Source organism: Lithobates pipiens, unplaced genomic scaffold (assembly GCF_037356315.1).
Source record: "Lithobates pipiens isolate NorthernLeopardFrog02 unplaced genomic scaffold, aLitPip1_a1.2 Scaffold_24, whole genome shotgun sequence".
NCBI classification, from domain to species: domain Eukaryota; kingdom Metazoa; phylum Chordata; class Amphibia; order Anura; family Ranidae; genus Lithobates; species Lithobates pipiens.
In genome coordinates, this window is record NW_027507786.1 from 3,043,286 (window position 1) to 3,107,989 (window position 64,704).

Here is a 64,704-nt window from a genome sequence, read left to right on the forward strand (position 1 = left end):
GGGAAGGTGCAGTTTAGAGAAGGCAATGCGGGGTCTCTTACCTCGCCACAAGAATTTAGAGATCGAGGAGTTTAAAAGTTTAACATCCTTATGTCTGAGAAGTAATGGTATCGTCTGAAGGGGATATAGAAGGCGTGCAAAACTAACCATTTTTACCAGGTGGCACCTTCCCAAGAGCGAAAGAGGCAGATCCATCCAGTTATCCAACTCCTGCATAAGTTTAGTAAAGAGGGGGGGGTAGTTCAAGTGATAGAGAGATGAGGGGAGCTTCCCTATTTTAATGCCCAAGTATGTGATATGGGTGGTAGCTACCTTGAAAATAGAGTGTTTCGCCCATGACGGAGGTGGAAGGGAACCCAAAGGGAGTATTTCGCTCTTAGAGTAATTTATACGTAATCCCGAGCACTGCCTGAAACGGTCAAATAAGGATTTGATCGTGAGCATGTCTGAGGAAGGGTTGGCAGAAAATATCAAAACGTCGTCAGCGAAAAGGGAGGTTCGTAGCTCATGCGACCCGACTCTGATTCCGTGTAGCGGTGCGTTAAAAGTCAAATGTCTGGATAACGGCTCTAAAGCTAGATTAAAGAGGAGTGGGGACAGGGGGCAGCCCTGTCTGGTCCCCTTGTGTAACCGGAACTCGTCGGACAGAAGGCCGGCGGCCACCAGTCTGGCTGCAGGGGAGGTGTACATGGAGCTAATCAGGTGTAGAAAAGGTCCAGTGAAGCCCATATCTCCCAGTACCATGGAAAGCCATTCAAAATTAACATTATCGAATGCCTTTTCGGCGTCCAGAGTAATAATGGCTAAATCGCTGGTTGGATGACATCTAGCATATTCTAATGCCATCATCACCTTCCTGATGTTGATAGTTGCCGTTCTGCCCTTGACAAAGCCTGATTGGGCGGAGTGAATCAGGGAGGGGATGATGTCAGCCAGCCTATTAGCTACTATTTTAGAAAGAATTTTGACGTCAAGATTAAGGAGCGAGATGGGTCTATACGACCCAGGTTCCTGCGGGTCTTTACCCTTTTTTTCTAATAGCTTTATAATTGCTTGGTTACCAGACGGGAGATAGGGGCCACCAGACCATATATGTTGGTAGACAGCAGCCAGAGTTGGGGTTAGAAGAGTATTCAAGGATTTATAGAACTCGCCTGATAGACCATCCGGGCCTGGGGCTTTGGAGGAAGCTAACGTACGAATCGTGGCAGATATCTCTGAATGGGAAATGGGGGCGTTTAACGAGTCAAGTTGAGAGGGAGATATTCGAGTCAAGCGTGTACCGTCAAGAAAGTCGCGAGCAGTGGGTCGAACGATGGGGTCCGCCGCATACAGGGAGGTATAAAAGCGGAGCATTGCCGCATTAATGCCCTTTGGAGTAGACATGACCGTGCCGTCGGGGTCGCGTAACGACGATATAACCGTTGGGCGGTAGGGTCCCTTACACAATCTGGCAAGGAGCTTGCCAGCTTTGTTGCCAAATTTATGTAGCGTTGCGTCGAAATGGGCTCTTTTAGTATTTTCCAGGGTTTCAGCCCAAGAGTCGAATGACTGCTTGGCCGTGTGCCAGGCTTCACGATTTTCAGGGGAGTTTAAGTCAGAGAGTGCCCGCTGGGCCAGGTGCAGTCTGGAACTGGAAACTTTATATTGGGACTGGGCGTGTTTCTTGAAAGAAGAGGCATACGAGATAATGCGTCCCCTAAGGAACGCCTTACCTGCATCCCAGAACAAGTGTGGGTCGTCAACATGTATTGCGTTTGTTTGCGAGTATGATGCCCATTCCTTTAACATATAAGCTTGAAAGTCTGCATTGTGCTGTAGGAAGGAGGGGAAGCGCCAAAGTTTGGGATTGGGGTGTATGCCGGGGGTGTCTAGGGTCACCGATATCGGAGCATGGTCCGATATGGCTATGTCATGGATTTCCGCCGTTGGAAGGAAGGGGATTAAATCGTCAGATCCAAAAAAATAGTCAATCCTGGAAAAGACATTGTGTGGATAGGAATAAAAGGAAAATTCCCGGTCGGTCGGGTGGTGTAGTCGCCAGATGTCATGGAGGTGGAGGGATTCCATAGTCATCGCTAGGGTCGTGGGAGTGGTGACAGTTGAGCAAAGCATGGGGCGGAGGGGGGGAGATTTGTCGTCTGCCGGGTGAGCAACAGAATTGAAGTCACCCCCTACCAGATGTGGGAGGTGTGGGAAGCGCAAAAGCCAACTGGTCAGCGTGCCATAGAAGGATTTTGTGGGACTATTAGGAGCATAGACATTTGTAATGGCAAGTTCCTTGGACCCTATGAGGGCCCTAATAGTAAGGAGTCTGCCCTGTTGATCTGTATCAATAGATAGGATCTTACAAGGGAGATTCTTATTGATAAGAACAAGAACCCCTGCTTTCCGACCCACAGCTTCGGCACCCGCCACCTCACCTACCCAGAGCTTCCTCATCCGGACAAAGTCTGATGAAGATAGGTGGGTTTCCTGTAGCAGTGCTACGTCGGTCTTGAGTCTCTTGAGGTGACGCAGTACCTTCATGCGTTTGTTAGGGGAACGGAGCCCTTTAACATTCCACGATACTACTTGTAGCATGGTGAATCGTTAAGCGCAGTAGTGGCGGGGACAAATAACACCATGTGATCGGGAGGAACCGGGGCATAAAACAGCAGGAGCTTTGCTCCAGAGAAGGCCAGGAGGATCCCTGGCGGAAATAACTCAAGGGGGAATAAAGTAGGTACAAGTGCATCTGCATAAGAAGGTGGAAGGAAGGGACGGGATAGGGAGTGGCAAACAGGCCAAACAAAATAACTCACTGAGAACTTCACTTTTTTCCGCATGGGGGTCACTGTGTAGATCAGCTCCCAGAACCAGGCCATCGAACTGATGTAAGTACGGCTGCCCTAGAGAAGAAATATGGCACGCCGCCACCCCAGGCAGGGGTCAGAACGAAAAGAGATGGTCCGCACAGAAGACCCCACAGGAGGAACCAGTGAACGTAACCTGAAAAAGGCAGCAGAGAGGATAAACATAAAATATACAGGATAAACATAAAATATACAAGGAGGAGGAATATAATAGAATAAATGTAATTCCAATAATACAATAGACAAAAACATCTATAAGCCAAGGGCTCATGGGTGGTAGTGAGGACATATGGGCAGATAGTACAGCGCCCAGTGCCAGTCACGGCCCTGGGCAGATAATACCTGATAAGTGCGCTCCGCGCGCGAACGGTCCAGGAAGGGAGTAGATCAAGACAAGAGCCACTTCTACCAGGCAAAAGCGGGTGGTAGGTAAGGCTGTGTCCCTAAAAAGAAGGGAAAACAAAAGAAAGAAAAACACGGTCCAAGTGTCCATCAACGTGCATTTAAAGCGTGAAGAGTAGGACCTGAGGCCCTGAAGCGCTTGGGGGAGTCCTTCCGTGGGCTCCTCTGGTCAAGGGCTCTATTGACAGGGGCTGCCTTGGGAGCCGGGCTCAGTGGAGGACCCGAACGTAGCGATTTCAGGAAACGCGATGCATCATCGGGGTCTTGAAAAGAGAGTTGTTCTCCGTTGGGTGCTTTAATCCGTAGGATTGCCGGAAATGCAAGAGTGAATTTCAACTGCCGTTGGAATAGTTCCGTACATATATGTTGAAAGGCCTTCCTCTTCTTAGAGACATCCACTGAATAGTCAGCAAAAATCAGGACCTTGACTCCATCGATTTGAAGCGACCTGGACTGACGATATTGCTGTAGAATGGAGGCTTTGTCTGCGTAATTTAGATATTTAGCAATTATCGGGCGTGGGGACTTGCGGTCCGAGTTTGGCGCCCCCACACGATGTGCTCGTTCCACGACGAAGGGTCCCCCCAGGCCCAGAGCCTCCGGGATGCGATTAGCGCACAAGTCCGATAGGGCAGAATGATGAAGTGACTCTGGAATACCAACAAAACGCAGGTTGCTCCTCCTGGACCTATTTTCAAGGTCATCGAGTTTTTCCAGAATAAATTTGTTGGTTCTGTCCTGGGCTTGTTCTAGGGACTGCGTTTGATATAATTCCTCCTCTAATGTAGAGATGCGGCTCTCAGCCTCATTAAGTCTGGATGCGTGTTCCCCAAGTTGGGCCTGAATTTTATGCATGCCCTGGGTGACAGCTTTCTCAACAGAGGCCGCTATCATAGGGGAGAGGAGAGCAGCAACAGCCTGCGCCAGAAGTTCAGTCTGTGGGTCTTGCAGCAGTGGGGATGTTACAGCTTGATGCATGGCCACAGGTGCTCCATGCCCATGTGCTTGCGTGGAGGCAGGTGGATGCATGGGAGGGGGTGCCTTGGAGGCCGTCTGGCCTTGTGCTGAATCTCCTACCTCCATCGCTGGTGGCTGTTCCTCAGGGCAGGCCGCGCTGACCGGAGTGGAGGCCGATGCGGTGTAGGCCGAAGCCGGGGCCTCGATTTGCGGTGCGGCCTGCCGCGCGGTGGCGGCCGCGTACGAGCGCGGCCCGGTTTTCTCAACGAACCGGTCCATCGTGGAGCCGGTATCGCGGGGAGGATGGCTGGTCGGTGTAGCGGGCGAAAACGCCGGATTTAAGGCAGATTTAACGGCCGGTCTGCGGGAGCTGTGTGAGGGGACAGCTACTCCATACGGCGCCGGAACCGGAAGTTGAAGTGGTTAATATTTTAATCTTGTATGTATATATATATATAATATATAAATGTTTATGTATAATTTTTTTTTTTTATTTAATCACTTTAATTGTACTTGGCACCCGTCAACACACGTTACAGTTAACGCACATGGTGTGAATCAAGTCTTTCTTTACTTCCTGACCTTTTCCGGCTTTTCTTACACTCTGGATTAATCTAACCGGCTCTCCTGACGTTATTGTTCCCCCCGCTGGCCATCCCTCAGCGCATTCCTCTGCTCCATCTTCTTTTAGTTACCAAGGAACACAAGACAGAAATTTATAGGTTGGTGTCAACATCTTCCAGAACAACAAACAGATCCAGTGTAGCCGGCTGAGATGTATCAAGTAGACTTTACTGGAGATGTTTATTGATGGCGGATCCAGTGTCTTCTGGTCTTTGATATATAACAGCTGTGGATGTTAAATAAACTCTGTGCGGCTTCATGCGATTCGAGAGAGAAGATCCAATCCTGTCCCAACTTGGACTATAGACATCCCGGTACAACGCCGATTCTTCAAGGGGGGGGGGGAAACTATTATGGAACTAGATACGAATAAATACAAACCGCACACCATTTTGGAAAGATGGCCCTTTTATTTTGGGTTTTGAAAATGAGCGATTAAAATAATTATAATCCAATAACAATGTTCACACTGGGACGTTTTTTCATGCGCTTTAGCATTAAAAAAAAGCGCTTGTAAAGCGCTTGAAAGAAGCCTCATCTGCAATCCCAATGTGAAAGCCAAAGTGCTTTAAGAGCCCTTTCACAATGTCAGCGCCCAAAAAACGTTGGTAAAGCGCCGCTTAAACTAGCAGCGCTTTACCTGCGTTTTTTTGAGCGCTATTGGGGTGCTTTTAACCCCTGCTAGTGGCCAAATAAAGGGTTAAAAGCGCTTTGTAGGCACTTCCCCGTTGATTTCAATGGGAAGGGGCACTTTAGGAGCCGTGTATTCACCGCTCCAAAAGTACTGCAAAGAAGCTGCTTGCATTTTTTTTTTTTTTTTTGATGCCCTGCCAGCGCAGCGCCTCAGTGTGAACGCACTTGGGCTTTTACATTGGGATTGCAGTTGCCGCTTCTTTCAAGCGCTGTACAGGCGCTTTACTTTTTTTTTATTTTATTTTTTTAACGCTAAAGCACCCGAAAAACGCCCCAGTGTGAAAGGGGTCTAAATATGATTTATATTCATTAAAAGTTGCTACCACTTGTAGCCATAAAACGCAACTGAACCAATACGGCTTTAGATAAATAGCTGAAGAAACAATAACCCCTTAAAGTGGTTGTAAACCCTCCATATACCCAGTGAAGTGCCTGGCCTCAGGTGATACACCCAGGGCCACTGATTTGGGAGGGGGGGATCCTCTTGTAGGGGGCCCAAGCACTCCGGGGAGGGGGATTAGTGACAGACGACAATTGCAGATCTCTTCCTCCAGCAGCTCAAAGCTGGTCTCTCCCCCTCTCCCTGCTGCCAGCTTTTATCTGCTGAGAAAAAGACAGTCGTCCCTCGCTAATCCCCCCCAGCGCTGGCTATAATGTTGGCTCTGCTCCTGAGATTGTTATCTCTGTGACTTTGTTTCTCTCCCTCCTGTCTCTCTGATCTCCAGAGCTCCAACTGCCCAGCCTGATAAATCTAAAAGATAAAACTGAGTTAGTAGATACAAATTAAGATGAGATGAAAAAAATGCACAGGCTGGTATTTTTTGATCTCATCTTAATTTGCATCTATTAACTTATCTTTTAGATTTTAGCAGGAATTATGTGAGTTATGTTGTATTTGTGTCCGCTAATAATGATTTCATTGTATTTTTTTTGCGAAATATAGCTGTATTATTTTCTTGGGGGAGCCCTGTCAGGTAGTCTGTATGGAGCCCCGTGTTTTCTATAAGTAGCCCTGGATGCACACAGTCGCCAGGGGGTGGGGATCTGAAGTCGCACACTGTAAATACATAGTTGAGTGTAATCTGAGATTGAATTGAAACCCCCCCCCCCCCCCAGTGCTGGGACAATGTCATCCAGTGCTCAGAGCAAAAAAGACAAATTGCGTTCGCCCACCCCCCACCAGGTGGAGTCCCCAGTTAAATCCCCCTTTACATCAGGTGTCCCCAGTAGAGTCCCCTCCCCTTTACATCAGGTGTCCCCACGCTTCCAAGTTGTTTCCCTCCCACTTGTACTGGGAGATCAGTATTCACAGCATGTCATTCCTCTCTGGTCATGTGACAAGTCGCATTACAGGGGGAGAGAATAAGGACATAGTCCACCCTTCTTCCTCAGCAGTTTGGCTCTGAGGCTAAGGGCAGTTCTGTCTCACCGCCAGCTCTTTTCTGCCCCATGCAGGCTGGAGGGAGGAGAAAGCTGAATCCTCCCTCTGGCAGTAGCTATAGCACAGCAGTGCCTGGCAGGGGACCTGATCTTTCTCTCTGCTGCAGTTAGTAACACTTACAGGTCTTGTCCCTCTCCCCCCCCCCCCCCCCAGCCTGCAATTGGATGGTGAAAGAGAAGCAGCAGCCTGATAAGTTCATCTCTCTGTCACTCTGCTCTCTCCTTCTGTCAGCATGTTAATTGCTTTCACATGAGCACTGAAACGCAATCGATTGGCTCCTCCTACTGCCTGTCACTTTTTCCAGTCTGAGCTCTGCTGTACAAGGGCTTCAATTCAAATTTAGGCACTTATCCTGCTTACATAAAAATAAATACATAATGTAAATAGGCAAATACTTGCAGCAAAAAGAGATTTTTAATAAAGTTTTGCTAGGGCATACAACATGAATTGTCGCTGTACGGAACCCTTGTGTGTTTTGGTTTTATTTGATCAACTAATTTGGCATTGCCCAGGGGAGCCAATGGGGGGGGGGGGGGAAACATGTCGCAAAGCCAAATATGTGAGAGCCCATTCACACAGGGGCAACTCCTGATCCGACTTCAGGTCGCCCCTAGTCGCCTCAGGTCGCCTCAGGTCGGACAACATTTAAAAATCAATGTAAGTGAATGAGAGCCGTGTTAATGCACACTACTGAAGTCGCTCCGACTTCAAAAAAGGTTCCTGTACTACTTCTATCCGACTTGTAGGCGACCGGTACCCATTGATTTCAATGGAGGTCGCCTCCAAGTCGGATCTCCGTCTATACGGAGGCGACTTTGACAGAATTATCAGCTCTCAAGAGGGAACTCCACGGCAAATTTCTGAAAAAAATTTGGCGTGGGTTCCCCCTCCGAGAGCATACCAGGCCCTTAGGTCTGGTATGGATTCCAAGGGGAACCCCCTACGCCGAAAAAACGGCGTGGGGGTCCCCCCCAGATCCACACCAGACCCTTATCCGAGCACGCTACCCGGCCGGCCAGGAAAGGGGGTGGGGACGAGCGGGCGGCCCCCCCCCCTCCTGAGCCGTACCAGGCCGCGTGCCCTCAACATGGGGGGGTGCCTTGGGGGAGGGGGGGCGTGCGGCCCCCCCACCCCAAAGCACCTTGTCCCCATGTTGATGAGGACAAGGGCCTCTTCCCGACAACCCTGGCCGTTGGTTGTCGGGGTCTGCGGGCGGGGGGCTTATCGGAATCCGGGAGCCCCCTTTAATAAGGGGGCCCCCGGATACCGGCCCCCCACCCTATGTGAATGAGTATGGGGTACAATGTACCCCTACCCATTCACCTGTGAAATAAAGTACAATAAAACACACAACACAGAGAAAAAGTATTTTATTGCACAGCCGGGGGTCTTCCGTCTTCGGGGGTCTTCTCGCCGGACTCCTCCGCTATGTGTGTGTAGCTCTTTTGCCAGCGGAGGAGTCCGGCTTTCTTCCTCCCCGCCGCCGGCCTCTTCTCCCGACTTCGGGGGTCTTGTCCCCCTCTTCGGTTCTTCTGCCGGGCCACCGCGCCTGGTCCGGTGGCCCGGTCTTCTGTCGCCGTCTTCCGTTCTTCTGTCGCCGCCTTCGGTTCTTCTGCCGGGCCACCGCGCCTTCTTATAGCTCTTTTACAGGCGGTGGCCCGGTCTTCCGTCGCCGCCGCCGCCGCCTTCCGTTCTTCTCCTTCTTCTTCTCCTGGAGATGTTGACTCGACGAGCTCTCCGGCCACAATGCCAGGGACGCGCTCCGCTGCCTCTTATATAGGGACAATGGGGCGGTGTCACATGGGTTGATGTCACATGGGTTGGTCACATGGGTTGATGTCACATGGTGACCCCGCCCCCTTACCATGTGACATCAACCCATGTGACCAACCCATGTGACACCGCCCCATTGTCCCTATATAAGAGGCAGCGGAGCGCGTCCCTGGCATTGTGGCCGGAGAGCTCGTCGAGTCAACATCTCCAGGAGAAGAAGAAGGAGAAGAACGGAAGGCGGCGGCGGCGGCGGCGGCGGCGACGGAAGACCGGGCCACCGCCTGTAAAAGAGCTATAAGAAGGCGCGGTGGCCCGGCAGAAGAACCGAAGGCGGCGACAGAAGAACGGAAGACGGCGACAGAAGACCGGGCCACCGGACCAGGCGCGGTGGCCCGGCAGAAGAACCGAAGAGGGGGACAAGACCCCCGAAGTCGGGAGAAGAGGCCGGCGGCGGGGAGGAAGAAAGCCGGACTCCTCCGCTGGCAAAAGAGCTACACACACATAGCGGAGGAGTCCGGCGAGAAGACCCCCGAAGACGGAAGACCCCCGGCTGTGCAATAAAATACTTTTTCTCTGTGTTGTGTGTTTTATTGTACTTTATTTCACAGGTGAATGGGTAGGGGTACATTGTACCCCATACTCATTCACATAGGGTGGGGGGCCGGTATCCGGGGGCCCCCTTATTAAAGGGGGCTCCCGGATTCCGATAAGCCCCCCGCCCGCAGACCCCGACAACCAACGGCCAGGGTTGTCGGGAAGAGGCCCTTGTCCTCATCAACATGGGAACAAGGTGCTTTGGGGTGGGGGGCCGCACGCCCCCCTCCCCCAAGGCACCCCCCCATGTTGAGGGCACGCGGCCTGGTACGGCTCAGGAGGGGGGGGGCCGCCCGCTCGTCCCCACCCCCTTTCCTAGCCGGCCGGGTAGCGTGCTCGGATAAGGGTCTGGTGTGGATCTGGGGGGGACCCCCACGCCGTTTTTTCGGCGTAGGGGGTTCCCCTTGGAATCCATACCAGACCTAAGGGCCTGGTATGCTCTCGGAGGGGGAACCTACGCCAAATTTTTTTCAGAAATTTGCCGTGGAGTTTCCCCTTGAGCTCATTCTCTGCTTGGCCGCGGCAAAAGTCGCCTGGCCTGGGGCGACTTGTAAGTCGTCCCAAGTCGCGCTTGAAGTCATCACAAGTCGTTTTGAAGTCATCCCAAGTCGCCGCTGTCAAGTCGTGTCCAAGTAGCCTGATCAAGTCGCCTACAAGTCGTGTTGCCCCTGTGTGAATGGGCTCTGAGACTCTGTGTGCCCCTTTCTGCACAGCATGCAGCAAAGCAGACACAGGCGAGGACTTGTTCTATGAGACTCCATACACCCTTTAGGTCCCAGCACAACCTGGGGATACCTCGGGGGGGGGGGGGGGGAGGGGGGTGATAGGAGCTTTGCATTGTTTAATATGTGTTGGCGGTTTGAGCACAGTAGGTCCTCTCTAAAACCTGCTTTCTAAAATTGTTTGACAAATTTTTACAGTCGCATATTTTTTCCTAATATATGAGCTACTGTGACTGCAGCTTCTGCTGCCTTGTACAAGCAATGGACACACAGCTCCACCTACTGGACACATTGTAGAATGCACTGCAATACCAGGGGCAGCAATAAAATGGGAAAATTGTCATCTCTGTGCTAAAAAAAAAGTTTTTCTCAATTCACATCTGTCATCTCCTCAGAGGTTACCTGTGGTTTTTTTTACCTCTCCATTCTCTGGTGGGAAAGAGGGACACTTTTTTTTTTTTTTTTTTTTGCAGCACTTAAAGCAATATTAAAGCCAAATGCAAACATCTATTATTAGATTGCAGCTTAGATGTGGTGGCTGCATTCGTTTTTTTTTTTTTTTTTTTTAAGCCTTCTTTCTTCTATTTCCATCTGGTGATCTGATGTTTTTCAAAAGGAACAAGCTCTCCAGCAGAATGTATCAGTTTACATGGATGAGACAAACTATTTAAGGCGGAGCTCCACCCAAAAGAGGAAAATCTCCACTTGGGTGCCTGTCAAAACCACTGCGGTGAAGCGAGCCAGAAGTTCACCATGCCGGCCCATTCACAAAGTGCAGCGCGATTCGCACATGCACAGTACAGCAAGGCTTAGCCAAGATGGCGGCGGCGAGAGCCGATTCAAGACTCGGCTAATATGAAGACACCGCGGGCTCCCTGGACAGGTAAGTGCCCTAATAAATAAACAAATACAGTAGCTGCTGACTTAAATTTTTTTTTATTTTTTTGGGGGGGGGACTAAAATAAAATAATAAATAACTGATTAATAATAAATAAAAAAATGACACTTTTTTTTTTTTTTTTTTTTTTTACAAGTAGACTCCTTTTTTAAGTGGAGCTTTCAGTTACTTTACAAGTGTGATTACATTCCTGATAGGTCACAATATTCAGTAACGCTATTATTTTTCAAAAAGCTCCACCTTTTTTATAAAAAAGACTTTGCCTGAGGCTGAGATGATCTCATTAGTCTGCTGCAAGCAGGAGGAAGCATTTCTTCAGTCTCCTCTCCCCAGCCCTATTGTGAAGGGAAATCTCCCCAATAGAACATGTACAGCAAGAAGAAATGGTTTATGGTATAGCTCCAGTCAGTGGTTTTGCCTAGGCTGAGATGATGCAAATGGTCTACTGCAGGCAGAAAAAAGTAGTGCCACAGTCTCCTCTTCTGAGACTACAACATTGTAAAGGGAAATCCCCCCCCCCCAATGTTGCATAGACGGCGAGGAAGAAAAAGTATCCAAAAATATTTAAAACTAAAAATAAAACCTACATTTTGGTATAGCACCGCGTGATAGATTCACACTCAAGTATTTTGCTCTGATAACACACAGCCTATGATAACTAGCATGGACCTGAACAAACACTGAGCCCTTGTGTCACAGATAGTCCTTTTGAGATTATAGCATGGCCAGACCTAGGGAGTAGTGATGGACGAACTTCCGACGGGACGTTTCGCGAACGCGAAACGCGAACGGACACAAACGTTCGCGAAAACGACCGTTCGCCGCGGGCTCCATTGACTTCAATGGGAGGCGAATTTCGCAAACCTTTAGGTCGAATTTGCGGCCACGGGGTAATTATTAGGGGGTAGCACGTAGTCCCACCACCTGGACAATAGCATAATACATGTATGAGGTGAATTTGGGATCGATAACTACAAGCATTTTTTTTTTATTTGGGAAATTGTTCTGACAATTCAGGACTATGGAGCTAATGAAGGCAATGGAGGAGAGGGAAGGTCAGGGACCAGGGTAGGCAAACAAGAGGGTGCAGGAGATACAGAGCACTGACAGCAGCACCGTAATACAGAGCACTGACATCAGCACCGTGACATACAGCGCTGACAGCAGCTCCGTGACATACAGCGCTGACAGCAGCTCCGTGACATACAGCGCTGACAGCAGCTCCGTGACATACAGCGCTGACAGCAGCTCCGTGACATACAGCGCTGACAGCAGCTCCGTGACATACAGCGCTGACAGCAGCACCGTGACATACAGCGCTGACAGCAGCTCCGTGACATACAGCGCTGACAGCAGCTCCGTGACATACAGCGCTGACAGCAGCTCCGTGACATACAGCACTGACAGCAGCTCCGTGACATACAGCGCTGACAGCAGCTCCGTGACATACAGCGCTGACAGCAGCACCGTGACATACAGCGCTGACAGCAGCTCCGTGACATACAGCGCTGACAGCAGCTCCGTGACATACAGCGCTGACAGCAGCTCCGTGACATACAGCGCTGACAGCAGCTCCGTGACATACAGCGCTGACAGCAGCTCCGTGACATACAGCGCTGACAGCAGCTCCGTGACATACAGCGCTGACAGCAGCACCGTAAGCAGCCCCAGGAGGAAGTCAGCACAGCACAGGGATGGTGTGATCCCCTCATAATAAGAACCCCCAGGAGGAAGTCAGCACAGCACAGGGATGGTGGGAGCCCCTCATAATAAGAACACCCAGGAGGAAGTCAGCACAGCACAGGGATGGTGGGAACCCCTCATAATAAGCAGCCCCAGTAGAAATATGACACCGCTCAACCTCTTCAAAGAGGAGGGTAGGGGCATATAGTACGGTGTGCTTTTTTGGGTCAGGGAAGTGAGCCAAATGAATTAAGAAGGTCTGTGTGCTTGATTCCAAAAATTGTTTATAGACATATACATGGTCTACTGATCACATGTGTTGAATTCCTCCGAGATCCATGCCTCATTCATTTTTAGAAATGTGAGGTAGTTAACACTGTGGTGAGCTAGGCGAGTACGCTTATCGGTCACAATCCCCCCTGCTGCGCTGAACGTCCTTTCGGACAGGACACTGGATGAGGGGCAAGCCAACAGTTCGATTGCAAATTGGGCAAGCTCTGGCCAGAGGTCAAGCCTGCCCACCCAGTAGTCTAGGGGTTCATCACTCCTCAGAGCGTCCACATCGGCCGTTAACCCAATGTAGTCGGACACCTGACGGTCTAGGCGTTCCCTGATGCTGGATCCGGATGACACCTGTCGATGGGTCGGCTGAAAGAATGACCTCATATCCGAAGTCACCAACACATCTTCAAACCGGCCTCTTCTTGCAGGCGCTGTTGGATTGGTACCCGCAAATCCTTCTCTGGGAGTGGGAATTGCTCCTCTGCCAGCGCACGCAAAAGCAGAATGCAGCATTTCTCGAAGCAAGGCCTGGAAGTGCTGCATTCTGACAGCCCTCTGCGACGGCGGTAACATTTCCGCCATTTTGTGTTTGTACCGGGGGTCTAAGTACGTTGCCACCCAGTACTGGTCCTTGACCCTCATGCTTTTTATACGGGGGTCCCTATTAAAACACTGGAGCATGAAGGCCCCCATTTGCACTAAAGTGGAAGCGGTGTGGTGGCCTGGCTCCTGCTCATCATCCAGGATAATGTCGTCCTCTTCATTCTCCTCTCCCCATCCTCGCACAACAGGGATCCCAGAAAGGTTTAAAGCATGCTCTTCTTGCTCCTGCTCATCCGCCCCGGCACCATCCTCCTCTGACTCCTCATCAGACTCCTGTTGTTGACTTGTCTCAGATAGAGTAGCCCCCCCTGGGAATTCATCCAGCATTGCGACTTCCTCATCTTCCCGCTCCTGCTCCTCCACAGCCTGATCAATGACACGACGCAATGCACGCTCCAGAAAGAAGGCATAAGGTACCATGTCACTGATGGCGCCATGGCTGCGACTGACCAGTTTGGTGATCTCCTCAAATGGCCGCAGAAGTCTGCATGTGTCGCGCATGAGCAGCCACTGGCGCGGTGAAAAAAAACCCAGCTCCCCAGAACCGTTTCTTTCGCAGAGTTCATACAGGTAGACGTTAACTGCACGTTTCTGCTGGAGCAGCCTATCAAGCATATAGAAGGTTGAGTTCCATCGCGTCGGGCAATCGCAAATAAGACGTCTGACCGGCAGATGGTGTCGCCGCTGAATGTCAGCAAGGCGAGCCATGGCCGTGTAAGATCTTCTGAAATGGGCCGAGATTTTCCTTGCCTGCCGCAAGATGTCCTGGACCCCAGGGTATTTGACAAGGAATCGCTGCACGACCAAGTTTAAGACGTGTGCCATGCACGGCACGTGCGTGATTTTGCCCTGTTTCAATGCGCTAAGCAGATTGGCACCGTTGTCACACACCACTTTACCAACTGTCAAATTGAGCGGTGTTAGCCACTCATCTGCCTGTGAACGCAAAGCTGAAAGGAGTGCCGGGCCAGTGTGGCTCTTTGCTTCCAGGCACAACAGACGCAGCACGGCATGGCAACGTCTCACCTGGCATGTGGAATAGGTTCTGGGGAGCTTGGGCGGTGCAGTGGAAGAGACGCTAGCAGCGGAAAAGGAGGAGGCAGCTGAGGAGGAGAGGGAGGAGGATGGAGTAGGAGGAGGAGAAGAAGAGTCAGGCCTGCATGCAATCCGTGGCGGTAAAACCAAATCTACACGGGTGCCACGGGTTACATGCTTGACGGCCGTCAGAAGGTTCACCCAGTGGGCAGTAAAACTGATATACCTTCCCTGCCCGTGTTTGCTAGACCACGTGTCTGTGGTCAGATGTATCTTAGCACCGACACTGTGTGCCAGAGATACATTCACTTGCCGCTGAACATGGCCATATAGCTCTGGGATGCCCTTCTCTGAGAAATACTTCCTTCCTGGGACCTTCCATTGTGGTGTTCCAATGGCCACAAATTTGCGAAAGGCCTCCGAGTCCACCAGTTTATATGGCAGTAGTTGGCGGGCTATGAGTTCTGACAAGCCAGCCGCCAACCGTTGGGCAAGAGGGTTATCCGGCGTCATCATTTTTTTACGCTCAAACATTAGGCCCACGGAAGCCTGCCTTTTTGCAGAAAAATGTGAGCTTGGCGTGATGGAAGGTGGAGTGGAGGACAATTGTGAGGAGAGAGGAGAAGGAGAAGTAGAAGACGAGGCTGGACGGTGAGAGCCTGCAGTGTGGCTTTGTGTGTTCCGTTGCTCCCACTGGGCTCGGTGATGGCTGCTCATGTGCCTTCTTAAGGCGGTCGTCCCTAGGTGAGTATTGGGCTTACCGCGACTAACGCGTTGACTGCAAAGATTGCAGATGGCAACGCTATTGTCAGCAGCGGACACGTTAAAAAAAGCCCACACTGCGGAGCCATGTGCCGGTGTCCTGGGAGCGCCAGATGTGACCGTACATGGTCGATGACTCGCTCCTGATACATTTGCAGTCTGCTTTGTCCCTGCTGTGCAATGTAAGTCATTGCTGCTTCTCCTCCCTATCTGCTGGTCCATATCTCCCTCTGAACTCCCCTCCTCTTCCTCTCTTGTGGGCACCCACGTGACATCACTAGACACGTCATCATCAACGTCACCTTCCCCACCGCTATAAGTAGAGTAGGCAGCAACACCGGGGACCAACCTCCTCCTTGGGCTGATCTGGGTACTGGCGTCAGACTGCTGAGTAGCGCTTGTTGCTACCTCCTCTTCCTGATCCAATACCAAGAGTGGCTGCGCATCAGAAATGTCCTCTTGATATGGATCGGAAAATAATTCCAGTGACTCAAGCGGAAGGTATGTGGTGGTGGTGGTGGTGGTCGTGTTGTTGGTGGTAGTGTCTTTGGGGGTGCACATAGCAGAGAGTGAAGAAGAGGGTGCAGATCGAGAGGATGAGGAGGGTGCAGAAGAGTAAGGCTGAGCGAGCCACTCAACCAAGTCTGGTGCATCCTTTAAAGTAATTGAACGCACCTTCTGCAACTTCCCACTTTGGCTCAAGCCTGTTGCTCCTGCCCTACCCCTACCACCCCTGCGGAAGGGCCTGCCTCTTCCTCTGCATGTCATTTTTTAAATGACCCTGTGACAAAACTCTTAGTCCCTATACCGCTGAAGGACTGCTGCAGTATAGGTGAGCGGTCAGCAGTGGTGCACGTCAACCCTATCTATTGTGGACCTATAGCGGTCCTTACAGAACAGCAGACTGTACCGCACTCAAGCCTATGTACCGTAGCACCCTATACCAAGTTACCAGTCCTTATAAGAACTTTTGTGGAACAAGCAGGTTGTGTGTTAGTGATTAGCAGACTGTACGTCAGTCCCTATACCGCTGAAGGACTGCTGCAGTATAGGTGAGCGGTCAGCAGTGGTGCACGTCAACCCTATCTATTGTGGACCGATAGCGGTCCTTACAGAACAGCAGACTGTACCGCACTCAAGCCTATGTACCGTAGCACCCTATACCAAGTTACCAGTCCTTATAAGAACTTTTGTGGACCAAGCAGGTTGTGTATTAGTGTTTAGCAGACTGTACGTCAGTCCCTATACCGCTGAAGGACTGCTGCAGTATAGGGCAGCGGTCAGCAGTGGTGCACGTCAACCCTATCTATTGTGGACCGATAGCGGTCCTTACAGAACAGCAGACTGTACCGCACTCAAGCCTATGTACCGTAGCACCCTATACCAAGTTACCAGTCCTTATAAGAACTTTTGTGGACCAAGCAGGTTGTGTATTAGTGTTTAGCAGACTGTACGTCAGTCCCTATACCGCTGAAGGACTGCTGCAGTATAGGGCAGCGGTCAGCAGTGGTGCACGTCAACCCTATCTATTGTGGACCGATAGCGGTCCTTACAGAACAGCAGACTGTACCGCACTCAAGCCTATGTACCGTAGCACCCTATACCAAGTTACCAGTCCTTATAAGAACTTTTGTGGACCAAGCAGGTTGTGTATTAGTGTTTAGCAGACTGTACGTCAGTCCCTATACCGCTGAAGGACTGCTGCAGTATAGGGCAGCGGTCAGCAGTGGTGCACGTCAACCCTATCTATTGTGGACCGATAGCGGTCCTTACAGAACAGCAGACTGTACCGCACTCAAGCCTATGTACCGTAGCACCCTATACCAAGTTACCAGTCCTTATAAGAACTTTTGTGGACCAAGCAGGTTGTGTGTTAGTGATTAGCAGACTGTACGTCAGTCCCTATACCGCTGAAGGACTGCTGCAGTATAGGTGAGCGGTCAGCAGTGGTGCACGTCAACCCTATCTATTGTGGACCGATAGCGGTCCTTACAGAACAGCAGACTGTACCGCACTCAAGCCTATGTACCGTAGCACCCTATACCAAGTTACCAGTCCTTATAAGAACTTTTGTGGACCAAGCAGGTTGTGTATTAGTGTTTAGCAGACTGTACGTCAGTCCCTATACCGCTGAAGGACTGCTGCAGTATAGGGCAGCGGTCAGCAGTGGTGCACGTCAACCCTATCTATTGTGGACCGATAGCGGTCCTTACAGAACAGCAGACTGTACCGCACTCAAGCCTATGTACCGTAGCACCCTATACCAAGTTACCAGTCCTTATAAGAACTTTTGTGGACCAAGCAGGTTGTGTATTAGTGTTTAGCAGACTGTACGTCAGTCCCTATACCGCTGAAGGACTGCTGCAGTATAGGGCAGCGGTCAGCAGTGGTGCACGTCAACCCTATCTATTGTGGACCGATAGCGGTCCTTACAGAACAGCAGACTGTACCGCACTCAAGCCTATGTACCGTAGCACCCTATACCAAGTTACCAGTCCTTATAAGAACTTTTGTGGACCAAGCAGGTTGTGTATTAGTGTTTAGCAGACTGTACGTCAGTCCCTATACCGCTGAAGGACTGCTGCAGTATAGGGCAGCGGTCAGCAGTGGTGCACGTCAACCCTATCTATTGTGGACCGATAGCGGTCCTTACAGAACAGCAGACTGTACCGCACTCAAGCCTATGTACCGTAGCACCCTATACCAAGTTACCAGTCCTTATAAGAACTTTTGTGGACCAAGCAGGTTGTGTGTTAGTGTTTAGCAGACTGTACGTCAGTCCCTATACCGCTGAAGGACTGCTGCAGTATAGGGCAGCGGTCAGCAGTGGTGCACGTCAACCCTATCTATTGTGGACCGATAGCGGTCCTTACAGAACAGCAGACTGTACCGCACTCAAGCCTATGTACCGTAGCACCCTATACCAAGTTACCAGTCCTTATAAGAACTTTTGTGGACCAAGCAGGTTGTGTGTTAGTGTTTAGCAGACTGTACGTCAGTCCCTATACCGCTGAAGGACTGCTGCAGTATAGGGCAGCGGTCAGCAGTGGTGCACGTCAACCCTATCTATTGTGGACCGATAGCGGTCCTTACAGAACAGCAGACTGTACCGCACTCAAGCCTATGTACCGTAGCACCCTATACCAAGTTACCAGTCCTTATAAGAACTTTTGTGGAACAAGCAGGTTGTGTGTTAGTGATTAGCAGACTGTACGTCAGTCCCTATACCGCTGAAGGACTGCTGCAGTATAGGTGAGCGGTCAGCAGTGGTGCACGTCAACCCTATCTATTGTGGACCGATAGCGGTCCTTACAGAACAGCAGACTGTACCGCACTCAAGCCTATGTACCGTAGCACCCTATACCAAGTTACCAGTCCTTATAAGAACTTTTGTGGACCAAGCAGGTTGTGTATTAGTGTTTAGCAGACTGTACGTCAGTCCCTATACCGCTGAAGGACTGCTGCAGTATAGGGCAGCGGTCAGCAGTGGTGCACGTCAACCCTATCTATTGTGGACCGATAGCGGTCCTTACAGAACAGCAGACTGTACCGCACTCAAGCCTATGTACCGTAGCACCCTATACCAAGTTACCAGTCCTTATAAGAACTTTTGTGGAACAAGCAGGTTGTGTGTTAGTGTTTAGCAGACTGTACGTCAGTCCCTATACCGCTGAAGGACTGCTGCAGTATAGGGCAGCGGTCAGCAGTGGTGCACGTCAACCCTATCTATTGTGGACCGATAGCGGTCCTTACAGAACAGCAGACTGTACCGCACTCAAGCCTATGTACCGTAGCACCCTATACCAAGTTACCAGTCCTTATAAGAACTTTTGTGGAACAAGCAGGTTGTGTGTTAGTGATTAGCAGACTGTACGTCAGTCCCTATACCGCTGAAGGACTGCTGCAGTATAGGGCAGCGGTCAGCAGTGGTGCACGTCAACCCTATCTATTGTGGACCGATAGCGGTCCTTACAGAACAGCAGACTGTACCGCACTCAAGCCTATGTACCGTAGCACCCTATACCAAGTTACCAGTCCTTATAAGAACTTTTGTGGAACAAGCAGGTTGTGTGTTAGTGTTTAGCAGACTGTACGTCAGTCCCTATACCGCTGAAGGACTGCTGCAGTATAGGTGAGCGGTCAGCAGTGGTGCACGTCAACCCTATCTATTGTGGACCGATAGCGGTCCTTACAGAACAGCAGACTGTACCGCACTCAAGCCTATGTACCGTAGCACCCTATACCAAGTTACCAGTCCTTATAAGAACTTTTGTGGACCAAGCAGGTTGTGTATTAGTGTTTAGCAGACTGTACGTCAGTCCCTATACCGCTGAAGGACTGCTGCAGTATAGGGCAGCGGTCAGCAGTGGTGCACGTCAACCCTATCTATTGTGGACCGATAGCGGTCCTTACAGAACAGCAGACTGTACCGCACTCAAGCCTATGTACCGTAGCACCCTATACCAAGTTACCAGTCCTTATAAGAACTTTTGTGGACCAAGCAGGTTGTGTATTAGTGTTTAGCAGACTGTACGTCAGTCCCTATACCGCTGAAGGACTGCTGCAGTATAGGGCAGCGGTCAGCAGTGGTGCACGTCAACCCTATCTATTGTGGACCGATAGCGGTCCTTACAGAACAGCAGACTGTACCGCACTCAAGCCTATGTACCGTAGCACCCTATACCAAGTTACCAGTCCTTATAAGAACTTTTGTGGAACAAGCAGGTTGTGTGTTAGTGATTAGCAGACTGTACGTCAGTCCCTATACCGCTGAAGGACTGCTGCAGTATAGGGCAGCGGTCAGCAGTGGTGCACGTCAACCCTATCTATTGTGGACCGATAGCGGTCCTTACAGAACAGCAGACTGTACCGCACTCAAGCCTATGTACCGTAGCACCCTATACCAAGTTACCAGTCCTTATAAGAACTTTTGTGGAACAAGCAGGTTGTGTGTTAGTGATTAGCAGACTGTACGTCAGTCCCTATACCGCTGAAGGACTGCTGCAGTATAGGTGAGCGGTCAGCAGTGGTGCACGTCAACCCTATCTATTGTGGACCGATAGCGGTCCTTACAGAACAGCAGACTGTACCGCACTCAAGCCTATGTACCGTAGCACCCTATACCAAGTTACCAGTCCTTATAAGAACTTTTGTGGACCAAGCAGGTTGTGTATTAGTGTTTAGCAGACTGTACGTCAGTCCCTATACCGCTGAAGGACTGCTGCAGTATAGGGCAGCGGTCAGCAGTGGTGCACGTCAACCCTATCTATTGTGGACCGATAGCGGTCCTTACAGAACAGCAGACTGTACCGCACTCAAGCCTATGTACCGTAGCACCCTATACCAAGTTACCAGTCCTTATAAGAACTTTTGTGGACCAAGCAGGTTGTGTATTAGTGTTTAGCAGACTGTACGTCAGTCCCTATACCGCTGAAGGACTGCTGCAGTATAGGGCAGCGGTCAGCAGTGGTGCACGTCAACCCTATCTATTGTGGACCGATAGCGGTCCTTACAGAACAGCAGACTGTACCGCACTCAAGCCTATGTACCGTAGCACCCTATACCAAGTTACCAGTCCTTATAAGAACTTTTGTGGAACAAGCAGGTTGTGTGTTAGTGATTAGCAGACTGTACGTCAGTCCCTATACCGCTGAAGGACTGCTGCAGTATAGGGCAGCGGTCAGCAGTGGTGCACGTCAACCCTATCTATTGTGGACCGATAGCGGTCCTTACAGAACAGCAGACTGTACCGCACTCAAGCCTATGTACCGTAGCACCCTATACCAAGTTACCAGTCCTTATAAGAACTTTTGTGGAACAAGTGAGTTGTGAATGTTTAGCAGACTGCAGCAGAAGGGCAGCAGTCAAGTATAATATCCTTTCTATATTTGGAAGAAAGAATATTATACATGTACAAGCCTATTACTGTACCACTGATACCAGTCCTGAAAAGAACCTTTGTGGAACTAATAATAACAGCAAGTCTTTAAAATTACCCTCACTGCCTGACAACACTGCTTCCTTCCTGTCCCTATACAAATTGGCAAAAAAAGAGAACGATTAGTGGTTACTGGAACAGCTCTTTTGTGGACCTTGATAGTAACAGCTAATGATGATGATGATGATGATGATGATGAAAGACTAATCTGGCTGTCCCTGTAGCATACACCGTCCTTTCCCTTTCTCTAAACTAACAAAAGACACTCAGGCTGCTGCAAGAATCAGCAGCACAGCAAACCTATCAACACCTAACACCTATACCAGTCCTGAAAAGAACTTTTGTGTACCAAATAGCTAGTGGTTTATCTCTCCCTACTCCACACAGGAACCTGTCCCTATCGTAACAGAAGAAAGAATGTAAAATGGCCACCGGATCGGGTGTATTTATAGGTTAGGGGGAATGTACAAGTGTCCATGTGCTGTCATGTCTCAATTGGCTGTCCTGTATCACATGATAAACGTGTCACCAAAGGTTAAAGTTCTTGTATACATTAAACACGTAAGTCCGCCGCGGCGAACGACGGAAAAAGGCGTTCGAACGTGCGGACCGCGAATGTCGGAAATTCGCCGCGAAACGACCGCCGGGCGAACCGTTCGGCCATCACTACTAGGGAGGTACTGGGGTGGGCTATACCCCCCCCCCCCCCCAGATTTCAGTGGCACCCCCTCACTTCCCTGCTGACCTCCCCAATCTTTCCCCTACTGACCCCCTGTACACTGCCCTGCTGACCCCCCCAATACACTGATACGCTGCTACACACACACACACACACACACACACACACACACACACACACACACACACGCGCACACTACCCAGCTGGCCCTGCTTACACTGCCCAGCTGACCTCCCATCCTTTTGTCCCCTCACATTTTTTACTACACCCCCCACATCAGGCAGGCTAGATCCAGGCCCCGGTTTATAGTGTGTTTTTCAAAAGAACAAGCTCTCCAGCAGAATGTATCAGTTACAGAGATAAGACACATTATTTAACACTAACAGGGGTGCTTACAATGATCAGCTTTTATTTTATGTAAAACCTTTATCACAAAAGAAAAAAAAAACAGTTTGTTGTAACTCTCTTTTATAAAGCGTGAGCTGGAGTTTGGCTTCAATTTGTTAGTGAAATTAAATCTGCTAATACAGTTAACCACTTGACCACTGGGCACTTAAACCCCCTTCCTAACCAGACCAATTTTCAGCTTTCGGTGCTCTCTTACCTTGAATGACAATTACTCAGTCATGTAACACTGTACCCAAATGAAATTTTTGTCCTTTCTTCACACAAATAGAGCTTTCTTTTGGTGGTATTTCATCACCGCTGGGATTTTTATTTTTTGCGCTATTAATGGAAAAAAAGACTGAAAATTAGGTAAAAAAAAATTATTTTGTTTCTTTTAAAATTTATTGCACAGTGTTGGCAGAGTACTGTCACTGGGCAGCGCTGTGGGCACTACAGATCCAGCCCACAGCGCTTCTGCCATCTCTCCCCTCGCACTGTACAGATCGGTACAGAGAGGGGAATGAAGAACCGGCATCATGACGTGACGCCGGTTTGTTTACAAGTGAAAGCTCCGTCATTTGATGGAGCGATCACGTGGTAAACGCCCGATATTGGCGGCCATTTACCATAATCTGTGGTCACGGATCTTCCAGGGGGCATGCAGGAGCAAGATTCTGGGAGGACGTCCATGGACGCCCTCCCAGAATAAGCCGACCGCGCTGTAGCCGTCTTTCAGCTATGACCCAGTTGGCATGTGGTTAAAACTTATTTGTTGAACTACATGGACTTGTGTCTTTTTTCCATTTATGTAAACCCCCCCCCCCCCGACTGACAATGCTGCTGTGTGCTGTGCCCCCTGTGCACCTTCATCCAGAGTGGGGTCACTCTAATACAGGAGATGTGCCATAGGTGTGAATCAGGCCTAAGACCTAAAGCTAAAACCTTTCTTTTTAGTTTTGAATATTTTTGGATAGGGTTTTCCTCTTCTTGTGCACAAGTTTGCAGGGGTCTCCAAACTTTCTAAAATCGGGGACCAGTTTACTGTGCTCCAGACTGTGTGACTATTGGGAGTAGAAAAGGTCCCAGGAAAAAAAAAAACATGCCCTATCTTTGGTGTCATTAGGAGGAATTGTGCCCCATCGTTGGTGTCAGTGGGAGGACAGTGAAAAGTGTTGTGCCCCATCGTTGGTGTCAGTGGGAGGAGCTGCCCCATGGTTTGTGGGAGGAGCTGTGCCCCATCGTTGGTGCCAGTGAAAGGCGTTGTGCCCCATCGTTGGTGTCGGTGGGAGAAGCTGTGCCCCATCGTTGGTGGAAGGCGTTTTCCCCCATCATTGGTGTCGGTGGGAGGAGCTGTGCTCCATCGTTGGTGTCGGTGGGAGGAGCTGTGCTCCATCGTTGGTGTCGGTGGGAGGAGCTGTGCTCCATCGTTGGTGTCGGTGGGAGGAGTTGTCTCCCATCGTGTAATAGTGCCCTATCTCTGGTGTCATTGGAAGCAGTGTGCCCCATTGTTGGTGTCGGTGTGCGGAGCTGTGCCCCATCGTTGGTGGGCAGAGCTGTGCCCCATTGTTGGTGTCAGTGGGAGGAACTGTGCCCCATTGTTGGTGTCAGTGAGAGGAACTGTGCCCCAAGGGCTGGATAAAAGCAAGCACAGGGCTGAATCTGGCCCACGGGCCGTAGTGTGGAGGCCACTGCACTAGGAGGTAGGTGACTGAGGAAATGCTCCCTTCTGCCTGCAACAGACTGAGAACATCAAACCAGCCTGGACTAAATTTTAAAGATGGCTTTCAAATGGTAAACGGTGGAGCTTCTCTGAGAGATTCTACTGTTGCTGTACATTGTGACGGGCCAGCTATTTTATACATGCAGACTTGAAAAGGTGAGTGACGGGTCCACTTTAATATAAAAGAAAAACACTTCTGACATTGTCCTGTAGGGGGCAGCCATGCAATCGGTCGGCCCATTTTATATAATCATTTAGCTGTATGGTCATTCTTATATCATTGTATTATATCATCAGTTGTATAAGGAGCTGCAGTAATTAAAGTGAATTGCTTCTGAATGCGATAAGATCGCCAAGTCCTCGTGTAATGAGGCCATCGGTAGGGGGTGACCTGTTCTCTGTTAATGAAGACGCACAGACCTGTATACCGGGCATCAGGCGGATTACATTCCCCCTCCCCCACTGATGGCTGTTAGTCACTGCGGTATCTGATCATTGGATTAATCAATGATTCATCAATGACTCAGACTGCTGATTACAGGTGACCTGAACCTCCCACATATGTTGCATATTAATATCTCTGTGCTCTAAGGCATTATGAAAACCGCCAAGGGGCCCGCCGTGTATGTTTTTGCGGCCCACTAAGGTGCATTATGTCGCCCCCCAAAATGAGAAGAGAATTGGACGTCCCATAAAATGATAAAATGCTTAATGTGGCAACCTGCAACATTCTGCACCATGTGTGCGATGCCTTAGTGCCGGGGTTCTCCAGACTACGGCCTGTGAGCCATATCTGTCCTGCTGCAAAATTGTATCCAGCCCTTTTGATTTAAGGGGGGGGGGGGCTCTGATTGGGACCCTGATATATAGAGGATAGTCTGATGGGGGCTCTGATGTAAGAGGGGACTCTAATGGAGCCGTCATGTAAGAAGGGAATCTCATATTAGGAGGATTCTGATGATAAGAGGGGACCCTGATGGGAACTATGTAGGGACTCTGATGGAGGCTCTGATGTAATCAAGGGCTCTTATGGGGTCTTTGATGTGTGTGGGGGGGGGGGGGGGGGCTCTGATGTAAGAGGGACTCTAATGGAAATGGGGATTCTGATGAAAACGGTGGGTTTCTGATGGAAAGGGATACTCTAATGTAAGAGGGGACTCTGATGAGGACCCTGATTTAAGGGGGGACTCTGATATTAGGAGGAATTTGGTGAGGACTCCCATGTAAATGGGGATTCTGATGGTGACTCTTTGATGATGGCTTTGATGAGGATTCTGATGGAAGGGGGTGCTCTGGTGTTTGGATGATTTTGATGAGGACTTTAATGTAAGTGGGGATTCCAGTGGAGACGCTGAATGTAAGAGGACACTATGATAGTACCCTGATGGAAGGGGACTCTGGTGTATGAGAAGACTTTGATGTAAATGGGAAAACTGATGGAAGGGGGGGCTCTAATGGGGATCCTGATATAAGGGGGGTACTCTGATGTAAGTGAGGATTTTGATGAGGACTCTCTTGCAAGTTGGGACTCTGACTGGGACTTTGATGTAAGTGGGGACTCTAAAGGAGAATTTGATGCAAGGGGGGGGGGTTGATGGGGAACTGATGGAAGTGGGTACTCTGAGTCAAGAAGTAACTCTGATGGGGAACCTAAAATAAGGGGGGGGGGCTCTGATGGGGACCCTGAGATGAGGAGGGGCTCTGATGGGGACCCTGAGATGAGGGGCTCTGATGGGGGTGGGGCTCTGATGGGGGTGGGGCTCTGATGGGGACCCTGAGATGAGGAGGGGCTCTGATGGGGACCCTGTGATGAGGAGGGGCTCTGATGGGGGGGGGCTCTGATGGGGACCCTGTGATGGGGGGCTCTGATGGGGACCCTGTGATGAGGGGCTCTGATGGGGGGGCTCTTATGGGGACCCTGAGATGAGGGGCTCTGATGGGGGGGGGGCTCTGATGGGGACCCTGTGATGAGGGGCTCTGATGGGGGGGCTCTTATGGGGACCCTGAGATGAGGAGGGGCTCTGATGGGGGGGGGGGCTCTTATGGGGTCCCTGAGATGAGGAGGGGCTCTGATGGGGACCCTGAGATGAGGAGGGGCTCTGATGGGGGGGGGCTCTTATGGGGTCCCTGAGATGAGGAGGGGCTCTGATGGGGACCCTGAGATGAGGAGGGGCTCTGATGGGGGTGGGGCTCTGATGGGGACCCTGAGATGAGGAGGGGCTCTGATGGAGGGGCTCTGATGGGGGGGGGGGGCTCTGATGGGGACCCTGTGATGAGGGGCTCTGATGGGGGGGCTCTTATGGGGACCCTGAGATGAGGGGCTCTGATGGGGACCCTGTGATGAGGGGCTCTGATGGGGGGGCTCTTATGGGGACCCTGAGATGAGGAGGGGCTCTGATGGGGGGGCTCTTATGGGGTCCCTGAGATGAGGAGGGGCTCTGATGGGGACCCTGAGATGAGGAGGGGCTCTGATGGGGGGGGCTCTTATGGGGACCCTGAGATGAGGAGGGGCTCTGATGGGGACCCTGAGATGAGGAGGGGCTCTGATGGGGGTGGGGCTCTGATGGGGACCCTGAGATGAGGAGGGGCTCTGATGGGGACCCTGTGATGAGGAGGGGCTCTGATGGGGGGGGCTCTGATGGGGACCCTGTGATGAGGGGCTCTTATGGGGACCCTGAGATGAGGAGGGGCTCTGATGGGGGGGGCTCTTATGGGGTCCCTGAGATGAGGAGGGGCTCTGATGGGGACCCTGAGATGAGGAGGGGCTCTTATGGGGACCCTGAGATGAGGGGCTCTGATGGGGACCCTGTGATGAGGGGCTCTGATGGGGGGGGGGGGCTCTTATGGGGACCCTGAGATGAGGAGGGGCTCTGATGGTGGGGGGGGCTTTTATGGGGACCCTGAGATGAGGAGGGGCTCTGATGGTGGGGGGGGCTCTTATGGGGACCCTGAGATGAGGAGGGGCTCTGATGGGGGTGGGGCTCTGATGGGGACCCTGAGATGAGGAGGGGCTCTGATGGGGGGTGGGGCTCTGATGGGGACCCTGAGATGAGGAGGGGGGGCTCTGATGGGGACCCTGAGATAAGGAGGGGCTCTGATGGGGACCCTGAGATAAGGATATCTCATTTATCCTTATATTAAATCACGCTAAACACCACAAACTCCAAGTAAAAACACAAGGGGTAACTAATGCGCACAACCACACTGGGACTGGCAGGAAGCTGCCAACATAAATGGTGATCTCACCCAATATCAGTCAATATGCAATAAATAATATGTGGCGCTACCCAACCCAACTATAATAAAATCCTATTAATGAACACTATACTCCACAAATAAATATTCAATGCAAACTTCAAAAATAAGCTCCATATAAATAAAACTTCAAGTGCACACAGGTATTGTGATGAACTTCAATGAATGCAACATTAACAATATCCTAACTTCTAGTGCATATTCCTTTTAAAGTGCAAAAAAATGTAAAGAATGGAAAGAAGTGCAATGGACGCAAAAAGTGCAATACTGTATAGGGAATAAACCATAATATATTAAAGTGGTTCTGCACCTAAAAAAAAAAAAAAAAAAAAAAAAAAAAAAAAATATTAAAAACCAGCAGCTACTAATATTGCAGCTGCTGACTTTTAATAAAATCACACTTACCTGTCCCAGGGTCCAGCGATGTCGGCGGCAGATGACGAGCGATCGCTCGTCTCGCTGCTGCCACTGCCGCCATCCTCGGTCAGGGAATCGGGAAGTGAAGCATGACGGCTTCACTGCCCGCTTCCCTACTGCGCATGCGCGTCTCTTCAGATCCCCCGCTGTGTCCTGGGAACTGTGTGTTTTCCAGAACATAGGGGGGGGGGCGGGGCGTATCTGCGGGGGTCTGCCCGGAAGTGGGTGCAGATACCTGGATTATCAAGGTAACTGCACCCCCCCCCCCCCCCTGAAAGGTGCCGATTGTGGCACCGGAGGGGGGGAGGGATCAGATTATCAGAACTTCCCCTTTAGGGTGAAGAACCGCTTTGTGCAGGCTTATAATAAATAAGTGATCTCTACATATATGATCAAATAATCCTTGCAATAGTTCATATGTGAAATAAAGTGCAACAACCAAAGTGCAGCAAATGATCGTTGTGTGTGCAGATCAACAGGAAATGTCTGATCCGTCCAATCTGTGGTGCGCCACCTGTTTCCCGCAGCCTCTCGCAGGCCTAATAGAGCTCTAGATCGGCAACCGGTCCCCTCAAAAGATCGGTCTTCAAGGAGTTATAACGTTCAGCAGGGTCCAGTCCAGCCCTCCAATCTTCGGACTCAACGTTATTATCCCAAACAAAGGGATGGGGGCTCCAATGTGTAGTAATTCAAATAATATTTATTCCAGCACATACATAGAATTACATTTAAAAATGGTGAAGTACTTCTGGCCTCAGCCGCGTTCGGAAGTGACGACACATGGCTCCTCCCTGACGTGTTGCGTCACTACTCACGTGACTATGGCTTCACTCCAAAGAGCAGCATTAGAGAGTAATGCATTAATGGAAGTAACTGAAATAAAAAAATTATTTATATATATATATATATATATATATTTTTTTTTTTTTTTAATTTCAGTTACTTCCATTAATGCATTACTCTCTAATGAATTGATTGTGCGAGCGTCGGCATTTGTGTGTTGTTTTTTTTTTTTTTCATGATTATCATGGTCTGTTTGCAGAGGAGAGGGCATAGCTAGGCAGGATCAGCCGGGTATTTCAGGTGATATGGGGGTCCAAATGACACGGGACCCTTTTTTTTTTTTTTTTTTTTTTTTTTGGGTTAACAAACGGTTTAATAAACGCTGGATGTCATGCTGATCCATTGGCTTCAATACTCGTAAGCCTCGTACACACGATCGGATTTTCCGCAGGCAAAACGTCAGACTTTTGCCTGAAGGCCGTGTGCCAGGATCTTGTCTTGCATACTAACGGCACACAATTGTCAACCAACAAACACGAACGTAGTGACTTACTACGTGGCTTTTTAACTCTTTAGCGCCACCCTTTGGGCTCCTTCTGCTAATGTCGTGTTTGGTGAGCATTGATTCTGAGCATGCGTGTTTTGTACTTTTGGACTTTTGTCTGATGGACTTGTGTACACACGCTCGGAAAATCTGACAACAGAACGTTGTCCGCTGAAAATGTATAAGCCTGCCATCCAACATTTGTCCGCGGAAAATCCGACAACAATTGTCTGATGGAGCGTACAAACGGTCGGATTTTAGGCCAATTAGCCTGTCATAACACAATTCCCGTCTGAAAATCAGATTGCGGCTTTAGTCACTGACCCAGAAAATGAATGCAGATGGGAGTTCTGGCTTCAGTTGTAGGCGGAGTCTGGGCCCACGTATGTGTGCAGGAACATGCGTGTTCGCTCCACTTCAGCCAGATGTGTTGCTGCCTTTTGGTGCCGTTCCTGTGCATTGCATTGCAGGTTTTGTGACACAGTCTATCTCGGAAGGGTTGGTGCATTGGGAACTCATTCATTCCAATGGGCTGCCTTAACACAACACATGTGAACACGATTGGCTGTTCTGATAGTAAGCCAGATCACATGATCAGATTTATATGAACTTGTAGCTCAGTGATGTGATTTCTGATGGACTGTTTTGCACGATGGCACTTCACCCATCACCATATCTATATACAAGGCCAAGTGATCGGACACAATGAAGTGCAGCCAAGAACTGTCCAAGGTGCTGAATCTCTGTGTAGAGTAGTGGTGGTCAACTTTTTTGATAAAGGAGATAGAGAAGATTGGGGACATGCTGTGTGCTGCAGGAGATGGTCAGAGACTGGGCACATGCTGCGTGCTGCAGGAGATGGTCAGAGACTGGGGATGTGCTGCAGGAGATGGTCAGAGACTGGGGACGTGCTGCAGGAGATGGTCAGATTGGGACATGCTGCAGGAGATGGTCAGAGACTGGGGACGTGCTGCGTGCTGCAGGAGATGGTCAGAGACTGGGGACGTGCTGCGTGCTGCAGGAGATGGTCAGAGACTGGGGACATGCTGCGTGCTGGAGGAGATGGTTAGAGACTGGGGACGTGCTGCAGGAGATGGTCTGAGACTGGGACATACTGCGTGCTGCAGGAGATGGTCAAAGACTGGGGACGTGCTGCAGGAGATGGTCAGACTGGGACATGCTGCAGGAGATGGTCAGAGACTTGGGACATGCTGCGTGCTGCTTCAGATGGTGATAGACTGGGGACATGCTGCGTGCTGCTTCAGATGGTCAGAGACTGGGGACATGCTGCGGGAGATGGTCAGAGACTGGGGACGTGCTGCGGGAGATGGCCAGAGACTGGGGACGTGCTGCGGGAGATGGCCAGAGACTGGGGACGTGCTGCGGGAGATGGCCAGAGACTGGGGACGTGCTGCGGGAGATGGTCAGAGACTGGGGACGTGCTGCGGGAGATGGTCAGAGACTGGGGACGTGCTGCGGGAGATGGTCAGAGACTGGGGACGTGCTGCGGGAGATGGCCAGAGACTGGGGACGTGCTGCGGGAGATGGTCAGAGACTGGGGACGTGCTGCGGGAGATGGTCAGAGACTGGGGACGTGCTGCGGGAGATGGTCAGAGACTGGGGACGTGCTGCGGGAGATGGTCAGAGACTGGGGACGTGCTGCGGGAGATGGTCAGAGACTGGGGACGTGCTGCGGGAGATGGTCAGAGACTGGGGACGTGCTGCGGGAGATGGTCAGAGACTGGGGACGTGCTGCGGGAGATGGTCAGAGACTGGGGACGTGCTGCGGGAGATGGTCAGAGACTGGGGACGTGCTGCGGGAGATGGTCAGAGACTGGGGACGTGCTGCGTGCTGCTTCAGATGGTGAGAGACTGGGGACGTGCTGCGTGCTGCTTCAGATGGTGAGAGACTGGGGACGTGCTGCGTGCTGCTTCAGATGGTCAGAGACTGGGGACATGCTGCGGGAGATGGTCAGAGACTGGGGACGTGCTGCGGGAGATGGCCAGAGACTGGGGACGTGCTGCAGGGGATGGCCAGAGACTGGGGACGTGCTGCGGGAGATGGCCAGAGACTGGGGACGTGCTGCGGGAGATGGCCAGAGACTGGGGACGTGCTGCGGGAGATGGCCAGAGACTGGGGACGTGCTGCGGGAGATGGCCAGAGACTGGGGACGTGCTGCGGGAGATGGTCAGAGACTGGGGACGTGCTGCGGGAGATGGTCAGAGACTGGGGACGTGCTGCGGGAGATGGTCAGAGACTGGGGACGTGCTGCGGGAGATGGTCAGAGACTGGGGACGTGCTGCGGGAGATGGTCAGAGACTGGGGACGTGCTGCGGGAGATGGTCAGAGACTGGGGACGTGCTGCGGGAGATGGTCAGAGACTGGGGACGTGCTGCGGGAGATGGTCAGAGACTGGGGACGTGCTGCGGGAGATGGTCAGAGACTGGGGACGTGCTGCGGGAGATGGTCAGAGACTGGGGACGTGCTGCGGGAGATGGTCAGAGACTGGGGACGTGCTGCGGGAGATGGTCAGAGACTGGGGACGTGCTGCGGGAGATGGTCAGAGACTGGGGACGTGCTGCGGGAGATGGTCAGAGACTGGGGACGTGCTGCGTGCTGCAGTGCTTCAGGAGGTGGTCATGGACTGGAGACTGCTAGAGATCCCTTAACAAGTCAATGCTTCCATATTTGTGCAGCCCCCTTGAAATGACTTGTGCCAGGCTTGATATTTTTCTCTGCACGATCCATTATACAAGTTCAGGCAATAAAAATCATACAAAGAGAATGGACAGCCCAGAAAAATTATGTTGGTGTGAAAGAAATCAAACCATTTTACTACTTAAAGCTGTCTAAAGAATATTTTTCCTGAGTGAGCACCTATGTATGAAAAAACACTGCCATAGTGCCACAATCACCGTAATGTGTTTATTTCCTATGGTCATCAGCTCCATCTAGTGGCCATATACAGTATTTTCCTAACTGAGGTCTGGCATGTATGTATAAAATATTTTTTATTTTATTTTTTTATTTTAGAAATGATGAAGATCTCGATGATCAGTCTGTAGTTGGACGCTCAGCAATCCGTCAGCAGCTGGCTGAAGCCAACAGCTTTATGTAACCTCATTATATAAACCTGCATGCTCAGCATGGGGGTATTATGGAAGGGCTGAGAGGATTTGTACCTGTGAAAAGCCGCTTGGACTGGAGCCTGTGTCCGCTTTCTCCAGACATCCTCCAGAAGACGGGAGGGACGGCGGGCCCTTCCTGAGCACGGGGGCTATTCCTGAGCACCTGGGCCCTTCCTGAGCACTGGGGCCCTTCCTTAACCTGGGGCTGTTCCTGAGCATGGGGGCCCAAACAGCACCTGGGCCCTTCCTGACCACAGGGGCACAAACAGTACCTGGGGCCCTACCTGAGCACTGGGGCATTCCATAACTTGGGGCCCTTCCTGAGCACTTGGGGGCCCTTCCTGAGCACAGGGGCCCACACAGCACTTGCCGCTCTTCCAGAGCGCCAATGAAAACGTAATGAAAACTGCAGCCCCTCCTGAGTACCGGGGCCCTTCCTGAGTACTAAGTATGGGGGCCCAAACAGCACCTGGGGCCCTTTCTTAACCTGGGGCTCTTCCTGAGTACAGGGGCCCAAACAGCCCTGGGGCCCTTCCTGATCACTGGGGCCCATCCTGGTGGTATGTATCGTGGCCTCAGCCTGGTGAGGGCAGCTTAGGTTTGTATCTGAAGGAAGAATTCCTAATAAAGCCAACAGACTGATATTTATCAGGTGCTGCATGAAATAAAAATAAAATCAATGATTGGCTGCTACAAGTAATTAATTTCCCTAGTTTGTTACATTGTTGTTTTTCCAGGTCCCCCTCCATGTTTTCTTATTGCCGGTGTCTTGTCAACTAGGGTCCTCCATCAGATGCTGTCCTCTGCGTACTGCGCATGCGCAGTACACAGGAGCACAGATTCCGAAAATTGCCGAGGACGAACGGCGCCTGCGCCGTGAGTCCAGGTTCTATCCCCACTATCCAAGTGGACATAGAGTTAGAATAAAAAAGAGCCGAGCGCAGCGAGGCCGAGCCCGAAGCGTGGCGAGCGAAGCTCGCCCGCGGGGGGCCCTCTAAAATTCTAAACCCTATGTCCGCTTGGATAGTGGGGCTACCTCCTCCACTCACGGCGCAGGCGCCGTTCAGCTTCGGAGATTTTCCGAAGCTTCGTCTGCTCCGTACTGCGCATGCGCAGTACGGAGCGGACACATATGGATGGCCGGACTCTATTAGGCAGAACACCGGTACCCATATCATTGCCCATATCAGTACCCATATCAGTGCTTATATGCCACACATTCTGGTAGGGCTCTTTCACATGGGAAACTAGAGGGCGGAAAAAACAGGTGGTTGAGCTGTGGTTTTATTGCCCATCCCGACCACCCAGCTTAATTCTACCAGACGGGGCTGTACACATGCAGCAGCCATGACGCTTTACTTTGCAGCCACAATGATTTTTACCTAGGCTTGCTGTTTGATATTCAAGAGGTGGTAGGATCGGCTCCTCAATGCCGTCCAGCCGCTGTTATACCGCCCTCTGAAAAGTGATCCCTGTGGATCACTTTTCAGAGGGCGGTAGACACTGCCACCTGTGTAAAAGGCCCATACTGTTTCATTTTAAGGCATGGTAGAAAAAAAGAGACTTCAGCTGGGGGGGGGTTTAGTTATGTTCTCCCCACTCCTCCTCTTTGGACATCCCACACATGCTCAGGTATCTGTCAGGTTTTTGGCAGGGGGAGGGGGGGGTATACACACTGCTGGTTACCGGACCACCCGTGTACGTGAATAACCCCCCCCCCCCCCCAACTGCGCAGATGCGTGTGCATATGCGGAATCGCATGGTGTGCATGCGCCCCTTTTCATAACACTGCCCCCTGCTGGGATATGCAATGTGCAGCGGGGCCCGATGTCATTCTTGCATAGGTGAGGAAGTGCGGCACCCAAGGAAGGTAATAAACACTCGATTGTGGGAAGAGGAGGAATTCAAGAGATTTCTGTGGCGGGATGTCCTTTTTAAAGGGTTGGTGACCCATCCCCCCCCCCCCCCCCCCCAACAGCCAACTTCTCTGATTTGCTTCATTTTGGTCTGATAAATATACCTTTGAAATCGTATTTCTGTGCAGTAAGTGTAAAAAAAAAAATCCTGTTGATCCTGCCAGTAATCCAGTGATGTCCTGCATCCTGTAGTAGCAAGCTGTGCTGTCAGCTATGCTCAGTTCTCCCCTGATAACTACAGAAGGAGGGGAGGTGTTCTGTAGTCCCAGTACAGTTCCTGTCCTAAGGTGACAACGCTGCTCCTTCATAAATAGTGAGTGAGCGTTGTCACCTTTTAGGACAGGAACTGTACTGGGACTACAGAACAACCCCTCTACTTCTCCATGTCATAGGGGGAGGCGTTCCTGTAGTCCCAGTACAGTTCCTGTCCTAAAATGACAATGCTCAGGAACTGTACTGGGACTACAGAACGCCTCCCCCTATGACATGGAGAAGAGGGGGTGTTCTGTAGTCCCAGTACAGTTCCCATCCTAAGATGACAATGCTCACTCACTGTATCTATAAAGGAGCAGCGTTATCCCCTTAGGGTAGAAACTTTACTGGGACTACAGAACACCCCCTCTTCTTCTCCATGTCATAGGGGGAGGTGATGTAGTCCCAGTAATGTTCCTGTCCAAAGGTGACAACGTTGCTTCTTCATAGATAGTGATTGAGTGTTGTCACCTTTAGGACAGCAACTGTACTTGGACTACAGAACGCCTCCCCTATGACATGGAGAAGGGGGGTGTTCTGTAGTCCCAGTACAGTTCCTGTCCTAAGGTTGCTCCTTTATAGATACCGTGAGCGTTGTCACCTTAGGACAGGGAGTGTATTGGGACTACAGAACGTTTCCCTCTATGAAATGGAGAGGAAGATGGGGAGGTGTTCTGTAGTTCCAGGACCGTTCCTGTCCTAAGGTGAAAACACTCACTCACTGTATTTTTGAAGACGCAGCGTTGTTGCCTTAGGACAGGGACTGGACTGTGCTGGGGCCTCCAGTATTTTGGCGCTCCCTCCCACACTCTGCCCAGGGCAGTGACCCCGCCTTATACCGGCCTTGGCTGGGACTACAGAACACCTACCCCTATGGTATGGAGAAGTGTGGGGGAGGTGTTCTCTAGTCCCAGTTCAGTTCCTGTCCTAAGGTGACAACGCTGCCCCTTTATAGATACAGTGAGTGAGAGCATTGTCACCTTAGGACAGGAACTGTACCAGGACTATAGACCGTCTCCCCCTATGACATGGAGAAGGAGGGGGGTGCGTGTTCTGTACTCCCGGTACAGTTCCTGTCCTAGGGTGACAACGCTGCTCCTTTTATAGATACAGTGAGTGTTGTCGCCTTAGGACAAGGTGTGTACTGGGACTACAGAACGTTTCCCTCTATGATATGAAGAAGAGGGGAAGGTGTTCTGTAGTCTAGGAACGGGGACTGTGCTGGGACTACAGAACACCTCCCTTTGTGGTATGGAGAAGAGCGGGGGAAGTGTTCTGTAGTCCCAGTTCAGTTCCTGTTCTAAGGTGACCACGCTGCTTCTTCAAAGATACAGTGACTAAGCGTTGCCACCCTAGGACAGGAAGTGTGTTATTGGCAGGATCGACAGGTTTTAATAAAGAAAACCAATGCAACCTCCACATATATAAGGACATCTAAAATGCAACCCTTGACATGTCTGTTCCCAGGTTTAGAAATTCTTTTAATTCTTCTTCAAAGACTTTTTTTTTGGGGGGGGGGGGGGGGGGAGGAGAGACAACTGTTGTCTGTGTCCTCACTGGGGACATTCAGCCTCTGGTATCAGGACAAGACCTGTAAGTGTTATATAACTGCAGCAGAGAAAGATCGGATCTCCTGCCCTTGCAGACTGGGCTGCGCTGTGTGACAGAGCTGTGTACATCTCAGGACTGGATGGACGGTGATATAACTTCAAGGTCCATAATTATGTATTTAATTTTCAGCTATAAACCCTTAAATGTCGGCTCTGCTAACTGTCAGAAACAAACAATTTAGTCCATAATTAGATAAATTCTATTTATTTGTTGAGGAAGGACACAAGAAAATAGAGATATATATATTGCTTTAACAAACCCAACTCACTAAATAGAATATAATATACAATATAACTGTGTACTGTATGTGTGTGTATATTGTGTGTGTATGTATGTAATATATATATATGTGTGTGTGTGTGTGTGTATATATAATATAATAATAATAATATATATATACCACACACACACTATATATGTATGTATGTATGTGTGTGTGTGTGTATATATATATATATATATATATATATATGTGTATGTATGTGTGTGTGTATATATATATATATATGTATAAAAATTTTATTTTTTAAATATAACTATGTATATATAAGATATGGTTACAAATAATATACAGCTGAGAAACTCACACTGCCATAGAGGGATTTGGCTCACAAAGTTCAATAAATACAAAAATAAGGATTTCTTTCTAGAAAACGCCAAACGCCAAGTCCGGATGTGTAAACTTTATCATTATAATCCACCGTGACATTCATCCTGGTGGAAAGTCATGGGTTCCCCAGCATCTCTCCCATAGGGGGGGGAGGGGTGGGGGGGGGGGTCCCCTATCCAGGCTGCTGGTAGGTAGACATTGTTACATTGGAGCGTAGCCTTCCCAGGGTGCCTCTCCTCATGGAGTGGAATCTGAATCGCTAGAGTCCAGGCTAAGTCTATAGCTGTTGAGTCTGTCCTTCTGGAGGTAAGTGTGGTTGGAACTCCTCCTGAGGCTCTCCAGGGACTGTAGAAAAGACTTCCTGGCTTTCTCCTCCTCGGAGGGCGAGACTCCCTCCTCCTCCACCTCCCTGATCTCTTCGAAGGAGAGGAGCTGGGAGCGGAGCCGGCTCTCCCTGCGCCTCCTCAGGGCCCCCTTGGTCGGAGAGGGCAGAGGAAATTCCTCCTCTAGGAAGGCGCTTTGTTGCATGGCCTCCTGGTAGGTGCACAGGTGGTCCTCGGCCTGAGTGACGGACATCTTGGAGAAGAGAGAGGATGAGGATGCTGTGCAATGGGGGGGGGGAGAGCAAGAGGGTATTGCGCAATAACAGGTGCTCTTCAAGGTGTACCAGTGGGTGCAGTGCAATAGTGGATACTGTTCAAGGTGGACCAGAAGGTCTTGTGCAAAAAAGGATGGTGCTCAAGGTGGACTAGAGGTTGTTGGGCAAAAAAAGGATGGAGTTCAAGGTGGACCACGGGGTGGGTTGCGCAATAAAGGATACTGTTCAAGGTGGGCCAGAAGGTCTTGTGCAATAAAGGATGGAGTTCAAGGTGGATTAGAGGCTGTTGCACAATAAAAGATGCTGTTTGAGGTGGACCACAGGGTGTTGCACAATAAAAGATGCTGTTCAAGGTGGACCACAGGGTGTTGCACAATAAAAGATGCTGTTTGAGGTGGACCACGGGGTGTTGCGCAATGATGGATACTGTTCAAGGTGGACCAGAAGGTCTTGTGCAATAAAGGATGGAGTTCAAGGTGGATTAGAGGCTGTTGCACAATAAAAGATGCTGTTTGAGGTGGACCACAGGGTGTTGCACAATAAAAGATGCTGTTCAAGGTGGACCACAGGGTGTTGCACAATAAAAGATGCTGTTTGAGGTGGACCACGGGGTGTTGCGCAATGATGGATACTGTTCAAGGTGGACCAGAAGGTCTTGTGCAATAAAGGATGGAGTTCAAGGTGGACCACAGGGTGTTGCGCAATGATGGATACTGTTGAAGAAGGACCAGAAGGTCTTGTGCAATAAAGGATGGTGTTCAAGGTGGACTAGAGGTTGTTGTGAAAAAAGGATGGAGTTCAAGGTGGACCACGGGGGGGGGGGGGGGGGGGGGGTTGCGCAATAAAGGATGGAGTTCAAGGTGGACCAGAAGGTCTTGTGCAATAAAGGATGGTTTTTATGGTGGACCAGAGGCTGTTGCGCAATAGAGGATGCTCTAGTTTGCAAGAGCAGGTGGCTCTTTGCAAGGGTGCAATCCCACGGTTTAGGAGCAGAGGGTGCTGTGCAGATCGGATGCTTGGCAGTTACGATGGGAATGAGGACGGGATGGTGCAGGGATCTTCCTCGTTCAGTTCTCTGCTTGGCAAGGAGCTCAGGATAGTTTGCAGATCCTGTGCAATGGTCCTGTTAGGAGACCAACGGGCAGATGATGCTGCAGACTGGTGGGCAGAGGATGGCAAGCAGTACCGCAGAGCCCAAGGGGGTCGGTCTCGGCTGTGCAATGCTGCAGTGTCTGTTTCCCCCCCCCTGTTCAGATCTGCTCGGGGTGTCCAATCCTCAGAGGCTCAGCCTGTATATTCTGCACCGGCTCCCAATGTCTCTGCTGCTCCTCCGGCTCCCCTCCATCCTTTTTATATCCCTTCCTCCTCCTACACTCAATCCGCTCCGATGACTCCCAGCTCCATGTAAAGTCTGTTCCGGTGACGTGGGCCGGGTGACACAGACATGAGGGGGGTGTGAGAGGGGATCCTGTACACAGCATTGGGTGGGGGTGCAATATGTCTTCCTTTTTTTGAATAATAAGATAGGAAGAAAATGCTGCTCACCCAAGATCGGCGTGAGTGACAATTGATGGTGGGACAGATGCCGGTAACTCATTGCCACCCGTGATACTTTACCGATACAAGGCTTGCTTGTCACCTGCTATATACTGACTCATTGTATTGATTGGATTAGGAAATAGAAACATAGACAAGTGATGGCAGAATAAAAGACAATAGAATAAAAGGCAGAATAAAAGTCCATTGAGTCTGCCTGTGTATTATAATTTTTTTTTTTTCTTTCTTTTGTTTTTTGTTGTGTTTTTGTTTTTTCGTTAACTTTTTAATGTTTGTTCCAAGCATGTTTGCAGCCATTTACTGTGGACTGTCTTACTACCTCTGACTATACCATGAGGCCGACATATGAGGAGTGTTGGCATAACCCCCAATCAATTTGGCTGGGTTTTAAAGCCGTTTTAATCTGCTTATATTTTGTCCCCCCTGGTCCCTGCCTTCCCTCTCATCAACATGCTTTTAAATAAAACCTTTCCATTTTCATTACATACCCTTTTTTTTTTTTTTTTTTTGACTTGGTGACTTCACCCCTGGGTCTCCATGCTTCTCTATGCAATGCGGGGCAGATCATGGCTGGTGGGAGGGGCCCGGCAGGGGTCTGTACATAGCTTCCTGAAAACATCCCAGCACCCGGACTCAGACTCCTCAGCCCCAATACAAGCAGTGGGCGGGCTCTTGGGAGGAGTTATGCAAACATCAATATCTCTTCATGGTCTGGAGGAGCGGGAGCTCCTAGGCAGGCTGCAGGTTAGTGGACACCTGCATGTCTCTTGGGAGGAGTTATGCATACATCAGTGGCAGCCCGTCCATAGGGAGCGCAGGTGTACAGTGCAGTGGGGTAATGTGAACTCACCTAATTGATCGGTAACTGGCATAGCCGGCTCCTGATCATGTGACCACTGTAACAGTCAATCACAATAATTACATGATCAGCTGATCCATCCCACCCCCTGGTGTTAAAGGGACACCGAAGCGGGCAGTAAAGGGGTTCATCATTGCTGCAGCCTTTCCATGTAAAAATGTGTACTTGGCGGCAGGGCTGGGATAAGAGGTTGGTGAGAGGGGAGTTGGTATAATTTTGGGGTGGGGGGGGGGCACCGCATGATTAATTCCTACCTACAAGCTGACAGGAGTAGTGACGGAAGCTTCATTACTCCTGTCAGCTTAGCACTGGAGGAGAGAGACCGATCTGGTGAGGAGATTGCAGGGAGGAGGGACAGGTTGTGCTCTCTCTCTCTCTCTCTCTCCCCTCCAGCTTCATCTCCGGCAAAAGCTCTCCTGGATTGGGACTGCCAGATCACCACTGTGCAATGTTTATCTTCCCCCATCTCCTTCCAGCAAAGAACATGGGTAGTGGGCAGGTAAGCAAACACCGAACAGTGCGAGGCCCCAGCACTGCAATCTTATAGTCCCACTAAAGTGCTTTAATTTTTCCCCACCTCGTCTTTCAGGACAGCCACCTTTTAGAGAGAGCGCTTCAAGAGGAAGTAAACCCTTACAGAACAGTTTTTAGGAAATCTGATTCCTTTTTTGTGTTTTTTCAGGAGGCATGCAGGACTGTAGAGCCTCTAGGGCAGTGATGGCGAACCTTGGCACCTCAGATGTTCTGGAACTACATTTCCCATGATGCTCTTGCACTCTGCAGTGTAGTTGAGCATCATGGGAAATGTAGTTCCAAAACATCTGGGGTGCCAAGGTTCGCCATCACTGCTCTAGGGATACAATAGCTAGATAGCTGAGGTCAGCCATTGGTCAGGCATATATAACCAAAGGGTTGGAGGTCCCAGAAGGTATCGGAGCCCATTCCACTAGAGCTATGGCGGCATCTCAGGCTGGTGCTACGCCAGAGCAAATTTATAGCGCTGCAATGTAATCCAGCTTTACTACCTTTGTTAAACACTACAGGTTGGACCCATTGTCTGCTAAGGACCAGGCCTTCGGGGCGTGAAGTTCTTCAAGCAGTAGTCCCCACCCTAAGGTAAGTGCTCGCTTATCCTCTCTAAGGCGGCTGTCCTGAAAGACAAGGTTGGGGGGAAAATTAAAGTTACCGATAAGTGTAATGTCTTTACCAGGAGTCTTTCAGGACAGCACCGGTACTCACCCGAATAGGGGTTCATCACGGAGAAGTTGTGATACAGGGTTCTTTTGTCTCCCTAGCTGGCCAGAGGTACTCAGGTGAACTGAAGGCCAGGTCGAGGGGGTCTGACATCTTGTATCAGAGTCTGCGTTTCCTGAGAAGGGAGGAGCCAAGGTCTCTCTAAGGTGGCTGTCCTGAAAGTCCTGGAAAATACGTTACCGGTAAGTGTAACTTACATTTTTCTTTTTTTTTTGTGGGGGATGGGATTTTTGCTGACACATAATGTCCATACTAGATGACCTTGTGCTGGTACTGCTTGGCGGAACAAATGGATAACAGCGGCATGTACTGGAGGTCGGAGAGCTCTGTAACTCGCATGGGTCCTGAAGATCATTCAGGATGCATTCACACCTGAGCAACGCAGGAGCACCATGTTTGTTTGCGCATTTTTCTATTGTGATATTTAGAGCAGCTTATTGACTTGACTTGAATGGGTTGCCCTACACTCCAAAAAATACACCAAAGTGACTCCAGTGTTGTGTTGTGTTTTTTTTTCTGCTTTTCCACTTTGTAGATATGGTCTAAGGGCCCATTCACATTCTGTTGAATAGGCTACTAGCGCACAACAATGGATAAAAAAAAAAAAGTACTTTTGAGAATATAGAAAAAAATAAAATAAAAAGCACCACGATATACGTTATTTGCATTGTACTGCACTGTCGAGTGCGTTTGGGGTGCCATTCCCGATTATATACCACTCTACACATAGAGTAGGTGGGTTGCGTAATGTGTGTGAACCCGTGTTTCGGCACGTGTTGACTCGATGCACGCATGTGAGAGTCGTACTAATCCTTCCACATGAAATCTGCGCTGTTTGTGTAATACGTGTCTCTGGCCAGTTTCCGTGGATTAGACAGACTTCTTTTTTTATTTATTTATTTTTTGCTGCTGGGAGCTCTTGTTTTTAATTTTAATGCCTGTACAAGGTAAATCCTAATCCGTTCCAAGATTTACCTGCATGCAGATCATCTGCCGCTGCTACATTCGCAGGAACGTGAAATGAGGAATTAAACATTTGCTCTTTTATTTCTGTGCCGATTTATACAAGATTGTGTCAGGTGACCATGGCTAAAAATGAAAGGGGTTTATAGCATTGATCACTGTATTGGTGTCGCTGGTCCCCAAAATGTGTAACTTGGTGTCAGATTTTTCCCGCCGCAATGTTGCAGTCCCACTAAAAATCGCTGATCGCTGCCATTACTAGTAAAAAAATAATATAAAAAGTCCAACTTTTGCGCTATAACCAATCAATATACGCTTATTGCGATTTTTATTTTATTTATTTTTTTCAAAAATATGTAGAAGAATACATATTGGGGGGGGGAAATATTCATTATTACAAAAAGTTAAAAATATTTTTCCAAAACTACTTTCAGGACAGCCACCCGAGAGATCATGGCTCCACCTCCCAAAAGAAAACACCTCCTCCATCAGAGCTTTTTAAGGAAAGCCTCCACGTTTCCTCCAACTGGGAGGAACACCTCCGGTGGGAGCCATGGTCTCTTGGACTGGCCTGAGAGTGGTTAGGTTCTCACCTTATTTTTCCTTTGGAGCTGGTCCTCCCATCTGCCTCCCTGTGGGGACGGTGCCATGGGCTCTCTCTCTTCCCCCTTCAGTGCTTGGGGAGAGCCAGTACGCCGATGGTCTTTTCCCCTGTGTTTTTTTGCAGAGCTTGGAGGCCGCAGGGTTTGAATTTTTCCGAGTGCAGCGTGTGCTACATCCTGGGAGAGGCGGCCGCTATCTTTCTGGTGGCCAAAAGAGCCTTCGGCCACGTCCTTCGGGGAAAGGGCTGGGACTTCCGGCGGCGCGCAGCATCATTTCCTGACGCTGGAATGCAGAGGGAGAAAGGAGAGTCAACTGGCGCCTTATTTCCGGTATCGGGTTGGCTCAGCGGCGATTTTGATCACCCCCCCCCCTTCCCCCTTAAGGCGTCAGTGTTGTTTGCTGGATGGTGTGGGGTGTTGGCTTGCTGAGCACTGGGAATGGTGTGGTCTTCCCTTGTTGCACCTTTTTCCTTGTCTCTTTTCTGTTTAGATAAAAAGTGCTGCCCAACCAGTTAAGAGGAGATGCCCTGTATGCAAGGAAAAAATAAGTGAAACCTAGATCAAAACGCTCTGTGCGTCTTGTATCTCAAACCTGGTTAGGGAAGAATCCCCATCCATTTGTGGTGATTTTAGAAGCAACCATTAAGGATGAGCTCAAGGCTATCTTTTGGGCGTTCAGGTCTAATTTGGCGGAAGATCCTGGAACGTCAGGAGAGCCTAGAACCCTGCGGTCATCCTTGGAACCCCAGGGGTGTTCTCAATTGATGACGGGAGGGGGGATGTCACAAGACACCTCACAGGATTCTATCTCTTTGGCCTTGGATGAATCTGATTCGGAGGAAGAGGAGGATTCCCAAAAAGAGAGCCATACAAAAATAAAAAATAAACTACCATCTCATTAACCACTTCCCAACCGCCGTACGACGATGTACGTCGACAGAATGGCACGGGCAGGCATATGGGCGTACATGTACGTCCCTGCCTTCCCGCGGGTCGGGGGCCCGATCGGGCCCCCGCCTGGTGCCCGCGGCGGTCGGTATTCGTTCGGGAGCGATCCCGGACGAGGGGACGGCCATTCATTCATGGCCACCCCCTCGCGATCGCTCCCGACGAATAGAAAGTCTTCGTGACATCACTTCCTCTCCTGTAATGTAAACACAGGAGAGGAAGTGATGTAATCTCTCCTCCGTGTCTCCGTGACACCGAGGAGAGAGGATCAGTGAGTTGCACCAACACGACACTACACAGTAGAACATGCCAGGCACACTCGCACCCCCCCGATCACCCCCCCAATTACCCCTGCCCCCCAGTCACAGTGACACCAATGTCATTTTTTTTTTTGCATTGGTGTCATTTGTGACTGTAATAACTGTTAGGGCAGTTAGGGTTAGCCCCCTTTAGTTCTAATGTACCCCCCTAACCCCCCCAATAAAGGTTTAACCCCGTGATCACCCCCCGTCACCAGTGTCACTAAGGCTGGGTTCACATTGCAGCGGTTTATGAGAACGAATGTGATTCGCACCGCACTGCAGTGCAAATCACATCCGATCTCTGTGCGATTCGAGTTCAGCCATTCGCCGCAAATTCGCACGGGACCCTTTTTTTGGTCCGCAGCAGAATCGGATCGCATGGGTGTTCACACCATGCGATCCGAGTTTGCAAATCGCACTGCGATATGCGAACTGATCTGGGGGTGTCATTAACATTTCACTGACACTCCCAGCAGTTCGCATAGGGCAGTGTGAACTGCCGCCGGGAGGCATGCGATGCTGGAACCCGCCGCGGATTCGTGGCGTTCCCGCATCACTCCAGTGTGAACCCAGCCTAATAAGCGATCGTTTTTCTGATCGCTGTATTAGTGTCACAGGTGACGCTAGTTAGGCAGGTAGGTATTTAGGTTCGCCGCAGCTTTTTATAGCGCCAGGGACCCCCATATACTACCGCATAAAGCCCCCTGATTGCCCCCTAGTTAACCCTTTCACCAGTGATCACCATATAACTGTTACAGGTGACGCTGGTTGGTTAGTTATTTTTTATAGTTTCAGGGCACTCGCCATTTATTACCTAATAAAGGTTTAACCCCCTGATCACCCAGCGGGTGTCATTTGTGACTGTAATAACTGTTAGGGCAGTTAGGGTTAGCCCCCTTTAGTTCTAAGGTACCCCCCTAACCCCCCCAATAAAGGTTTAACCCCGTGATCACCCCCTGTCGCCAGTGTCACTAAGGCTGGGTTCACATTGCAGCGGTTTATGAGAACGGATGTGATTCGCACCGCACTGCAGTGCAAATCACATCCGATCTCTGTGCGATTCGAGTTCAGCCATACAGATAGTATGGCTGAATTCGTGTCGCACCCGCCGCAAACTCGCACGGGACCCTTTTTTTGGTCCGCAGCAGAATCGGATCGCATGGGTGTTCACACCATGCGATCCGAGTTTGCAGATCGCACTGCGATATGCGAACTGATCTGGGGGTGTCATTAACATTTCACTGACCCTCCCAGCAGTTCGCATAGGGCAGTGTGAACTGCCGCCGGGAGGCATGCGATGCGGGAACCCGCCGCGCATTCGTGGCATTCCCACATCGCTCCAGTGTGAACCCAGCCTAATAAGCGATCATTTTTCTGATCGCTGTATTAGTGTCACAGGTGACGCTAGTTAGGCAGGTAGGTATTTAGGTTCGCCGCAGCTTTTGATAGCGCCAGGGACCCCCATATACTACCGCATAAAGCCCCCTGATTGCCCCCTAGTTAACCCTTTCACCAGTGATCACCATATAACTGTTACAGGTGACGCTGGTTGGTTAGTTATTTTTTTATAGTTTCAGGGCACCCGCCATTTATTACCTAGTCTCACTAGTGTACCCCTAAATTTAGGGGTGTCTACTTTCCAAAATGGGGTCATTTGGGGGGGGGTTTGTGCCATCTTGGCATTTTATGGCCTTCAAAACTGTAACGCCCTTAGAAAGCCTGAAGGCGGTGCTTGGTTTTCTGGGCCCCGTACGCGGCTAGGCTCCCAAAAAGTCCCACATATGTGGTATCCCCGTACTCAGGAGAAGCAGCAGAATTTATTTTGGGGTGTCATTTCACATATGCCCATGGCATGCGTGAGCAATATATCATTTAGTGACAACTTTGTGTAAAAAAAAAAAAAATATATATATATTTTTTTGTCATTATTCAATCGCTTGAGGCAAAAAAATAAAATATTCAATGGGCTCAACATGCCACTTATCAATTTCCTTAGGGGGTCTACTTTCCAAAATGGGGTCATTTGGGGGGGTTTTGTACTGCCCTGCCACCTCAAGAAATGAGATAGGCAGTCGTAAACTAAAAGCTGCGTAAATTCCAGAAAACGTACCTTAGTTTGTAGATGTGACAACTTTTGCGCAAACCAATAAATATACAATTATTGACTTTTTCTTTTACCAAAGACATGTGGCTGAATACATTTTTGGCCTAAATGTATGACTAAAATTGAGTTTATTGGATTTTTCTAATAACAAAAAGTAGAAAATATCATTTTTTTTTCAAAATTTGCGGTCTTTTTACGTTTATATCGCAAAAAATAAAAATCGCAGAGGCAATCAAATACCATCAAAAGAAAGCTCTATTTGTGGGAAGAAAAGGACGCAAATTTTGTTTGGGTACAACATTGCATGACCGCGCAATTACCAGTTAAGGCAGCGCAGTGCCAAATTGTAAAAAGACCTCTGGTCATTTACCAGCAAAATGGTCCGGTCTGAAAGTGGTTAAAGCAGGAGTCCACCGGGACTCCGCGTTTTTTTTCTTTTTTTTTTTTAAAGCCAGCAGCTACAAATACTGCAGCTGCTGACTTTTAAAATAGTGACACTTACCTGCCCAGTGCGCCCGCGATGTCGGCACCCAAAGCCGATCTCTCGATCGTCTCTCGGGTGCTGCCGCCGCCATCTTGGGTATGGGAATCAGGAAGTGGAGCCTTTCGGCTTCATTTCCCGGTTCCCTACTGCGCACGCGCGAGTCGCGCTGCGCAAAAAGGATGGTCCCCGCTGTCTCTGGGATCCGTGTGTTTCCCAGCAGGCAGCGGGGGACTTTCGGAAAGGGGTGTAGATTCTGCGGAAAGGGGCGTGCCTTCTGCAGAATCTACGTCGGAAGTGGGTGCAGATACCTGTACTGTACAGGTATCTGCACCCCTCTCCCCCCTGAAAGGTGCCAATTGTGGCGCCGGAGGGGGGGAGGATTCCAATGAGCAGAAGGTCCACTTTAGGGTGGACCTCTGCTTTAAATGCTTTTACATTCATGTTTGAGATACTATATCTTATTTACTAGGCTATTTATTTATTTATTTTACCCCCCCCCCCCCTACCCTCTTCTCTCTAATCTGTTGGCCCTTCCTGAATCCACTACCTTTTATTCTGTTGGTGCTTGTGTATAATGTTTCGTCCTTTTAAATATTCTCCACTTTTCCCACATTACCCCATATTTTTTCATTTTATTTGCGGGTTATAAGCAAGATCAGGAAAGAAGAGGCAAAGATAATTCTGATCACTCCATTTTGGCTCAAAAGACAGTGGTTCTCGGCCCTACTACAGATGCAGCTAAAACAATACTGGCATCTTCCTCTGAGCCCCTGTACACACGGTCGGAGATTCTGCCAACCAAATCCGTCGCATTTAGTCTGACGGATTGTGTCCGAAACTGTCGCATACACACGGTCGGACTAAGTTATGGAAAAATCCGATCTTTCAGAACGTGATGACGTAATTTCGTTACGATGGGACTACGTTCGTGCTAGTAGCCAATAGCTTTGATGTAGGAATTTGATCTGAGCATGCGTGGCACTTGGTCCGATGAAAATGCTCTACACATGATCGGATTACGTCCGACCGGCCCAGTTGGTCGGGAAATATTTCCAACATGTTGGAAAATTGGGTCAGACGGAGATTCGGACGGAATCAGTCCGATGCATACCACACACAGTCGGATTATCTGACGACACGGTCCGATAAGACGCATTCCGACGGATTCTCCGACCGTGTGTACGCGGCTTAAGACTGGATCTCCTCCTGCAGGGCCCTCTGGTCCATCAAGATCTGGCAAAGTTAAGACTCATGGCTTGGTTTCTGAGGAGCAGCTCTTGAAGAGAAAGGGGTTCTCAGACAAGTTGTTGGCTACTCTGATGTCCAGTAGGAAGAAGGTCACGAGGGCAATATACTTCAAATATTGGAAGGTGTTCAATTCCTGGTGCAAAACTTCTGCAAGATCTCCAAGACAAATTGTTGCGGTATTGGAATTTCTGCAAGAGGGGGCGGACAATAATCTAACAATTGGCACCCTCAAGGTGCAAGTAGCCGCACTGGGGGTTTTCCTGGAGAAATCTATTGCCTCAGACCCTTTTGTAACCAGGTTCTTCAAAGCTCTCTCTAGGTCTAGACCGGTCGTGACCAAGAATTGCCAAGTATGGGACTTGACTACTGTTCTACAGGCCCTAACCGGGGGTCCTTTCAAACCTATTAATTTGGCTTCCCTGAAATGGATTATGTTGAAAACCGCTTTTTTTAGTGACCATTACATCAGCTCTCGGAGTCAGTGAGTTGCAGGCCTTGTCAATCAGGGAGCCGTTTTTTTTTTTTTTTTTTTTTTCAGTTTTTCCAGATAGGATCCGTTTTTTAAGACTATCCTATTTTTTTTTTTTTGCCCAAAGTGGCGTCGGAACTGATCTCGGGAGATAATTCTTCCTACGTTCTGCTCTAATCCGTCGGGTAAAAAGGAAGAAGAATTCCAAACCTTGGATGTTAAGAGACCAGTCCTAAGTTATTTGGAAGCCATTAAAGACTTTAGACGTGCGGATGCGCTATTTGTTTTATTTTCAGGCAATAAAAAGGGAAAGCAAGCTTCCAGAGGAACCATAGCGAGATGGTTAAGAATGGCTATTGAGGAAGCCTGTTCCTGTACTGGCCTGAGGAGCCCAGTGAGTGTCCGGGCTCATTCCACAAGGGCTACAGCAGTAAGTTGGGCAGAGAAGGCTGGCGCCACCCCTGAACAGATATGTAAGGCTGCTACCTGGTCAAGTCTGACGACATTTGCCCGCCATTACAGATTAGATCTCATGACGGCCGGGGATCAGGCTTTTGGAAGGAAAGTCTTACAGGCTGTTGTCCCGCCCTGAATGGAGTAAGTCTCGGTAATCCTCTCGGGTGGCTGTCCTGAAAGTCGTTATGGAAAAATTCAAGTTAGACTTACCGGTAAATTTGTTTTCCAATAGAATTTCAGGACAGCAGTATCCCGCTCTGTTTTATGTTATTGCTGTAATACTATTTCCCGGAGTTTGACTTTAAATGGCAGTTTTAATGTCACAGATTTCTCGTATATGCAGAGCGGACTCCGAAGATATTTTGGGGCCGGTAAGTCAGCGCAGCAGAAAAAGGGTGACAAAGATTTACCACCATGGCTGCACTTCCCAGAGTGTTTACTACAGGATCACAAAATACTTCTAGACCGGAAACCTGCGCTTGTAAAAAATTAAGTCTGTAAGTGGATATCCAGTACTAGAAATAACCCCCCCGCAACCCCGTCTGAGATTTAACAAGGACAGTAATCCTCCATTCCCAACTTTATGAAATCCATATATACAGGTGTGTTTTTTTTTTTCTTCTTTTTTTTTTGTTTGTTTTTTTGGATGCATTTGCTTCTTTTTTTGTGCAGGTATTTAGATTTTTTTGTGTTGTGTTGTGTGTGTGTGTGTGTGTGTGTGTTTGTTTTTTTATTTTTATTTATTTATTTTTTTAGGCTTGCAAACATATGGAATAACACATGCAATTATGTACAGACAAGCACTGCTTGTATAAGGGAAGCTCTTTTAGGCATGTTTTTAGTTTTTTTTTGTGCACATATTTGCGCATATTTTTGCCCATCTATGCTAGAACGAGTGCAGAAAAAATACCCATAAAAATAACACCTTCCATAAGAGCTTAGTAGATAGGAATGGAGGCGTATGGTCCTTGTAAAAGCAAAGATGGCATTAGTGACAGTTATTTGTGGTGATGGATATCCATTGAGGCAAAAAAAAAAACAAATATTAAAAAGACACTTAACCCACCTCCATAAAAAGAAAAAAAAAAAATCAATAAATGGTGTATTACATGCTGTACATACTCACTCGGGCACTATGAGATACATTTTCTGTATTCTGCAAAAAAAAACTGGTTGATCCTGCTGCTCTCTATCTCCCCCTTCTGTCCATGTCCCCAAATCAGCTAGGGATTTTGCAGCTGTGGTAGCAACCCTGCACATGCTCAGTTTACAGTGTATTTTCTATCCTGGGCATTTCCTCCCTATCACATCTGACTATAGAATCACACAGGGGTGTGTATACACAGTGGTAAATGACAGCCCTCTGCCTCTCTCCTACTCCATGCCCACTAACCAGCTAAACACAATGGTGGGCGGGATAGTACATGTAGATTAATGGAGGCTTCACCTCCCTCTTCTTCGACACAGGCTGGAGGGGTGGGATAGTTCAAATATTTATTCATATGAAAATTTAAAACAGTTTATTGATATTAATTTATTTTTACTCTGTATTCCAAAGGCTATTTTTATTTTGACCATCAGCAGAGGACTAGAAGCTTTTAATAACCGCTTTTTTTTTTTTTTTCCACTTAAGAGCTGGATTCAATGTATGTCAATGCATGAAGGGCCGCATTCACCTGCTAATAAATGAAGACAATAATCTGGACCTCTTTACATCAGACAGCCCCCTGTACCTCTGAACCCCTTTACATTATACAGCCCCTGTACCTCTGGACCACTTTACATCACACAGCCCCCCCCCCCATGTTATACTTTAAAATTGTGTACACTTGTGGACTAGTGACAAACTATTGTACTTAAAAAATCTCTATAGGTGACAACTTAAAAATGTCTACAGGTTACCAGTTTAGAGTTAGAGGAGATCGTGTGCTAGAATTATTGCTCTCGCTCTAATGATTGTGGCAACACCTCACATGTGTGATTTGAACACTGTTTACATTTGCAATCACGACTTGCGTATGAGTTCGCTTCTGTGCATGAGCACGGAGGAATGAGGCTCTTTACATTTTTTTACATTTTTGTTTTTACATTGCCTCTTTAAAAAAATAAAAACACAATTCTGACAAATTTTTTTTTTTTTTTGCTGTCGGACAGAATGTAAACATTCCTTGTGACAGTAATAGGCAGTGACAGGTACTCTTTGTGGAGGGATCTGGGATCTAGAAGACCCCAAATCCCTCCTTTGCACTTAAAAGCGTTCAAGTTTGGCTGTTTTGAATGCTGTAACTTTAAAAAAAAAAAAAAATAGGCGCCTTTTAAGTCTTCTGTAAACTGGGAGTGATGTCATGACATAGCTTCTGGGCTACTAGAATCGAGGCCTGGGCTCCGGCTGGTCGCTCGGGCCTCCCGGTGGAACCCCACATCTCTCTGTATAGAGGACTGGTCATGCCCTATTCCTATGGATCTTTACATTCTTTGTAATAGGAATAAAATGATCAAAGCATTTTTTTTTTTTAAAGGGGGTGTGTGTATGTATATGTATATGTTATATATATATATATATATATATATATATATATATATATATATATATATATATATATATATATATATATATATATATATATATATATATAAAATTTTTTTTTTTTAAAATAAAATAAACAAAAAAATTTTTTGACCCCCCCCTCCTGTGCTTGCATGCAGAAGCAAATGCATATTTAGGTTGCGCCCGTATATGTAAACGATGTTCAAACCACACATTGTTGGTATAAACGCAAACAAAAGAGCGAGAGCAATAATTCTAGTGCAAGATTTCCTCTGCAACTCTAAACTGGTAACTTGTAAAATTTTTGAAAAGGGATTTATTAAAGTGCTGAGGTAGAGGAAAGTTGCGCTATCGGCAAATGGAGGTGGCCAGCCACCTTTTTGTACCAGGTGCTCTTAACTTCACTCCCAAGCCTTCCACTCAGCCAAGTAGCCGGAGATCATGACTAGGCCATTTTCCAATGTGTCCTTTTTGTAGATGTAATGCACCCCCTTAGAAGCCGCTGGTGAACTTAGTCCTATTTCCCCCCATAGAGCACACACAACCAGGCACGCAGCAGTTTCCTCATTGGCTCAGAAAACAGTCTAGGCGTTTTTTTTTATGCTCTTTATTTGAACAATGAACTTGGAGAGGTAGAGGGAGCATGAGATACCCCAGAACTGGATAACTTGGGGACTCCTCAATTTCTGACTGCACTGACTACAGGCTGCAATACCCAACAACTAAATATCTCACAGGATCTGCTACGCTCTAGGTCAGTGGTTCTCAACCTCAGTCCTCAAGTACCTGCAACAGGCCATGTTTTGGGAATAAAATAGCTGTCCAAAATACCAAGCCATTGACTTAAAGCACCTGTGCAAGATGAAGGAAAACCTGCAACCATGTCCTGCTGGGGGTACTTGAGGACTGAGGTTGAGAATCACTGCTGCAGGTGACCTGTACTCCTTTCACAGCTAAACAATGCTACACAGTCAATTTTTCCTCCAGCATTAAGGCTGCTTTCACACTGGGGCGGTGCGGGCGTCGGCGGTAAAGCGGCGCAATTTTTAGCAGCGCTTTACCGTCGTTTTAGCGGCGGTCTGCGGGCGCTAGCGGGGTGGTTTTAACCCCCGCTAGCGGCCGAAAAAGGGTTAAACCCGCCCGCAAAGCGCCGCTGCAGCGGCGCTTTGCCGGCGGTATTGCCGCGCTGTCCCATTGATTTCACCGCTCCAAAGATGCGGCTAGCAGGACTTTTTTCACTGTCCTGCCAGCGCACCGCCCCAGTGTGAAAGCCCTCCGGCTTTCACACTGGAGTGAAAGGGGCCGTTTTTTTTTCAGGCGCCACACAGGCGCTATTTTTAGCGCTGTAACGCCTGAATACCACCCCAGTGTGAAAGCAGCCTAAGGGTTTTATACTCAAAGAGCCACAGGGTCATTGGTTGCCTCCAGCCGATATCCACCAAGCTCTTCCTAGTGAGGGAAATGTAGACTCACACCACCATAGGACAGTTGGACTCTTCCCAACTAGGGATGAGCCGAACACCCCCCTGTTCGGTTCGCACCAGAACCTGCGAACAGACCTAAACTTCGTGTGAACTTTAGAACCCTATTAAAGTCTATGGGACTCGAACGTTCACAATCTAAAGTGCTCATTTTAAAGGGTAATATGCAAGTTACTGTCCTAAAAAGTGTTTGGGGACCCGGGTCCTGCCCCAGGGGACATGGTTCAATGCAAAAAAAAGTTTTAAAAACGTCAGTTTTTTCAGGAGCAGTGATTTTAATAATGATTAAAGTGAAACAATAAAAGTGTAATATTCCTTTAAATTTCGTAGCTGGAGGGTATCTATAGTATGCCGGTGAAGGGGCGCATGTTTCTGGTGCTTAGAACTGTCCCTGCACAAAGTGTCATTTGTGCAGGAAAAAAAGTCTTTTAAAATCACTTGCGGCTATATTGTCGGCTCCCGTAATACATAGAACACTCAATGAGTGTTCTCTGTATTAGCCGACAATTCATTCATTCATTGATTTAAAAAAAAAAAAAAAAAAAAAGCGTGGGGGTTCCCCTAAATTCAATTACCAGGCCCTTCAGGTCTGATATGGATATTAAGGGCAACCCCACATCAAATTAAAAAAAAAATTGACGTGGGGTCCCCCTAAAAATCCATACCAGACCCTTTATCCAAGCACGCAACCTGGCAGGCCGCAGGAAAAGAGGGGGGGGGGACGAGAGCGCCCCCCCCCTCCTGAACCATACCAGGCCACATACCCTCAACATTGGGAGGATGCTTTGGGGGTCTGTGACCCCTCAAAGCACCTTGTCCCCATGTTGATGAGGACAAGGGCCTCATCCTCACAACCCTGGCCGGTGGTTGTGAGGGTCTGCGGGTGGGGGGCTTATCAGAATCTGGAAGCCAACTTTAACAAGGGAACCCCCAGATCCCGGCCCCCCCCTGTTTGAAATGGTAAGGGGGTAACCCCTACCATTTCACAAAGAAAGTGTAAAAATGGTTAAATAAGACGAACACACTTTTGAAAAATTCCTTTATTAAAAAAAAAAAAAAAAAAAAAGATTCCAGCGGTGCTAATCCACTCTTGCTATCCAGCGACGAATCTCCGGGGTCCAGCAATGGATGATCATATCCAGCGACGGGGGATCTCTCAGTCCAGCGCTGTCCATACATCCGTCTTCTGTCTCCACTCCAGAGACACTGCGGAGATCCCAGCGCTGACGTTTCTTATATTAGGAGGGCGGGGCCACCCGTCACCTGACCCCGCTCCCTCTGACGCTGGTGAGGGGAGCCAGGGGTTCCCCAGTGACGTATGGGTGACCCCGCCCCCTCTGATGTAACGGAAACCTGCGTTACATCAGAGGGGGCGGGGTCACCCATACGTGAGCCCGCCCCCTCTGAGGGGAAACGTGGAGGCTTTCCTTAAAAAGCTCTGATGGAGGAGGTGTTTCCTTTTGGGAGGTGGAGCCATGATCTCTCGGGTGGCTGTCCTGAAAGTCGTTTTGGAAAAATATTTAAAATTTTTTGTAATAATGAATATCCCCCCCCCCCCCCAAAAAAAAAAAAAAAAACACCAGAAACATGCGCCCCGTTCACAGGCATACTATAGATACCCCCCAGCTACGAAATTTAAAGGAATATTACACTTTTATTGTTTCACTTTAATCATTATTAAAATCACTGCTCCTGAAAAAACGGCCATTTTTAAAACTTTTTTTTGCATTGATCCATGTCCCCTGGGGCAGGACCCGGGTCCCCAAACACTTTTTAGGACAGTAACCTGCATATTACCCTTAAAATTAGCACTTTAGATTTCTCCCATAGACTTGCATAGGGTGTTCCGGCTTTTCGAATTTGCTGCGAACAGCCCAAATTGTTCACTGTTCGCTGAACAGGCAATGTTCGAGTCGAACATGAGTTCGACTCGAACTCGAAGCTCATCCCTATTCCCAACCAACATCTTCCTGGGTTTCTCCCATCGGCTTCACCAAACCCAACTTGTTCCTTGAACTTGCAAATATGCCCCCCCCCCCCCCGCGCTAAGTGCCTAGCTGGGACTTTGGGGGGTCTTTACAAAGGCTTCTCTAGCACTCTTGCCCCAGCAACCCCCCCCCCCCACACACAGGACCTCCTGCAGGACTGGATCCAGGGACACCGCCCTGCTGCCTTAGGGCTCAGACTATTTATGGGCTCTCTCGCCACCTACTGGGCACACCTCCCCAGGGATTGGCTGGAGTCTAAAAATGTTTAGGCTTTGCATGCCCTGTTCCTTCCACTATACTTCCATTAGAACAGGGGTCTCCAAACTTTCTTAACAAAGAGCCGGTTTATTGTTTTTCAGACTTTGGGAGGGCTGGACTGTGGCTAGCGTGAGTTTATTTTTCCTGGCATCAGTGGGAGTAAAGATCGCCACCTTTGGTATTAAGGGGAGAAATGGTTCCTCTTTGGAAGCATCATGGGGGGGGGAATAGTGCCTCATTGGTGTCAGTGGGAGAAATGGTGCCCCGTTGTTGGTTCCCGATGGTAGTTAGAACAGTGTCTCCTATCAAAGGGAGGAAAAGTGCCCCAGGGGGCCAGATAAAGGCAAGCAAAGGGCCGCAGTATGGAGACCATCGCTCTAGAACAGGGATATGCAATTAGCGGACCTCCAGCTGTTGCAAAACTACAAGTCCCATCATGCCTCTGCCTCTGGGTGTCATGCTTGTGGCTGTCAGTCTTGCTATGCCTCATGGGACTTGTAGTTCTGCAACAGCTGGAGGTCCGCTAATTGCATATCCCTGCTCTAGAAGATAGGGGTAAGCATTAGAGCAGCAGCCTGTGAAACACAGAGCAGCCCTAATCCTCCGATTACAGGGGAGCAAAGCAAAATTTCCCTGTCTGCCTGCTCTATACTAGGCGGGCGCTACATCGATTAGTTTCCTCAAAGGAGAAGTTACTGTTTGGAATTACATCAATCAAACCCTGAGGTGTATCGGTCCTGCACTACCGGCGCACACCCACCGGATCTCCATCAATATGGCTTTGAGTTCTGATAAGGTTCCGAAACCTCTACGCCTTAATCTATGAACAGGTAAGTCTTCTTTGTCAAGTACCAACCTTTCACTTTTAGGTAGCGGCCCTTTAAATTTCACCAGCTCTACTACATGTATGGAGCTTCCGCACAATTATGTATGAATGATATTCATAACTTTTTCTTACATAATCTTGTAATTTATGGGTAGCGGAACCCCCCGCCCCCCCTTCCCCCTCCACTATGCAAGCTGTCCAGCAGAATATCAGATCATCCAAATATATCAGCGCATTCCGGATCCCGGGCTGGTTGCCATGGAGATCTCTCATCATCGGCACCTTCCCTCCCTGCCAGCTCGCACCCACAATGGAAACAGCCACGTAATAAGGGGGGGGGGGGGGGGGGACAGCATAAGAGAGCCAGGGATTCCGAAGAACCTCTTATGGAAGAAGGAACGACATCATAGTGATAAAAGCGGAACCTCAAATTGGATATAAAATATTTACAGCAATATTAAACCCGAAAAAAAAAAAGTAATCTATTGCAGCTTACCGATTCTTAGATTTAGAGGCTGCATTTATTTTTCACCTGGTGATCTGGACAATAACATTCTTCCTGTCCCTAAGCCCCATACACACTATCGGATTTTTCTGCTGAGATTTACCAAAACCATATAATATGAGGTCAAACCTTAGGAGTTTTAATTTGTATGCAATCAGGCAGGCCCTTCCACTACTTGGTTTTGGTAAATCTGAAGGAAAAACTCAGCAGAAAAACTGATAGTGTGTATGGGGCTTTAAGGTGTCTCCACTATGGGTGGAAGAGCAGCTAAATTTAGCGCGAAACGCGTCAGTATTTTTTCTTGTTTCATGCCCTCGTTTTCTGCTGTGGTTCGTGTGATGTAGTGTTTATTTGAAAAATAAAGGCATCAACTATTCCAGATTCGATCCGGAGTGCGGCTGTCCGGAGCTTTTCTCTCTCTCTCTCTCTCGGTTTGTGCAATTAGCCTGCTTCAGAAACTTCAGAGTTTTTTTTAGGCAGACTGGCCAGGAGCGGTGGTTTTTCCCTCTGCCTATGGGTGGAAGAGCAATTGAGATACCGTTGAACAGCAGCATTGTCAAGAGCACTAGGAGTTCAGAGAATGGGAGGGGGGGTGGAAAGTATAGGGGGGCAAAAAGCACCAGGGGGAGTCGGAGAGCACTGGGGGTGGCGTGGGACGCTAGCTAGGAGGAGCGGCTGCATATAGATAAATCAATCTCTCAATTTTCCTCCTGTAGGCTCTGAATGCCTACAGGAGGGAGAGGAGGAGAAGCGGGCTTTAAGAGGCTGTAGGAGGAAAATGGAGAGAGTGATTCTTCTACGGCAGGGATCTTCAAACTACGGCCCTCCAGCTGTTGCCAAACTGCAAGTCCCATGAGGCATTGGAAAATTCTGACATTCACAGACATGACTAGGCATGATGAGAATTGTAGTTCCTGAACAACTGGAGGGCCATAGTTTGAGGACCCCTGTTCTACAGTATATGCAGCCACCACCTCCCCGCTATCCAGGCACACAGGGAGCCACGCTCACTTTCCCTCTGGTCTGGCGTCACCTCCAGATCCCCTCCTTGTTCATGGTAATGGGTCACCTGACCTGTACTTTCTGCCCCCACCCCAATGGCTGAACTGAATTGGTGACCAGGGAGAGGCTAGAAGAGCAGTCTAGCTGCCTGGGGCCCGGCCCACTGGGCAAGCATTTGGTGCGCCCTATGGCCAGTCTCAACCTGGTCTGGAGAAAGTAAAAATCCTCTCTTGGATTGATCCCACAGTTAAAAGTCCATGTCCGAGTACAAACCAAGCTATGAAGTCCACGTGCCTGTAGACATCCAAGACCGGATTGTATGGAGGCACAGATCTGGGGGAGGGTACAGAAAAAAATTCTGCAGCATTGAAGTTCCCAATGAACACAGTGGCCTCCATCCTTCGTAAATGGAAGAAGTTTAAAATCACCAGGACTCTTCCTTGAGCGGGCCGCCTGGCCAAACTGAGCGATCGGGGGAGAAGGACCTTAGTCAGGGAGGTGACCAAGAACCTGATGGTCGCTCTGATAGAGCTCCAGTGTTTCTCTGTGGAGAGTGGAGAATCTTCCAGAACAACCATCTCTGCAGCACTCCACCAATCAGGCCTGTATGGTAGAGTGGCCTGACGGAAGCCACTCCTCAGTAAAAAGGCACATGACAGCCCACCTGGAGTTTGCCAAAAGGCACCTGAAGGACTCTGACCGTGAGAAACAAAATTGTCTGTTCTGATGAAACAAAGATTTAACTTTTTGGCCTTGTTGGGAAGCATCATGTCTGGAAGAAACCAGGCACCACTCATCACCTGGCCAATACCATCCCTACAGTGAAGCATGGTGGTGGCAGCATCATGCTATGGGTTTTTTTTCAGTGGCAGGAACTGGGAGACTAGTCAGGATCGAGGGAAAGATGAATGCATAGACATCCTTGATGGAAATCTGCTCCAGAGCACTCTGGACCTCAGCCTGGGGAGAAGGTTCTTCTTCCAACAGGACAACGACCCTAAGAACACAGCCAAGATAATAAAGTAGTGGCTACAGGGCAACTCTGTGAATGTCCTTGAGTGGGCCAGCCAGAGCCCAGACTTGGAGAGATCTGAAAATGGCTGTGTACCGACGCTCCACATCCAACCTGATGGAGCTTGAGAGGTCCTGAAAAGAAGAACAGGAGAAACTGCCCAAAAATAGGAATGCCAAGCTTGTAGCATCATACTCACAAAGACTTGGGGCCAGGACAGGACTTGCCATTGGGCTTGACTGGGCTCAAGCCCATGGGCCCCGCCCAATAGGGGCCCCCGCTGAGATACATAACCGATTGTACTCGGTTCGGCTCCACTCAGTCACGCCCAGTCCCACTCTATGATGGACATAACACAGGGACTGGGTATGACTGTGAGCCAAGCTGAGTACAATCGGCTACTCTTGCTTGGGACTGCGAGAGGACTCGAGAGCCACCGAGAGGATCTGAGAGCCGCCGAGAGCTGCCAAGAGCCGCCGAGATACACAGGACTGTGTATTTTTAAACTTCAAGACTGCAATGACAAGGTTACACTGACAAGGCTGCAATGACACTGAACAAGGCTGCAGATGGATGGGCAAGGCTGCAGATGGACACTGATAATGCTGCATTTATAGGCGTTTAAATGTACGTTTTTTTTTTTTTCCTTAAACTTCCTTCCTAAAAGTTTTGTTCCTTAAAATTCCCTCCTAAGCTTGGGGTGCGTGTTTATATGCCAGCGCGTGTTATACACCGATAAATACGGTAATGTATAGAAGGTAGGGCCCGAAAGTGACTCAAGCCCAGGGGCCCCCACCACCCTAAGTCCTACCCTGCTTGGGGCAGTAATTGGTGCCAAAGGAGCTTCAACAAAGTATTGAGCAAAGGCTGTGAATACTCATGTACATGGGATTTATTTATTTTTAATAAATTTGCAAAGATTTCAAATCAATGTTTTCACGTTGTCATTATGGGGTATTGTTTGTAGAATTCTGAGTAAAATACTGAATATACACACACTGAAGCACGCAGTAGATCAGAGGTTGATGCCAGTAGGACAATGGAGGGTGCCACAATTTTTTTTTTTTTTTTTTTTTTTCTAGCATCCCTGTTGGGGACTTTGGTGAAATATCAGTCTCACATTTGGGACAGAAATTCCCCAGTCCCTTTCTCTGCAGCCTCTGGACAGTGATTAAATGATAGTGAAACACCATTTACTATACTTTACCTAAGAATGAACACAATAAGTGATTGGTAAATATGTATGGTATGCCTGCAGCAGTGGGTAGCAACGCCAGAGGGGGGTTCATGGGCAGCAGAGGGAACCTGCACCACACAGGGCGATTAGGGTATGCCCAGGCACATCCGGCACACACCTACGTAGGACATGTAGTCCCATGTAAAGTGCAATTAAGATTACAGCAAATTTAAAGTGGTGTTGCCACCAAAAAAAAAATGGCTTTAAAATTCATTAAAAAAATTAATAATAAATAATTGGGAAAAAAAATTTTTTACTCGCCTCTAAATGTCTGCTGCTAGGGGGTCCCTCATAGTCTGCCTCCTTCAGTGCCTGGGCTGGTGACATCACTTCCCCTCGCGCCGCACAGTCATCTGGGACCTGTCACGTGTCCCAGGTGACTGTGCGGCGTATCACGGCGCCCTGCGCCACTCGTGCATGTGCAGTGGGTGCCTGGCCGTGAAGCCACAGCCGGGTGCCCACAGTAAGAATGCCGGCGCGGCAAGCGGAGCGGGAAACAAGGGGGGGGCTTCGTTCCCCCGTATCGCTGGACCCTGGGACAGGTAAGTGTCCAATTATTAAAAGTCCGCAGCTGCAGTATTTAGGGGGCACCCCACTTTAAGGACATAAATGCAGGTATTGGGGGGGGGTTGGTAAAAAGATTGCTCACCGGAGTTTAGAAATTCCTGAAGTAGGGTAGCAGTGCTTGTGCTGCGAGATGTCACTGTGGGGATGCTGGGAGATAATCTGCAGCAGATTGGGTTTTATTTCTGCAATGTACTGTCCGTGCCAAGCTGGCCTGACAACCAATAATTAGACAGGCAGAAGGTGCACGACTGCTCAGTGCGCCCCCAGCCTCCGACTTCCGCAATAAGATCAATTAATAGAGGGCCAATTAATAGCAGGCCTATTTCTGGCCGTGTGTCTCTAAATATCTTCTATTCCTGGAAGGGAGGAAAGCAGGGGGCTTAATTGACCCAAATGGCTGACGTGGCTGGAAGGGGGAAGGAAAAAAAAAAGAAAATACTGAACGGCTGTAATTTAAAGCTGAACTTGAGGCAGATATAAAATCCAAATCGATGAACCTTTATGTTCATCGCTATATGTACCAGACAGGGCTGTGTAAATCGCGGGACTGGATGGACAGAAATATAAATCCTTTGGCAGGTAAAACAGCCCTCTTTATATGCGGTTCATCTGCAAATATTGTCAAATTCCATTCAACATGCATGTTCTTCCCTAAAGAGGAGCTCCAGCCCAACCCCCCACCACCCAAAAAATGAAAAGTCCGCAGCTACAAATACTGTAGATGCTGATTTTTAGATTTTTAATATTAGGACACTTACCTGTCTAGGGGTCCCCCGGTGTCGGCACCCCAGACAATTTTTCAATCGGCTCCCGGGTGCTACCACCGCATTCCTTGTAAGGAAAGCCGGCAGTAAAGCCTTGCAGCCTCAGACCTGGTTCCCTACTGCGCATGCACAAAGCACGCTGCACTTTGTGAATGGCCCGGCGGCGGGGGAAGGAGGCCGAACTTCCGGAGGACCTCGCCCCGGTGTGCTCTCACAAGAGGGGGGGTGGATACCTGTCAAAAACGTGTACCCGCTCCCTCCTACCCCCCATGGAAGGTGCCAAATGTTGGGGGGGACAAGCGGAGCTTCCCCTTTTGGGTGGAGCTCCGCTTTAACCACTTCAGTACTGGACACTTTCACCCCCTTCCTGCCCAGGCCAAGTTTGGCACTGTCACACTTTGAATGACAATTGCGTGGTCATGCTACACTGTACCCAACTTAAATTTTTATCGTTTTGCTCACACAAATGGTGGTATTTAATAACCACTGGGCTTGTGTGTTTTTTTTTTTTGTTTTTTTTTTTTTTAGTTTAGCAAAAAACAAAGAACATTTTGAAAAATAACGCATTTTTCTTAGTTCCTGTTATAAAATTTTGCAAATAAATAAATAATCGTCCTTCATAAATTTAGCCCAAAATGTATTCTGCTACATTTCTTTGGTGAAAATAACTCAAATCAGTGTATATTATATATATTTAGTCTGTAGGAAAGTTATAGAGTCCACAAACTATGGGATTTGTCTGGAAAATCGATCAATCCCGATGTACTGACGGCCAATCTCATTTCTTGAGGCCCAAAAATGCCAGCACAGTACAAATGCCCCCCAAATTAACCCTTTTGTGGAAATTAGACAATCCATGGTTTTTAGTAAAAGGCATGAGCGAGTTATTTTAGGTTGTAATTTGTTTGTCATAATTTTTGGGAAAATAAAAGAAATAATAATAAACACAATAATTCACTTTTTTTTTTTTATTACATATCTTATATGTGGTGTGTCGTGATCAGGCACACTGACTGGTGACAGTACGAAAAAAAAAATGTATTTTTTTTTTTTTTTATTCTATTTTCTTATTTTTATTACATTATTTTTTTCTGTGACCAGAGCAATATAATGTTACCATAGTAACATTGTACTGCTTTGGAAAAGTGATCAGTATTTTTTTTGTTTTACACATTATGTTTGCTAATAGAATGGCATTACATTGCTATAAGCAAGAATTTTATCAAAATGAAACGAAATCATTTAGTTTTGTTTTGTTGTGATAAGCTGTGATTGGTCAAAGATAATCATATGGTACAGATGGGCTGCGATTGGCCGTCTGTACCATGTGATCGAAGTGACCAATCACTAGCTAGCAACACAATTGTACACATTGGATAGCATGAAAGAGAGCCATCCATTGTGTACAAACTGTCTATAGCTTCCCAACTGTCCTGGATTTCAAGGGACTGTCCCTGATTTGGAACAAAGTCGCGAATTTCTCCTCATTTTGGTCCGATTTATATAGTTGTGTATATAATGCACTTTTTATCTTTCAAAAAGTGTTTCCCAGCGCTAAACATTTCATCCAATTTCTAAATTGCTGCATTTGTAAATTCCAAAACCCAATATAGAGGAATAGTAGGTGGTAAAAAAAAAGCACTTTTAACAAATCATTTTTTTTATATAGAATTCTCCTTTAAGGGGGTGTGGCAAGGGGCGTGTCCTATGCCTGCAGACTTTTGCTAATAGGTGTCCCTCGTTCCCATCTCAAAAAGTTGGGAGGTATGGTGTCATGTGACCTACTGTGGTGCGTCATGGTGGTCACATTGTACCAGCAGCGGAGCCGGTACTCTGATAAGTCATCGGCTGTGACCCGTGGACGCGGGCGTGCGCGATCGGCGCTTCCTGAGAGGACGTCATATGATGTCCACTCAGGATAACAAAACCACCGTTAAGTGGTCAACTCTCAGGGAGCTTTGTTAATTTCTTCCAGATCTGTGCAGTAATGCAGTGTGAGACTTTCCCTCTGTAATAAAGACCACTCACTGCTGCTCTCTCTCCTTGTGCAGGGTAACTGGTCTGGTCTCCGCCTCCCTCTTGTAGTTTTCTGCAGGAAGCCTGTAGTGGGCGGAGCTTGCTAGATCCCTCCCACAGCTCTGCTCTCTCTCTTTGTGCAGAGTGACTGGTCTTGTCTCCACCCCCTCCTGTCATTTTCTGCAGGAAGCCTGTAGTGGGTGGGGCTTGCTAGGTCCCTCCCGCAGCTCTGCTCTTTGTGCAGTGACTGGTCTCGTCTTCGCCCCCCCCCTCCTGTAGTTTTCTCCAGGAAGCCTGTGGTGGGCGGGGCTTGCTAGGTCCCTCCCACAACTCTGCTCTCTCTCTCTCTCTCTCTCTCTCTCTGTGCAGAGACTGGTCTTGTCTCCACCCCCTCCTGTCATTTTCTGCAGGAAGCCTGTAGTGGGTGGGGCTTGCTAGGTCCCTCCCACAGCTCTGCTCTTTGTGCAGTGACTGGTCTCGTCTTCGCCCCCCTCCTGTAGTTTTCTGCAGGAAGCCTGTAGTGGGTGGGGCTTGCTAGGTCCCTCCCACAGCTCTGCTCTCTTTGTGCAGTGACTGGTCTTGTCTTTGCCCCCCTCCTGTCATTTTCTGCAGGAAGCCTGTAGTGGGGTGTGGGGGGCGGCAGAAAATGTATTAGATGGAGAAATGAAATAATGACTGAAGTTCCAGAAAATTTCTAAATAAAGGTTTTTGGAATCTAGATTTCTGAATCTTGTATTTCCATTGCCTTTTGCTACTGTATATTTATGTTCAACTCTCTCAAAAGAACAAAATCATAAAAGTGAGAAAAAATATTTTTCATTTTATTGTACACAGGAAATTTTAACAACCTCAGCATAGCACAGAATCCCTTGTAAACACCAAACAGCCCTGAGTAATGAGGCTTCTCTTAGATGTCCCCATTTGGGTCGTGTTTTCAAGTCATAAACTGCTTTCAACAAACTTAGGCTCGGTTCACATCTTTTGGCAGTGGTGCTGCTGCAGGACCCGTGCAAATACCGGCGGCCGCAACCCAGAGAAATACGGAAAACCCGCACCCCACCGCCGGCCATGCCACCCAAACTGGAAATCACACTCGTATTGGGAACCTCGGTTCCCCCTACGGCTGCGATTTAAAAAATATTTCAGGGACTTCTTTCCTGTATGTCACGGGGCACAGCAACCTATTCAAATAAATGGGCTTTCGTGCCCGCACAAACTGCGGTCCGCACGGGTGTGAACTCAGCATAAACCCCACATACAGATTGTAGTAGAGGACATGGTGAGCACCTACAGCCATGTACCGCTCTTCTTCTTCTTTAGTCCCCGAGGATGCACAGTTCATTACTGACAAGTTGAATCTCTAAATTCAGAGCTCCAGCTAATACGGGTGCCTGCATTGACAGGGGGTGGGGTGGCAAAATTTCTCACTACGATATTTAGAGGTTTAGTACAGACCAGGTATGTGCAGCTTTCCACTCATTAAAAGTAGAACTATAAGCAAAACTTCATTCATTTTTATTTTTTTTGTATAGAGCAAAGGAGGGTTATTTTTTTTTTTTTTTGCCATCTGTGTCCCATTGCAGAGATTTCCCTTCACATCCTGTCCCATAGCCAGGCTCCCCCCAAAAAAATTTAAAGTCAGCAGCTACAAATACTGTAGCTGCTGACTTTTAATATAAGGACGCTTACCTGTCCAGGGATCAAGCGATGTCCTCCCCCAAGCCGAATATTCAATTGGCTTTGGGTGCAGGCATCGGCATAGCAAGTAAGGGAAACAGGAAGTTTCACAGCCAGTTTCCTACTGCACATGTGTGAGCTGCCCTGCACCTTGTGAAGTGTCCCAGAAGATGGCGAAGGAAGGAGGGAGGGAGGGCCGAATCTGAGAAGGAAGTGGGAGTGGGTACCTCTCAAAATCTGTGGCAAATGTGGTAGTGGGGGAGAGGAGGGGGCTTCAATGCCAGAAATCGCATGTGATTCGCATCGTATTGTTGTGCAGATCACATGCGATGTCTACGTGATGCAAATTCAGCCATACAAACTGTATGGCTGAATTTGCATCGCATTCGGACCAAACTCATGCAGGACCATTTT

The 64,704-nt window shown here is 48.8% G+C and overlaps 1 protein-coding gene across 1 annotated transcript; it reads right to left on the reverse strand.

The window, feature by feature from the left end:
- Window positions 1-36,802: 36,802 nt before the first annotated feature.
- LOC143929548 (uncharacterized protein C11orf96 homolog) lies at window positions 36,803-37,141 on the reverse strand. Its single transcript, XM_077453426.1, has one exon. It carries the CDS (start codon window positions 37,139-37,141, stop codon window positions 36,803-36,805), a length of 339 nt encoding a protein of 112 aa, XP_077309552.1.
- Between the last annotated feature and the right edge of the window lie 27,563 nt (window positions 37,142-64,704).

Bases quoted from the DNA above. Each gene is read 5' to 3' on its own strand.
- LOC143929548 (XM_077453426.1), bottom strand. From the start codon at position 37,141: ATGTCCGTCACTCAGGCCGAGGACCACCTGTGCACCTACCAGGAGGCC.